Raw genomic sequence first — 72,089 nt, forward strand, 5'->3', positions numbered from 1 at the left:
TCCCTTAAAGGAGCAGCACCCGAGTCCAGCTTGCAGTTTTCCCAGTATCTGTAGCCACTTTGATCCCGAGAGACAGCTTCCCCCACTGGATGGCTCCCCTTCTCAGAGGTCAGAGTTTCAGCTCCAAAGAGCCGTCCTGTCCTTAAAGCTCCGTCTTAATAACCCCAACCTCTTCCTTTGTGTCCTCGGCCTAGGGTTGCTTTCCCGTTTCTATCTCCTTAACATCCAACTGTTCTGTTTTCAGTTCTTCACAATCTGTAGTTCACAATTCTTACGGGAAATTCTCTCCTAGACTGCCTGGTATGGTCTGGCTCCCTGCTGGACCGCAGCTGATACAGACAGGAAGCCCTGGCTCTTTGGCACGAAGAGGTCCGTGCCCCCCTCACCCCAGCAGGCGTGAGGAAGAGTCACCTTGCACGGCAGCTTCCTCAACGGTGGAGACTGTAAGAGCTCGGTTCCATTTCTTCCCGGATTTGTAAAGAACCTCGTGGCCAGGTGTCAACACCAACGGTGACAACGTATTTCACCTCACTGAAACGGAGTTGTGGAGTTGAGGTCCTGTGAGCAGAAAGCTTGTGAGTTCTTGGGTCTTAGATGGCTCTGCTGGGTCTCCTCTGGCTGGGGGTCCCTCTGCCGAATCAGCAAGACAGGGGACCACAAAGTGACCTTCCACCTCCCGTTATGCCCATCAACAGTTGTTTGTGTCTTCTCTCTATGATTCAAATATACTGGAATGCAATTCTGTGCAGAACATGATGGCTTCTCTCTCAAAAAGAAAAAGGTTTACAAGAAAAGAGCCTGCAGTAGAAAGCATCTTTTGTCAGACCTATAAAGACAGTAAGAAATGCCCCAGCTTGGAAACACACATCACTTGTTTTATGGGAAGAAACTGTGAGATGCCTATCTTTATTTTCAAAGAAGTAAATATTTTAAAAAAATATACAGCTTGTGTATATTCCTCTGTCCCAGCTGGAAACGGTAGTTGCAAAACAGTCCGTGAGCAGCAAAAGGGGAATTGGGAGAAAATTTTTTCAAAAACCGCATCTGTCTGCTGCTGCACAGTGCATTGCCGGGTTTTTTCCTTTCCAGTAGGACGAAATGAGAAGGAACGATGCAGTTGAGGGATTGAAGGTGGAGGTGTGTCATTCTTTGAAGCCTGGGGATGAGAAGTCATGGCTCCAAAGGCTGTCACCCTTTCCCTCGTCACCTCCCTCTGTCCCCAGGAGCGCCATCCCTCAGGTTCTCTGAGACCCCCAGACAGCCTCCCCATTCACACACACATCACCTCACCACTTCCAGTGAGAGTCTTCTTTGATTGTTTCCTCAATGTCATTCAAGAGGAAAAGCTCTCCTGGGGTCCCGGGGGCTTCTCTGCCATCTCTAAGTGACCATACTGAGGAGAAGCCCAGCGACCCAGACAGGAACTGCTACCTTTCCTTCTCACCCATCCCTTGCTTCCAGGGTTGTCAGAGAAGGTGGGCTGGGGGCAGATGGGGCAGTGAGGCTGTTGGCCAGGGACACGGCCGCTCAAGGCTCATGGTGGAACGATGCTGTGCTCTCCTGGTGGGGCTGGGGCCCCTCAGAGCTGTCCAACCCACCCTCCCAGCAGCGCCTGCTGGGCACGCTTGTCAGGTTAGCGCCCTGGGAACAGAGCTCCCCCAGATGCCTGTGCCCAGAGGCCAGGCATGGTTCCCACTCTCTCCAGACCACTTGACCCTCACCAGCTGGGTATTTTCTGCCACTCCCGTGGCCAGTTTGGCAGCTGTGTGAAGTCTGGGAGATTGCTTCTCAGACATCTGGTTCCAGTTCTAGCCTTCCAGCACGAAGGACTGTGGCTGGTGTAGGGTGGGTCCACAGGCTCTCCACCTGCCCCTCCCAAGGTCAGAGTCCAAGTCCTATTCCAAACAGATGGACACTGCATGCGGGCCCTTCATGCAGTCCCTTCCAGGCTCCAACACCCTTACATATGCTTATCCTCATGGCCTCTTGGTCAATGCAAGCACTCGGAATGAGGTGCAAATACATAAGCACACCTTGGTGCTATGGTCCCAAACACAGGTTGCAGAGAGGAATGTGCCAATTCTTCACGAGAGTGGGAGGTAAGGCAGAAATGTGGCAGAGTCGGTGTTAGGGTTCTTAATTGGACATGTGTGTAAACTGAGGCATAAAGTGATTCAGTGACCCCTAAGTGTCAATTGATTAGAAGTGGAACCAAAGTTAGAACTCAGGGCTCAACTTTCAGTTCTGATGCTTCCTGCTATGTTGCAATTTCTGCCTTCCTGGGTTAAGTAAATTTTTTACGTATATATTATGGCGAGAAGGAATAGAACTCTCTTTGCACCAGGAGTTCTGGAGCCCATGAAATTTTCTGAGTTTGATATGCGTACACAGACGTGAAGTTTTCTTGTGAGAGGATCTATAGCTTTCATGAGGTTCTCAAAGGGGTCAGTCTGGCCAACAAAGTTAAGAACCCTGATGTGTACTCTTGCAATGGGACTTAGGTCAAGTGTAGGGTGACCTTTTTATGGATTGTAAATTGAGGGGGGGAATCTTCCTGGAGAAGACAGATGCGGGGGAGAAATAACCATCTCACTCCTCAGAGTCAGCTGCTTAACTTGGCAGTTGATGGAAGCAGTTAGAGCAGCTAGTTTCCAAAGACGGTAAGGTGGTGAGACAGGCTGGGACCTGGGACCCTTTGCTGCAGGGCTTGCACCTGGACACACGTCTCCTCAAGCAACAAAATACAAAGAAACCATAAGGGACTAAAAACAACTGTGTGCATGCACAGTTGGGTCACATTCTGGACAAGAAGATACAAAAAGACCAAAAACCCAACTGCTGCTTCTGAAGAGCAGGGAGCAAAAACAGGGTACCAGGAGCCAAAGCAGGGCACTGCCCATGCCCTATACACACACCACCACCGAAGGGGTGGGCAAGGCACCTAAGCCACGCCTCCAGCCCGACCCCTGGGCCCGCCCTTGCCCTCTCCCCATATAAGGAAGCAGCTCACCCCCCTCGGGGAGCGAGCAAGGGAACCTGTTACTTGTTCTCGCTCCCCACTGCTGCAGCAGGGGTCCCAATAAAGCCCTGCCTGAGTTTCTTGTCTGGCCTGTTATCAATTTCTATTGATTGGGGGCGGCCAAGAAACCTGGTCGGGAACAGTGGTACCCAGACTCAAAGCCCCACAAGTGCAGTCTCACAGAAGCTTAGAACCTTGGATCGAGGAGCATCCTTGAAGATCATCTAACCTGGACGTCCATGAAGGTAGTTACACACTAGAATCACCTGGGGAACTTTGACTGCATGCCGTGTCTGAGAGCAACCCTGGAGACTTCTATCGTAATTGTCCTAGAGTGGGACAGGTCAGGGAAGTGACAGGCATCAAGAATTTTTAAAGGTGATTCTCATGGACAACCAAGTTTGAGGCGCGCTGTCAGAATTTAACCCAACACTTTTTGCTACAAATTAAACCAAGCCTAAGAGAAGTAGCCCAAGGCCATAGAGCTACGGCAGAGCCAGGATTCGAACCCAGGAACAGGCTTGCCTCTCTCTTTGTTTAGAGGAGAAATATACTTTTCTAGATCTAATACCTCTGAGGATGCCTTGCTAGCCTGAAACCTGAGTGGTGCAGAGCTAATAATAACAGTTTTAGCACTTATGCCATTCTGGGAAGGGAAATTTGTGAGGGGCTAATTTTTATGAATGTGAAATGACAGAAGTTAAGAGGTACAGATATTTCAGTGTGAGCCTTCTCACCCTTTGCTCTGGGTCAGAACTGCAAACTCGCAGAGAACCCCCTTGCCTCCCTGCTTCTTGGATTCCCACCTTGCCCACGGAATAGTGGGGCTCAATCTCCTGCCTCAAAGCTTGAAAGACCCCGATTCCAGTGGGAACTTGGGTTCTCCCTGTTCCCTTTCTCCGGGCCTGTGTGCCCTCTCCCATCTGCCTGTCCTCCCAGGGAAGGAGAGGAAACCAGAGGCTAGAGGCGCTTCAGGACACTGTGTAAAAGAGAAGATGGAAATAGGCTCTCTAGGGAAAATCACAGCTGGCCAGAGTTCTGGAACACCAGCCCCAGGCTCAAGCATTGAATTGCTCTACGTTCTCATGGCTACGAGTGCAGAGTCAGGGAGGAGATGTAGGGCAGTGGCGCTAACCCTCAGGGGCTGAAGGAAACTTCTTACCTCTTTGCTCTCCTCCGTGTGACTTTGCCATCAGGACTCATTCACAAACATCCCTGGAGACGAAGGCAAAGATGTGTGATGACACCTATAACACATTTGCATTGAGCTCTGCAGTTGACAAGCCCTTTTCACGTTTTCATTTTTGTTTCATCCCCACATATACCCTGAGGCCCGCATTGGCATACCTTTCAATGGGCAGGTTCAGGACACCTGTGGACACCAGAGGACAAGCAGAGAACTGGAACCAGAGCCAGGGCTTCGGACTCCAGACCCAGGGCAACTTTCACCTGAATATGACCTTGCCTTTGAAATCCAGTCTCCACCTTAGTCTGTTCAAGTCCAGTTGGGTGGTACCTCTCAGTGCGGGGCCAGGGGCGGGACGATGTATGGGAGGGAGATCTTAGGAGACCTGGCATCCAAAGGGAGGCCGAGAGTCAGGCTGTGGCATTTTTTCTTGCCTTTAAGAAAGTGTGACAAAGACAGATCTCATTTCAAGCGTCTGGTGTTTGATCTTTGATCCCTCAGCCAAACACTCTGGCTTTTCTTACAAGAGGACTTGTCATTGTGGAATCAATTTGAAACTCTACAGTTATATTCATTAGTTTGCAGCTTTTAGGCCAACGTAAAAACACATTTTCACTGAAAGAAATGAAATAAAATTCTGTACCAGGATGTGATCAGGGGAACTTCCCAGGGCTTATATCAGCTGAATAAGAATGATAATTGCTTCTAATATCCAGTTCCTCTTCTCTTTTCTTTCTCTTTGGGATGGGATGCATGAAAACATTACATAATAGGTGAGTGGCACACCCACTAAGGAATAGCCTTGTGTAGGGTCATTTTCTAAAGGTTGCTGTTTGCCTGGTCTTCCCCCTGGGGCACGAGAAGAGTGACAACAAATGTTGGGTGAGTTTACATACTCCCTAGGACGCCCCAGCCCAAAAAGGTTCTTTTGACTTGGGACTTTAGGAAAAATATTGAAAGATTCATTGAGCAGAGTTGCATGTACTCTTTGAAATAAATTGTACAGTGTACTAAATATATAAGATGCCATGGCAGTAGCTAAATCAGTTCTGGTAGAAACTACCAAGTCCTACTTTCCCTGTATTAGTGAATTCCTTCCGGGGATTACTTCCAATGGCTCCTGTCTTGATTGGGTCCAAACACCCTTCCCTCATCGCCCTTGATCCCCAGCCCTCAACAGCTTCTGCTTCTTACCCTCCTACACGCCTGTGCCTGACTTACTCATCTCAGACTTCTGAGTCTCATGGTCTGCAGAAGCATTCTGCCCAATGACACGCATCAACTCTTGTATCGCTGACATTCTTCTGATTCTAATTGTATGATACAAATCTCTGCAAATGCTGGAAATTCTGAGGGTAAATTGTACCTACTTATGCCATTGGTCAGATGCTTGTGAAGGCTGTCTGTAAAAACTCCTGAAGATGAGTGGATAAAGAAGATGTGGCACATATATACAATGGAATATTACTCAGCCATTAAAAAAAACGAAATTGAGTTATTTGTAGTGAGGTGGATGGACCTAGAGTCTGTCATACAGAGTGAAGTAAGTCGGAAAGAGAAAAACAAATACCATATGCTAACACATGTATATGGAATCCAAAAAAAAAAAGTGGTTCTGATGAACTTAGTTGCAGGGCAGGAATAAAGACGCAGATGTAGAGAACGGACTTGAGGACACGGGGAGGGGAAGGGTAAGCTGGGACGAAGTGAGAGAGTGGCATGGACGTATATACACTACCAAACGTAAGGTAGATAGCTAGTGGGAAGCAGTCGCATAGCACAGGGAGATCAGCTCGGTGCTTTGTGACCCCCTAGAGGGGTGGAATAGGGAGGGTGGGGGGGAGACGCAAGAGGGAGGGGATATGGGGATATACGTATACGTATAGCTGATTCACTTTGTTATACAGCAGAAAATAACACACCATTGTGAAGCAATTATCCTCCAATAAAGATGTTAAATACAAAAACAAAAAACTCCTGGAGACATTGCAATGTCACCTGCATCTCACTGAGCTCTTCAAATTTAAGCCTGGGAAGGAATGTCTTCCTGTTGACTGTTGCCTGGAAGGACACACACATATTATGCAGAAATCATTCTCTTGGGAATTCCCTGGTGGTCTAGTGGTTAGGACTCCATGCTTTCACTGCCAGGGCCCAGGTTTGATCCCTGGTCAGGGAATTAAGATCCTGTAAGTTGCAAGCCACGGCAAAAAAAAAAAAGGAAGAAGAAGAAAAGCTCATTCTCTTTATCCGCCGTCGTTCACTGTCCCACCGTTGGGGCTCTCCTGCTCTCCTTTGATTGCCGTGGATGCTGTTGGATCTGCCTGTGCTCGACTGAAGGCTTCATCGCTGGCATTATTCTGGCTCCTTTCTATTCACTTGTGAGCTATTTTTTAGTTATTCTTATTTAGTTTGTATATATTAATTCTTTAATCTTATATTTAAAAATTAAATATGAAATTATATAAACATTTACTTTACCTTTAAATCCCAGATTTTTGTCAGATACCCTTTACCTCATTTTAGAACAGAGAGTGGAGTAGGTTCTGTGATCTGTCGCCCTGACCCTCCCCTCAGCTGCTGGGAGGGGCTGCCTCTGGCTCACAACCAGGTTCCTCGCAGGGAGTTACCCTCAGCGTTAAAGGGCCGTGTTTTCCAAGACATCTCCCCTTCTCCCCTTAGAGATGCCCAGTGGCAAAGGCAGTGAGGAAAGTGGGGAGGGGATTAGAGAAGCTGCCCTTTTTGCCTGGCTTGTGACAGCTCTGAAGGATGACCCCAGCTCTAGGGCTTCCTGTCTCTGTCATGACTGCAGTGGGGCCCCACGTCTCCCTTTGCCAAACTCTGCTTCCCTCAGTCTCTTACAGGTGTTGTTCCCTGATGCACTCCTTCAGGTAAACCGTCTGCAGACATACCTCCGCCTCAGAAGCTGCTTCCAGGAAACCCAACACGTGACATAGCGGAAGTGCCTCTTTCACTCGTGTGGCGCATTTATGTAATTATATCTCAACCTATTTATATGTTTCTACTTTGATTTAGCTTTTAGGCCACAAACCCACTTAGGTTACTTGATCGTGTCCCAGTTGGAGGTAAGCCCTCTCCGTTTTCAAACTGAGGCCTTTGGATTCCAAGTCAGAAACTCTTCCTTTGACTTCACAGATTGGCATATCCCAGAAGCAGAATGAGATGTAGAAACGGAAATGCTCGTGGGTCGCGTTAATGTCCAACCACACGATGAGTAACACAGCCCAACTGTCCAGGAGGCCGCCTTTCCTCTCAGCCTTGTTCCGAAACTCAGGACCCCAATCACCAAAGGGTCTAAGGGCTTGTGGGTGAAACATCTGTGCCTCTGTATCCTTGGACCTCAAAGGTGCTCCTAGAAAGGAGCTTTCTCTCTCTGTGACGGGATCTTGAATATTTTTCTATCTGGGTGACATGAGCTAAGGTTTTGATCTCTACTACCCTTCTTAGAGAGCAGCTCCTTTTATAGACTTAGTTGCTAAAGAAAAGGGCAGAGATACCTTTTTTAAATGTCAGGGCAGAGGAGTCAAGGAGAGGGTACCTCGATTCACGTGTTCTCCGAGGCTGTTCACATTCCACAGTTTATGTGCTGAGACCAGGACATGTTCTGTGAAGAAAGTTATACTTGACTAAATTGTCCTCCTGACGTAAACCTATAATTTAAAAATTATATATATTTAGAGAACAAGTCAAAACAGGAAACACATTCCCAAAGAGGATAAAGATATTTATGTATTAAAATACCTACTACTACCATAGTAGACCTGGGTCCCTGCATTTAAATAGAAAAACTCTGAAACGTACGCAAGAAAAGAGCAAAGAAGTCAGCCTACGCCCATGCTTCCGGAGGGGCCGCGGACCCTCCCTGGTGGACACATCTTTCTTCCTTGCTGTCCTCCTTGGGAGAGACCCTGGTGCCCATTTCCCCCCAATCCGGGGCTGTTGCAGGAGCAGAAACTGAGCTGAGGCAGAGCATGACAGAAAATAAAGTATGTTTTCACGAAAAAAAGAGGTTAAGGGACAGGAAAAATTAAACTAAAACTCAAAGAAAGCCGGAGCAGAAGGAAGGAACCAAAAGTTGGGCAAATGTGAACAAGATTATGCCCCTAGAAGCCCTTCAACCAATGATCTTGAGTTGGTTGTTCCTAACTGGTTCTAGGTGTCAATTAAGCCCCTCTGAAAGAGGCTTCTGTGTATAAATCATCTGTTGCACATGTTAATCAAAGTTGTTTCGATGCAAGGAAGGGTAAGAAGTGACTTCTGCTCTTAGAGACGAGTCGTCTAGTTGGGGGAACTAGAAGGACACATATAAAAGTCGAGGAAGAAGCCTAGACTCAGTAACAATGAAATAACCTAAGATGCACCACTGCTTAGTGGCAGATTAAGCCCAGAGAGATCTTTGTCTTCATCCCATCGCACAGGAGCCACAGCCCATGGTTTGGGTCCCGAGGAAAGAGTATTAAAAAGGACTGGTACCTTGTGTTTACCCCAAAAGAGTGTTGAGAACTTTATACAAGTCTCCCCTAAAAGTGGTTAAAGGCAGATCCCTTTCCCATTCTAGATCCTTTCCCAAAGTTTCAGCTGACGGAAGCGTGGCTAGGGATGTGGGGGTTGCATGTGCTCCTGCTCCACCCCTGCTTTCACGCAGAGCTGGCCGTCTGTCCCTGGGTGATGTTTACATACCCACAGAGCAGACGACTTCTCTGTCAAAGGGTGCTCTGTGCCACCTGAATTGCTAACTCCTTTATCTTTGACATTTTCAAAGCCCCCCCACACACAAAGTGCCTTATAAATAACTGGTACACAGGAAATGTTTCCTAACGAGTGAATGAATTTTTAAATGTGGTCTTGAATGCCTGAATCAAAGCTGTGCTACTTAAGGGAAAGGGTGAAATTTTGAGAGACTCCCCCTGATCTAGATGCAAGCTTCCCTGTGATCCCACAGATCTATGGAAGGCAGCCTCCTTGTCTCTTACAGTCACGCCCTTGTGTAACCCCTTCCCCTGCAGTGCGGCTGGACCCAGAAATTTGCTTCTAATGAATAGAACATGGCTAAAGCGATAAGATGTCACTTCTGAGATTGGGTTGTAAAGAGACAGCAGCTTCTGTCTCACAAGCCTGCTCTGAGGCTGTCATTTGCTCACCCAGATAGAAGCCAGCTACCACCCTGTGAGCTGCCCTAGGCAGAGGCCCACGTGGCAGGGAACTGGGGGTGGCCCCACTGGGAAACAGCCAGCAAAGAACTAAGGGCCTCAGTCCAGCAGCCTAGGAAGAACTGAATCAGGCCAACAACCACAGGAGTGAGCTCAGAAGTGGATTATCTCTCAGTTGAGCCTTTGGATAAAACGGCAGCCCCAGCTAAATCCTTATTGCAGTCTTTTGAGAGACTCTGAGGCAGAGGCACCCAAGCAAGCCACGTCTGGATTCCATAGAAATGGAGCCGCAGAAACAGTGGTGCAATAAATGCTTGTTTTAAGTCTCTAAGTTTGGGGGCAATTTGTTACACAGCAATCGATAACTACTACAAAGTCCATTATAAAAGTAAAAGATATTAAGCCGTTTTATAGCTGTTAAAACCAAGGTGTCAAAAGACTAAATGTGTTTTCCATGGCCACCCAAGGAAGCAGTAATAAAATACGAAATGCAGTTTAGATACCAGTTAAATCCAAGGCTTACTTTCCCTTAGGAAAAAAAAAAAGACAATGACAATATTTTAAGAGAAATAATACTAGTGGAATCCATGAGGTTCGTAGTCACGTGTCACCTTTCTTACCTTCCTTGATTTCCATTTTTAATCTCTTTATGTCGTAACCATTTAAGCATTCAGTGCTGGGCCTTCTCTCAGGGAATATCATTCCTTTAACGAGAGAGCTTTGTCTTTTCCAAAAGAAAGAGATTCTAGGTCTTCAGTGTGCATCCTCACAAAATGAGATGTTGAAACGCTGGAGAAACAGGAACTTTCAAATAAGCACAAAAGTATCAAGCAGGCCTCTCTCTACCTGTCATGCTGGGAACTGTCATAAATGTCTCACTCTTGAGAATTTTGTCCCCAAATTAGCAATGCCTAGAGAAGTGCCTCCCAATTACACTTTCTTCTTATTTAACCAAGTGGCAGGAAAAACGGTTATCAGTGCAAGAGGTGAAGTGTTTAGCCAGGATCCCCAGCCTTCTTCCCACAGGGAAGCAATAGAGTTTTGAGTTATCACTCTTGTGATTACAGCACTTGGATATAAGAAAGCTTCACATCGACCAGGCCAATTTAAAGAATGTATTGAGGAAACCTAGCATGCACTTAAAAAAAGGCATCTCACACTGTAAAATTCTAAACCTCTAGTCTATACGGATTAGGTGTTTCTTTATGACAATTCCTACGTATACCAAAAAGAAAAGCACTAGATTCTAATCGTAGTGGGGTCCTCATGTTTGATGATCGGCATTGGCAAGTTGACCTTGGACAACCTCCAAAACACGGTGGTTCTACGACAAAGATGATTATACAAAAGTTTCATTGCTGAGGGGTCAGCAAGACAGGAACCAGTAAGTCTGGCATTGGAAGGAAAAGAACTTCATCTCTGGGGAGAAGATGCCAACTCTAGGACAACACGGCCACTAATCTATTGCTCAAGGCCTGTGTGGTATTTGCAGCCCCTCAATAGGCTCAGAGTTCTGGCCTAGAACCATGACAACCACTATATCGACAATGACACAGACACCATAAGCAAGGGTCTTCAGATTAATAATCTCATTTATTCATCACAACAACCCTGCTATGTAAGTATTACTTTCTACATTGTGGAGGTGGGAATTGGAGATGAGAAGCTGAGGAACTTGACTAAGACCATCTACCTAGTGAAGGGCTGAGGCAGGATTCAAACCTGGGACACTTTGACCCTAAAGTCTGGGTGCTCCTGACTATGCTACCTCGATTCTAAACCCCTGAATTCAGAGAGGATGAGCCTCAGGTCTTTAAGTCCAGAGCTTTGACCCAGGTTGGTGAAATACAACTGCCCTTGATAGAGTATACACCCAGCTGCAGTGTTGGCCCATGTGTAGAGAGGAACGTCTTTCTGGGGAGAATCACTACAAAAGTAAGAGGCAGAGGTGAAGTCTCCAAACAATGAAGACTTCCAGGAAGATCAACGAGTTATTCTTGGGGATGTTGTCTCACGAGTATTTTTAAGAGAGAAGTGCAGCCCAATTTTCAGTATTCCCCTAAAGAACTCACACGAAGGTGTAGAATAACATAAAGACCTTAAATTCATCCATTGTCTGTTCATTATTATTAAGAATGATGAACATTTTAATATTTTCTATCCTAATTGAAGAATAATGTGGCTTCCCCCCCACATTGGGGGCACTTAGTGGGATGTACCGTAAGTGGTATCATAAAATCTGGTATTTTACGTATCATTTTCCTAGTAAAGAAAGTAATCTGTCTTGCAACCCCAATCAATTATTAAGATACTCTTTTAGGGCAAATGCTAATGCTCCTTTGATACTTAGAGTCAAAGAAGAAAAAACAAGTAGTGTGTGCTTGAACTAGTTTCCATTTTCCGCAGTGATTCTTGCTCCATTTGGTCATGCCTCCCAAGTGCTGTGTTCCCATTGGACAGAAAGTCAATCTACCTACAGGTATTTACTTAATGCCTATTAAAACTCACACTATGCACATTATACCCTGTTAGTGTGTCCCATTTATAGTGAATTTCTCATATTTCCTGTCCTTCTTCTGGTGATTTTTTTCTTTATAGCTTCTATTTTTCCCCCATTAATCCTTCAAAACCCCTGGGAGGTAAGACTGTGCATATAATTTCCTCTGTATTCTAAAATACTGTTTAGAGTTTTGCTTTGAAATTGCTTTTAGGGCTGGATGTTTGGCTTTCTTAAGTGAACCTGTAATAAACACTGTTGAATTCTCTCCAAATTACCTCGAAGAATTACCTGCTTATCTGGAAGAACCATCAGTGTAATTCTAAGGGATTTTGTTTTTATTCAGTGGCTCTGGGTCTTTGAACTTCTCTGCCTCAGTGTTTCAGTCTTTTCACAGGAAGAGCTCTGCTAAGAACAAGCACTTTGACTCATAAATGCAGAAGAGAGTGTTTTTGTTTCCACTTTGGTACTTGTGATTCTAGCTCCAAAGGAAGCAAGATTTCCAAGATTAGGACAGTTTAGTCTGGAAAGGAGACTAGTTAAAGGGGGTGTGATTAAAACCTACTCAGGGATTTGAGAATGCTTGTGAAAACTAAATGATCCATTTTTTTTTAACCTTTCACAAACTTCGGCAAGGAAATGCTCCACGAACTAGAGGAATCATAGACTTAAGTCCAGTGATAAATTCCTTGCACAACTTTTAGATGTAGATAACAACATTATCCCTATTTTGCAGAGAAGGAAACTGAGATGCAGAAAGACTCTGACCTGCTTAGTTATGGCCACAGAGTAAGCAGTGGAGTAGGGATTGCGCACGTGCTTGCCCAACCTTGTAATTACCGTGTTATGTTTCTATGATGTGATCGTTGCCCTTGAAGCTACCATGAGGGAATAACTGCACCAGAAGAATTTAGGAATCCTTCCTGTTGATCTACCCATCCACCCGGTTAGGCAGAGTCGAGGTGCTGCCCAGGCAAGAACTTGGCAGTGCACTCCGTCGGCCAGTACCATTTTCCTAGAGGTGGATTAGGGCAAGGAAGTAGGAGCACAAGCAAACGGGGTTCAAGTCTTGCCTCTTCTAGCTGCAGGGCCCTGGGGATATTATATAGTCTCTCTAAACCTCAGTTTCTTTATGTGTTAAATAAAGATAATAATAGTAACTATCTCAGACGATTCAACAGGGGATTAACCAAAGGATGACTACAGTGTTCTCAGATATTAGTTATTATCATTGCTTTCTTGGAGAGGGGATAAGAAAAAGGGATGATGCTGGCAGAAGGTAGGGGAGACGTTGTACTCATTCTTGTGAATAAGGAATAGGTGGGGAGAGGGCAAGGATTTTCACAGGTCCTTCCACATGATGGGGTGTCAAATAGTAGTGACAAAAGTCCTCATGCCACCTTTACAAGTTTTGCCTTAGATTGCTGGACAGTGGTTTAGATGAAAAGAAAAGATACATCAGATCTTCAAGTAGTGAATGCAAAGTTAAGGTCAGGTGGTCAGAAAGGGATGGTCAGCCCAGGGCTCAGATTTCCACGGAGGCAGATGTAGCAAAGAGGCAGATGTAGCAAAGAGGCAGATGTAGTCAAGAACACAGATGAGAATAATATCTCATCACATCTGTGCAGGGAAAGCTCATTTCGGTTTCCCAAGTCAAGGTTCAGAGCACCAGTGGCCAGACCCAGAGGAAATAGAGATATTACAATGTGGAGCAGACTCACAGATCCTTGGGCGTCCTTTGCATTCCTCGACCTATGTTTCTTTGTCTGTACATGAGGATCAGATAGTATTGACTGCATAAGGGTCAGGGAATGTTATGCACAGTGTCTTGCTCATAGAAGGCACTCAAAAGATATGTCACATGATGAAGACAGGGAAGGTGATAATGGTGGAATGTCAGAGCTGCCTTGGTCACCACTATATGCCACTGCCTGGCACAATCTAGGCACTCAACGAACGTTTTTTGAACCAATAACTGATCTTTAAAGAAGTGGAAGAATCTGATTAAGATGGATATCTGGGGAGCCATGCAGGGGAAGAGGTATCACAAGGAGGACCCGTAAACTATGGAGGGTGACCTGTGGGAGAGGAAGGGGGTCAGCCAGCCTCAGACCCTTCTCCCCAAATTCACCTTGACATGCCAGTTGCAATCGCTGAGACTTGGCCCTTTGGAAAATACCAGAACCTCTTCTTTCCAATGGATTCTCTCTCTCAGAAACTGCTAGACCCTAGATCCAGGGACCACAAAATAACCAGTCAAGTCAAGAGCAGTGGACACCCACCTTTCTGCTTCTGCCCAGAGATCGGCAGTGGGTCACTTGCTGACCTTTTGGAATTTGGTTGCCCGTCTGGAGACCAGCTCGCTCTGAATAAAACGGCGTTTGCCACAGCGAACAACCGTCTAGACTGACCCCAGAGCGTGGGTCGCGTAATGAACTGTATGAGCCCAAACCATTACACACTGTTTCAAATGTGTATATTTCCCCAGTGAGAATAAGCTTTCCGATGAGGAGTTTCTTCTTTAAAAAACAGTTTTGAGCTATCTTTTAAAATCAGGTGAAAAATTTAAATGCAAGTTATGTTTTGTATCTTTTATGTTGTTTGTTAAGAAACAAATCAGGGGGTATTTAAATTAAACTTTTAACTTGGAGATCGTTGTAGATTCCCATGCAGTTGTAAGGAATAACATGAAGACGCCCCGAGTACCCTTTCTTCAGTTCGTCTGTCTAGTAACATCTTGCAAAACTGCAGCACAATGTCCCAACAGGGATATTGATGTTGATACAGTCAAGTATAGATCATCCCCGTCACTGAGTAGATCCCTGGATCTCTCGTGTTGACCTTGTATAGCCACACACCCTCCCCTCCCACCCACCCCTCCTTAACGCCTGGCAACTACCAATCTCATCTCCACTTCTATCATTTTGTCATTTCATGGATATTCTATAAATGGAACCATACTGAATGTAACCTTTTTGGGTTACCTTGTTTTCACTCAGCCTAGTTCTCTGCAGATACATCCAGTTGTTATGTGTATCAATGGTCCATACCTTTGTATTACTGACTAGCAATCTGTGGTTTGTTTAATCATTCACCCGTTGAGAGACACCTGGGTCCTTTCTCGTCTTTGGTCATTATGTATAAAGCTGCTGTGAGTACTCACGTACAGGTTTTTATGTGCCCATAAGTCTTCACTTCTCTGGACTGTTACTTGAGTTGAAAAATAAACTTCTTCTCAAAGCCATTGAATATTTGGGTCTATTTGTTACAGCATATCTCTATATTCTGCCTACTTATCCTAAATAACACAAGTGTCTCTTTTGTATTGACCACCGCCATGGTGATGATCATAACTATAAGTTCTAGAATGCTCACTGTGATGCAGGTACTCTATGTAACTACACTGTAATGGTTAATAATGGTAACTGGCGTTTACTGAGTACCGACAATGCACTAGGCACTGCTCTAAGTGCTACGTACACTAATTCACATAATCCACAAGATCACCCTGTAAGGCGGGTACTATTTCTCCCCCATTTTACAGATGAGAACACGGAGGCACAGTGACTTCACGATATGCCTGAGGACACATCCAGGAAGAGCTAAAATTGGTATTAAAACTGCGGTAGGCTGGTACCAGAGCCTACCTTTTTAACCACTGTGTTGTGTTGCCTCTCTGTTCTGTGTGGCATCTTCACAAGTCTCTACCAGATAGATTTTGGGGTTTCCAAGGAAACCCCCAATAACCTTCATCTTGCATTCTACCAGAGTTTGTATGTTTGTATAAAATAAAATAATAGATTAAATAAGGAGTCTAAAATGCTTTTATTATTGATATCACTAAATTAGAGAAGGCCATTTTCTGTGATAGCCAACAGGTCTACTCACTGGACTCTAGAAATAGGCAGAATTATCCTCCCAATAAAGCAATGTTAAACTCATGTAGGGGGTCTTATCTCAGGAAGACCAAGACCTGGAGGAGCAAATGGAAACTCATGCTTTCTATGGACAGGCTTCTTCCCCAGAGGAAGGAAACTGAGCTATGTGTGCCCAGGCATTTTCCCCAAATTTGTCATGTAAGGCATTCCATCTTTCCAGAAAGTAAAGGTCCAGAGAGACGCTTGGAATTACACTAATTGAACGCCCTTTCCAGGAAGCAAGTTCCTTTTCCTAATAAAAATGGGGATTTTTTTATTTTAAAATTAAGGACTAGGTTAGAATACTCCCATTTTACAGGAATTAGATATGAGCAGAAATTATGTGGAAGAAAACTGGGGCTCAGGGAAGTTTAAAGATGTGTCTAAGATTGAAAAATGAGTTTCCAGTGGAATCAGGGCTTACCTCCATGCTGTCACTCATCCCTATTAATTCTGAGTACTGACGGCTTTGCTCTCAGACAAAGGAAGAGCATGACACGTCAACAAATTGGCTACACACATAAGTAGATCTCAGAAAAGCTTTCAATACTAAACAAGGCAGCAATCAGATAAAATAATTCTTGGTTTTACCAGCAAGAACCTATTGTACAGCACAGGGAACTATACTCAATATTTTGTAATAACCTCTAAGGGAAAATAATCTTAAAAAGTACATATATATGTGTTATGTATGTATGTATATGTGTATACGTATAAATGAATCGCTTTGCTGTGCACCTGAAACTAATACTACATTGTAAATCAACTATACTCCAATTAAAAAAATAATGTTTGGTTTTGCTAAGTTAAACCATCATTGAAACAGACAAAAATATATCTATAGAAGATGTTATTTCCAAAACTCGCATTCATTATTATTAAAATGGAAATGTAGGTGACTCATCTTTAACCTTTCATGTCAGATAAGTGATGAAATTATGTCTATTCCTCTAAGATGCTAGTTAGATGAATCTGCAGCAAGTCTATTGATCAGCCCCATTCTTCTAACTGGGACACCTATGTCACCTACTGGAACTACAGTCATCACTCCTAAGAGGAAAATACATCCTTTTGGATATATCTTATAACTTTAAATGTATGTCAGACATCAGAATGAACATCTAGAAAATATGATCCCCTCAGATTACTCCAACCTAGGATCTGAAAAATATCTGTAAGAGATGTTGCTGTGGGAACAGCAGTGTTAAAATTACTTCATTAGTAATGTCCAGGGCAGAGTAGGTGAGGTAGAGCTGGGGCCAAGAGACATGGGGAATAAGAGAGTCTCTGTACACCTCAGATTCTTCTTACATTGACCACTTCTGCTGAGATAACTGTCATTTCCTTTTGACATAGTTATGATCTGGATGTGTGTGAAGAGAATGTCCAGTCTCAGAGAAAGAAAGGAGAAGACTTCACAATGTCATTAAAAAGACCAAAGCTGGATATACACTTATTCTATTCTTAACTGTGTACGTTCTGACTTTAATTACATTTTTGTTTAAATCGAAGTATAGTTGACTTACAATATTGTTATATTAGTTTCAGGTGTACAACACAGTGATTTGACCTTTTATAGATTACACATCATGTGATTATGTCTTCATGACGTGTATCTTTACATGGATCAATCATTGCAGAACCAACTGCTTTAGACAAAGTGGACATAAGGTGGCCAGGTGAGGTTTATTATTATTGCCTAAAGCAGACAAGTCAGTCGAATTGACTCAAATAGCAGCTGCAAGAGGAAATCCACTAGATTTCAAGAACTCGTGCACAGACTACCAGGCCATACTTTTGGTAAAGGGTATCTGGGAAAGGAAGGAGGTTGGGAATGAGGAATGAAAGAAAGAAAGATAGAAGATGAGAAGGAAAGAAGGAAAGATACAAAAGAAAGAGGAAGGGAGGGAAACACAGAGGGGGGAAGGGAAGGGAGAAAAGGATAGAGAGGGAGGACGGGAGGAAGGAAGGAGAAAAGAAAGGGAAAGGAAGGAAGAAAGAAAACCATAGCTAATTACTGACATAGTTGAGTTCAGACCTACCATCTTGGTATTTGTTTTCTATTTATCCCAAGTGTTTTTTTTTCATTCCTCCAGCCCTACTTTTCTGTTTTCCTTGGATGAATAGTTTTCAGTATTCTATTTTAGCTCCTCTGTTGACTTTCAAACTATACCTCTTTGTGGTTGCTCTACAAATTACAATATGTATATTTAAGTTCACTATTTTTACATAATATTGTAGTGTTTCATAGACAGTATAGGAACCTTACAGGAACATAATTTAATCTCTTCTCAACCTATTCTCTTGTTGTCTTATATAGGCAGACCTCGGAGATATTGTGGGTTTGGTTCCAGACCACTGAAACAGAGTGAATATCACAATAAAGCAAGTCATACCAAATTTTTGGTTTCCCAGTGCATTTAAAACTTATGTTTAGGCTGTAACATAGTCTGTTAAGTACACTAATGTTATGTCTTAAAAAACCAATGTTTATAGCTTAATTAAAAAATACTTTATTGCTAAAAAATGCTATCATCTGAGCCTTTAGAGAGTTGTAATCTTTTTGCAACAGTAACTTCAAAGATCACTGATCACAGATCACAATAAAAATAAAATAATTTAAAAGTTTGAAATATTGCAAGAATGACCAAAATGTGACAGAGAGACATGAAGTGAGCGAAGGCTATTAGAAAAATGGTGCCAATGAACTTGCTCAACACAGGGTTGCCACAAACCTTCACTTTGTGGCAATACCTGCAAAGTGCAATAAAACAAAGTATGCCTGTATTATATTTTTATATATGCTATAAATAGAAAATAAATTACACACAGACATACGTGTGCATCTGTGCCCACACATACACATGAACATACTCAGTCTTTAATATTTACCATTTCTGTGGTCTCAATTCTTTCCACGAGATCCAGGATTTCATATGGTGTCTTTTTCCTTCAGCCTGAAGAACTTTGCTAGCATTTCTTGTACTGTGGGTCTGTTAAAGGTGAATTCTCTCAGCTTTTCTGGTGTGAAATCCTCTTTATTTGATCTTCCTTTCTTTGAATTAAAGATACTTTCAAACATTTAGAGAAGAGCAAACACCTATCCTTCTCAAACTCTTCCAAAATATAGCAGAGAGAGAAACACTTCCAAACTCATTCTACAAGGCCACCATCACCCTGATACCAAAACCAGACAACGATATCACAAAAAAAGAAAACTACAGGCCAATATCACTGATGAACATAGATGCAAAAATCCTCAACAAAATACTAGCAAACAGAATCCAACAGCACCTTAAAATGATCATACACCATGATCAAGTAGGGTTTATCCCAGGAATGCAAGGATTCTTCAATATATGCAAATTAATCAATGTGATACACCATATTAACAAATTGAAGGATAAAAACCATATGATAATCTCAAAAGGTGCAGAAAAGGCTTTTGACAAAATTCAATACCCATTTATGATAAAAACCCTCCAGAAAGTAGGCATAGAGGGAACTTATCTCAACATAGTAAAGGTCATATATGACAAACCCACAGCCAACATCATTCTCAATGGTGAAAAACTGAAACCATTTCCTCTAAGATCAGGAACAAGACAAGGTTGCCCACTCTCACCACTATTATTCAACATAGTTTTGGAAGTTTTAGCCACAGCAATCAGAGAAGAAAAAGAAATAAAAAGGATCCAAATCGGAAAAGAAGAAGTAAAACTGTCACTGTTTGCAGATGACATGATTCTACACATAGAGAATGCTAAAGATGCTACCAGAAAGCTACTAGAGCTAATCACTGAATTTGGTAAAGTAGCAGGACACAAAATTAATGTGCAGAAATCTCTTGCTTTCCTATACACTAATGATAAAAAATCTGAAAGAGAAACTAAGGAAACACTCCCATTTACCACTGCAACACAAAGAATAAAATACCTAGGAATAAGCCTACCTAAGGAGACAAAAGACTTGTATGCAGAAAACTGTAAGACACTGAGGAAAGAAATTAAAGATGATACAAACAGAGGGAGAGATATACCATGTTCTTGGATTGGAAGAATCAACATTGTGAAAATGACTATATTACCCAAAGCAATCTACAGATTCAGTGCAATCCCTATCAAACTACCACTGGCATTTTTCACAGAACTAGAACAAAAAAATTTCACAATTTGTATGGAAACACAAAAGACCCCGAATAGCCAAAGCAATCTTGAGAACGAAAAGCAGAGCTGGAGGAATCAGGCTCCCTGACTTCAGACAATACTACAAAGCTACAGTAATCAAGACAGTATGGTACTGGCACAAAAACAGAAATCTAGATCAATGGAACAGGATAGAAAGACCAGTGATAAACTCATGCACATATGGTCACCTTATCTTTGATAAAGGAGGCAAGAACATACAATGGAGAAAAGACCGCCTCTTCAATAAGTGGTGCTGGGAAAACTGGAGAACTACATGTAAAAGACTGAAATTAGACCACTTTCTAACACCATACAGAAAAATAAACTCAAAATGCATTAAAGACGTAAATGTAAGGCCAGACACTATAAAACTCTTAGAGGAAAACATAGGCAGAACACTCTATGACATAAATCACAGCAAGATCCTTTTTGACCCACCTCCTAGAGAAATGGAAACAAAAACAAAAATAAACAAATGGGACCTAATGAAACTTAAAAGCTTTTGCACAGCAAAGGAAACCACGAAAAATGTGAAAAGACAACCCTCAAAATGGGAGAAAATATTTGCAAATGAAGCAACTGACAAAGGATTAATTTCCAAAATATACAAGCAGCTCATGCAGCTCAATATCAAAAAAACAAACAGCCCAATCCAAAAATGGGCAGAAGACCTTAATAGACATTTCTCTAAAGAAGATATACAGACTGCCAACAAACAGATGAAAGGATGCTCAACATCACTAATCATTAGAGAAATGCAAATCAAAACTACAATGAGGTATCACCTCACACCAGTCAGAATGGCCATCATCAAAAAATCTACAAACAAGAAATGCTGGAGAGGGTGTGGAGAAAAGGGAACCCTCTTGCACTGCTGGTGGGAATGTAAAATGATACAGCCACTATGGAGAACATTATGGATGTTCCTTAAAAAACTAAAAATAGAACTCCCATAAGACCCAGCAATCCTACTACTGGGCATATACCCTGAGAAAACCATAATTCAAAAAGAGTCATGTACCACAATGTTCATTGCAGCACTGTTTACAATAGACAGGACATGGAAGCAACCTAAGTATACATTGACGGATGAATGGATAAAGAAGATGTGGCACATATATACAATGGAATATTACTCTGCCATAAAAAGAAATGAATTTGAGTTATTTGTAGTGAGGTGGATGGACCTAGAGTCTGTCATACAGAGTGAAGTAAGTCAGAAAGAGAAAAACAAATACTGTATGCTAACACATGTATATGGAATCTAAAAGAAAAAAAAATGGTTCTGAAGAACCTAGGGGCAGGACAGGAATAAAGACTCAGACTTAGAGAATGGACTTGAGGACACGGGGAGGGGGAAGGGTAAGCTGGGACGAAATGAGAGAGTGGCATGGACGTACATACACTACCAAATGTAAAATAGATAGCTAGTGGGAAGCAGCCGCATGGCACAGGGAGATCAGCTCTGTGCTTTGTGACCACCTAGAGGGGTGGGATAGGGAGAGTGGGAGGGAGACACAAGAGGGAGGAGATATGGGGATATATGTATACATATAGCTGCTTCACTTTGTTATGCAACAGAAACTAACACAACATTGTAAAGCAATTATATTCCAGTAAAGATGTTAGAAAAAAAAAACACAAGGCAATTAAAAAAAATCATTGTTACCCATATTTTGTCCAGTTGTTTTTTTGTTGTTTCATGCAGAAAGGTAACTCTAATCACAGGTACTCCACTTTGGTCAGAAGTGGAATCTCATTAGCATTTATTTTTCTTACTTTTCATTGCACTCATCCCCCCACTGAAATTCTTGTTTCTTTCTCCATGTTGTTTTCCTCTTCCACTATATCCTTTAGTATACTCATCACTGTTATTTCAAAAACTTAGGGGTTCCCTTGTTCCGTTGCCTGGCTGACACTGCTTTCTTGGGGACTCTCCCACCAAGCTGGTTGTGTGTCTCTGTGTGTTTTCAGTGCCTGTGTGTTAATGTGTGATGGTCTCTGACTGCCATTGACCCAACAAATCGCACTGCACGGTGGCTCATTTTTTTTCCTCTCTGAATTTTGAACATGAACCCAAAACAGCTTCCCGAAGATTTTCCATGTGCCCGACCAGCTTTGTCTGGTGTGGCTCACACGAGGGATTGGAACTAATCCTGTGCCGGAACTAATCGATCCCTTTGAGTCCAGTATCTCTGGTCTTATTTGATTACTAAGTTGCTTAACTGGGGTTTGGGTTCTTTTGTTTGTTATGTTTTGGTTTTGAACACTAAAATCTATTCATTTTTGTTTTGTTTTGTTCTTTACTTGGTGGTCTGCTGTGACAATAAAAGTTTAGAGGAAGCCCAGCTCATGGTAACAGACAAACACTCTTTGATAATGACTTTTTATAGATTTAAAAACAGGACCTATAAATCCTAAGCAATTTGTTATTTTCTTGGCCGAGTGGAAATGTGTTGTGGTTAATGTAGTTATACAGAATCATGTTGGCTCTTTCCTCACAGAGGCAGTGAGTACTAATAGGAAACTTGTGAGATCACTCATTTTTAAAGAACAAATGAGCACTTCCTGTGACCGCTGTGTAATTTGTTCCACGATAAGACAGTGATGATATTTCATCGCATAGCAAGAGCCTCTCCTCTGATCTTAGCAGATCTGTATCCTATCATCCATTTGGAGCTCTTTCTCAAAACAATTTAAAAGAAAACAATTTTCTAAAAGTTGGGATTACCTGGAAGCAGTAACAAAGCTACTACCATCTATTAAGCACCTATCATGTGTCAGGCACTGCACTAGGTCTTTTGCGTACAAATCCTCTTTTAAATCTCACTGCATCCTTGGCTATTAGCTTCCAAATTGCTAACCCAATTTAACTGGTGAGGAAGCTGAGAACATCCTAAGGTGACAGAGCTGGTGAGGGAGGGTTCAGAGCCAGGTCTGCCTAAGCCCAGAGCCTGTGCTTTCCCTGAGACATGCTCCTTCCTACCCCGGGCACAGACGTTCCCATCCACGTTCCCTTCTCCTCTGCACGCTTCCTTCTTTAATCAAGTGAGATCTCTCTCCCATCCTGGTGAATCAAAATCCAGGCCCACTCCTGCCCAGGACAGACCAGTGGCTCTCCATCACCTTCTCCTCCCCTCCTATAGTCTCAGCCGTCCACTTCCCTACAGCCCTGCCCCATCCAGGGGTATTCCAGCAAACACAGGCCCAACAGGGAATGGAGAAAGTGCAGGTCCAGTTCTGTGATGAGAGGTGAAATCCCCACCAGTAGAGTCGCTGCCACATAGACAAAGGATGTCAGGAACAGAAGTCAGAACAGGGACTGCCTCTGAGATGAGGGAGCGGGCTGGGAAGGATGCTTCTGCTCCGAATCTTGTTCCAGGTATTGTGTACATGGGTATATACATTTGTGAAAACTATAGAACTCTACACTTAAGATGCATCTATTTTATGTATAAAATTATAGCTCGATAAAAGTTTTGAAATGGCATTTTTCTTTTAAAGAATGCAGGGGGTATGGTGTGCAGAGGTTACCTTTTAAATGGCATGGCTTTTGCCTTCCATGGTCCTCACCCCTGCACCCGCATGCTCCAGCTATGCCCTTGAAGTAGCTAGTTGACCAGGGGGTTTGGCAAGTTTTGGGTAGTGAAGGGGATCAGACTATGCCAGCCCAACATACGTCACTATAGGATAAGGATTATTTTGAGCTGAAGGCAACTGAGAAGAAGCAGACACAGGAAAAGCTATCTGCCTAAAACAGGGCATAAATATCCCCCGTGAAGGTGTCCCTCACCTTCGTACCAGGGAGGGAAAAATAATGGTTTTCACTGGAGATGGAGGTGGCACTGAGATGAGTTTTACAGAAAAAACCTCACTATCTCACCCATATCTTCCATTAGTTTCCTCCACAGGTTTACCTTCACACAGTTTTCTCTAGAAGCCCAACCCCCATTTCCTTTGTCTTGTCACTTCTCCACAATTTATTGCCCCTTGTTAAAATGGTATATAAGCTGTTCAAGTTTCATCACTTCTTTGGGACTTCATTTCTTTTCTGTGAAGTTCTCTGTGCATGGAAACATTAAAATATTAACATCAAAAAAGTGTGTATGCCTTTTCTCTTAAGAATCTGTCTTTCATCAGTTTAATTTGCAGGGTCCAGCTGAGGAACCTAAGAGGGTAGAGAGAAGTGTTTCCTCTCTACAGAAGCTGAGATTCAAGGACACCAGGTGAAGAAGGATCTGTGTGCCACAGCCCTGAGGACCTAAACAGAGAGAGAGGCACAGTGCAGAGTCGTGAATGTGGCAACAGAGCAGGTCACCCTATTACAGAACAAGACTCGCGTCTGCTCGTCCACGCGCAGTAAAACCCATCTACGGACACCGGATTGTGTTGAAGGGAAGTGCAGGTTTATTGCAGGACACCAAGCAAAGTGTCCAGGGCAGCTAGTGCTCAGAACACCTGAATTCCCCAATGGGTTTCAGGAAAGCATTGTTAAAGGCCAGGTGAGGCAGGGGCATCCCAGGATAGATGATCAGCTCAGGCACAATTCTCTGATTGGTTGATGGTGAGGTAACAGGGTGGTGTCACAGGGGTCAGCATCAATGCTCAGGCTTCAGTAGGTCTGGGGGCTACATGCACATGGTCATGAATTCGTTAATTTCTTCCATTTGGTGGTGGTTTTAGCATCTATAAGACAACTCAGGAAATGTACATCAGATACTATTATCTGGGTACTTCAGAGCAGAGCTACAGCAGAGGATATGGGGGAGGGGTCTGTCCCAGGAAGGCCCCCTAGGGTCCTGCTGGGTTACAGCCCTCTGTAAAAGGGGATCTGTTCCTAATTCTAATTCAAGAGAGAACAGACCAGCCGTGCTTATGTTCTGAAAAACTGTCACAGTCAGAGGCAAGGGCTGCGGACGGGCAGCTTTCCCCAGATCTGGCCACTGGTCTTCAGTGGAGGACGTGAGCCCTGCCCTGCTCCTGTCTCCTTCCTTCCTCGTGAGGTGCTGGGTCTCCAAACTCCAAGGCTCCTGGCCCTGGAAACGGTAGGTCAGTAGCATCCGGAGACTCTGGACAAATCCAAGCCCTGAACCCTGGCAAGGGTGGCCTCAGGCCAACCAGGGCCTCGGCTTCTAAGGAACTGATGGGCATCACGGTGCAACAGCAAGGCCAGCCCTGTCTGGGGCAGCAAAAGTCCTGGTGCCACCCTCCCTCTGCCCTGTCCCCCCTCCCTCCCTTCCCTTCTCCCATCTGGCTTTGCCTTTGAACTCAGTACGGAAAGTTCAGGCCCGTCATAAACCTGTTTACACTCTAAAGACAAGAATGCAGACAACAGTCATTAGAGGTGAACGTTCATTCAGTGGCCTCGCCTGACTCCCCAGCAGAACTGGGCAGGGCTGCAGGGATGAGTCAACCAGCCCGAGCAGGAGACGTTTGCTTCAGACTGTCCAGCACGTGGCCCTGCTCCTCCCAAGGTCTTTTCTTCGCAGAAAATACCTCAGTGACGACCACTTCAACAGAGCTATGAAATCTCCGCTTTGAACAACAATTTCCAAGGACTCTCCAAAGCTCTTGCCCCTGTTTCAGGTGCTTGGTGAACCCAGGCTTCTTCTCCTTCCCTCTCTGATTCCAAGAACGAACTCTGATATCAGGCACGTACACCTCAGTGAGAATTTTCTCCTAACAATTTACTCAAGGCCTAGTGTGTGACAGCCACTCTGGAGGATGACTCCCAGTATAGCTCCGAGGAGAAAGGCCGTACACACCAAAGCCACTGCAAACTGTCTCGCGCGAAATAGCTACAGAATTTATGTGCTGGAAAGTGCAAAGCATCAATTTCACTTACACACTAGGCCGGGTGTAATTGGTTTCTGCCTGCAGACACGCCACTAACGTGCTCTAACAGGAAGGCTGCAGCCGTGTTTGAGTCCTTTGTACACAATAACCTGTTATTTTGTGATTGGTGTAATATTCTCCTAGGGCTCTGTGAGATTTTATGTTTAAACTGGAAAGAAATATTGAAAGCAAGGGGTTTTTTTCTTTCCTCCGTTTTTTTAAATAACCAAGTACAACACTACCAGCAATGATCCCAACCTGAGTCGCTTTCGGTTACCAGGAAAGAGATTTAAGTCGTCGGTACCAACTTTGCAGCTCTTTCCTCGGCAGTGTGAACCGTGACCGAGGTCAAGCACACAGGCGGCATCTTTCATTACCGCGGGGCAAGCCTCCAGTCCAGCCACCAGAGGAGGGCCTCCTGGTCTCCCGCAAGCCATTATGTACTTAGGATCATCGTTAATTTTCTCTCCCAGAACTGCTTCTGATGAATGCGAGGGCTGTGGCCTAAAGACGGCTATGCATCCGCTGATAGAAGTTCTACGTCCAATTTTCTAAAGATGCCCTTAGAGAATCCCCAATTTCCTGCCGCTTCCTAAGAAGAAGCTGAATTTGTGCTGCCTCCAAAAAGGGAGAACTGAGTCCTCTTAGTGCAAAAGCTTCCTGAAGTTTGCAAGGAGACGCCGCTGGGACGTTCTGGAGACTGCTGGCTGTGGGGATAGAGGCGTTATTATTTATTCAGACTCAAGGGCCGTACAAGCCAATGCCTGTGGCTTCTGCTTCTCCATCCCATTTTCTACCAGCGCAGCCTCGGCCTGCCTCCTGGGAACCCCACACAAGCTTCCAACAGTCCTGCTGGGTTCGGTGCCTGAGGCCCGACTTCAGTTCTTTGTGACGGATCCGCAGAGCCCAGGGCTTCCCCGACTCAGCCGTTCTCGGCCACACCCTCCAGTGTCACAGCTGATGCAGGACATCTGCTCCTTTAGATGCACTGGCTTTGAAGCTAGTGCATTAACGCGAGAACACACCCAGCGGTGAGGGAACCTTGTATCAGATCGGCGAGGCAAGGACACAGAGTTTCCAAGCAAAAGCGGCTTGGGGTACACAGCACGTTCACACGTAGAGCTCTGGAGCACCATCTCCTATTCAGCCATAGGGATTTGGGGGCGTTTGCTGTCAAGCTTTACACTGTTAATTAAGTTACCGTCATGAACTAGAAGGGCCTGCAGATGTGTCCGGGTGTGAAAACCGTGCCTTCCGGGTGGGGCCCTTGTGAAGGCACCCTAGGGCTTCAAGGACGTGACTCCCTGTATCCGGGCCCCTGGTGTGTCACAACCCAGCACCACAGTCTGGCCCACTCCTGCCAGTATCCAGAGTTTGTTGTGGTGTCTCAGCCTCTGCCGTTAACGTTTGCCACAAGAGCCGCACATCTCCTCCTGCAGCGCTAACGAAGGCTAAGCATCGTGGGCCGGTAGTGCCCGGCATCCACCAGCTCTATGCCTGCGGGTAGCCCTGCAGGTGACCCACGGAGCTAAGTGGAAGGGCTCTGTCCACAGACAAGAAAGTTCCTGAATTTCCCCACGGTCTGCTAGAGTTCAAATGCATCCATCATACAACAGACGTAGCAAAGTCCTGGTTTCACTTTGTTTCATCATCAGATGAATAATTCCCCCTTGGGCACGAGAGTGTAACAGCTAGCTGTCAGCTCGATAGTTTGGAGATAAGGGATGGAAGTCAGCTCCAGAGATGAGCTCTGCCCTCAGGCCTCGGGTCTTCAGCAGTGTTCCCAGCCCCAGCTCTGAGAAAGGAGCAGCCCTGGGCTTGGGCAGAACGGAGGCTTTTCCTCAAGACAGCTGGGAGTCAGTTATAAATCCTCTACTAGGTGACAGGAAACAGAGGAGCCATTCACACTCGGAGCTCAAAAGCTCCCGGACCTTGGTAAAGCGTTCTCTGAGTTGGAAGTTTGCATGATTACACAGAGTCTTCTGGAGAGTTTTGGGGGTTTTTGGAAGAACCTTGGGGATGTAGGAATCAAGAGAGGCCACCTAATCCCTATTTCCCCCAGAGCATCTCCTGCCTGATTTCTCTTATAGATGGTGGCTGAGGAGGATTTGTTTTGTATGAAGATTTTTACTGCTTATAAAACACCACCTTAGAACCGCTTGAAAACTTCTGAATTAGACATTCTCAAAGGCCTTATCCCACTCTATCCTTCTAAAATTTAGGGACCCTAGATCTGTATTAGAGTATAAACCCCATAGCTCGAATTCTCCCTGAGGGACGGGTGAACCCATCCTGTGGTCGTGGCTTGGGCTGGCAGGGGCCCTGAGGAATGAACCGTCAAGCCAGCCACGCGTAGGAGCAGATAATAGTAGAGTTTACAAGAGACGACGGTATTACTAAAGGAGTGAGAAATTTCATTAAATCCCAGTGCCCTGCAGAAACTTTAATTCAACGAAACAAAAAGATGAAGCGCTTTTGAAAGTATAGATGCGTCTTTTCAGAACGCCAGCCCCGAAGCTCGGTTAAAGTAGTTGTCTGGATATTCCAGTAGGTTTGGGACACTCAGCAGGAAATCTGTCGTGGTGCATGTTGGATAACAATCCCTGCTCTGCGTTCTCTGACAAGTTCAGATAATCTCTTACTCGCTCTTTTCATAACTAACGTACCAGCCCTTTAAACTCCTCTCCCCCTACTGACAGGAACAAATCACTAGCTAGTCCATAACCACAGAACGTTAGCTCCTAATGAAGAGCTGGACATTGCAGTAGTAGTTACAATACGGACAGCCAGTCCATTTTATTTAGAAGATTAGTCAGTTTTAGGCAGGTCTTTTTCATATATGACATCAAACAACTGATTCATTGGCTTGAAAAAATTTTTCAGTCAATTCCTTTGAAGTTAGGTAGACTCTTCCTATGTGTGGAAATAGCTACCAGAAATGCTGTGTCATTGAGGCATTGTGTTTTTGGTACTGGGTACCACATACAAAACTTTCAGACACAGTAGGAAATCTGATATGCTCTTTCAAAAAGGGACCTTTTTTTTTTTTTTTTTTTTTTTTTTGCGGTACGCAGGCCTCTCACTTCTGTGGCCTCTCCCGTTGCGGAGCACAGGCTCCAGACGCGCAGGCTCAGCGGCCATGGCCCACAGGCCCAGCCGCTCCGCGGCATGTGGGATCTTCCCGGACCGGGGCACGAACCCGCGTCCCCTGCATCGGCAGGCGGACTCCCAACCACTGCGCCACCAGGGAAACCCCAAAAAGGGACCTTTTTGAATCAAGCCTCTTATCTGCGTTTTGATGCGATTTAGTTATTTTTTCTGTACTATTGTCGATCCACTTCTAAATGCTTTGTGAGATAACGAATACTTTTCTTTATTATAATTGTACTCAAAGTCAAGACTCAGGGCCAGAAACATGTGACATGAAGCTTGCTTTAAGACAGCCATCTTGCTGCCGTGGGGAAAGACCTGAGTCAGATGAGATAGGTTCTGGCTCTGGATACGGCTGTGTTATCCTCAGAGAGAATTGCTCAGCCTCTCCTGATTGAAAGCCTTGTTTAAGTGTAGTTAAGAGCACAAGCGCGGAATCAAACAAACCTGGGTTTTTATCACTTAAAAGCTGAGTGACCTTGGGCAAGTTACTCAACCTCTCTGAGCCTCAGTTTTACACCCATACCATGGGTGTGATGATTATACCTATCTCAAGAGGGAGTTGGGAAGATTAAAGCAGATACAGTAAGTGTTCAGTCAGTGTTCATTATTCTTATTATGGGCCTTGATTCTCTACATAGCGATGATGTTGCATAAACCTTCCTCCAAGGTTCTTTTCAATTTTAAAATTCTATGCTCTTCAGGCTTGCCCAAGCCAGGCTTCTTCCTCCAGAGTTTAACACATACAGCCGGTCCCAGGGGCCCTGTGGAGGATGGCCCTTCTCTGCGTCTTGTTGCTGTGGTGACCAGGTCCTCATGAACCTGCCTTTGGGCATTCAGAATCGGTTGGCCCAAGAGACGGGCAGGGAGGCTGCAGACTGGATTGGAGAGTCTTCAGTGAGACACTGAAGGTGCCGAGTTGTAGGACTGGGCCCTAGACCACAAATCAGTCAGGAGAGACTCAGCCCCAAATCCTGGATAGTCAGGCAAGGAGGACACAGGGTCAGGGAGGCACAAGAAGTGGGGATTAACGTCAGGCACTCAGTCAGGGGTTCTGAGCTAGAGAGAAGCACGTGTAGATGAGGATTGTGCAAGGAGGGGGTCGGGTACCTGCCACTCAAAGTGTGCGACCCAAGGACCAGCGGCACTGGCATGACCCCAGACTTGGTTGGAAACTGAGACTCTCAGGCCCTGCCCAGGTCTACGGAACCTGTGCATCTTAACGGTCCTACAAGCTGGAGGGCGGATGGATGAAGGGCAGCCTGGCTTTCCTCACTTCCTTTGAGGTAGGGGCACTTATATCGAGACTTTTTTTTTTAAGGCAAGTGGGAAACATTTTCTAAAGAACGGGAAGCACTCAGCTGAGAAACTTAAATAGGAAAACCTGATCTGAGATTTATTTTCCCAAAACACAAAATGTAAAAGTTGTCTTCTGGGCATGTTTTTCCTGTGCAGTGCCGTAAACCACCAGCCACTAGTGGCTATTGGAGAAAACAGCCACTAGCAAGTTGTCTGCGATCGGAAGCGCTCCCGTCACCTGTCAAAGCAGTGGAGGTGCCCTGCGGGGAAAACCCAGAGGGGAATCTGTACAGTGATCCCATGACTGAGTCTCTGCTTTCTCACTAGTATATCAAAAGTCAGATTCTCCTCATGGGAAAACCATGAGAGGTTGGCAGCCTTTGATGCCAGGGAACCCTGATGGGGCCCATCGGGGGCTGGTCCCAAGCCAACCGGTGAGCCGCGCGGGTTCACCTTCTCATCGTGCCATCTCTCATCTCTTTTGCTCATGACACTCTCACTTGTTTTATGGCTCAGGAGGCTCAGGTTAGGTAGTTTGCCCAACACAGCAACGCCTGCGGCTCCCAGAACGAGAATCTGAATGGGGTCCTCTGTTTCCGAATGAATGGCCTTGGGGCTTGCCTCCCTGCTGTGTTGCATCTTACATCATGGGCCCATCGGGGGTTACGTGAGGTGGCTGTCCTCAAAAAGAGACAAGCTCTTATCCTGATGGTTTTTCCAGTGTTAATAGAGTGGACATTTGTTGCAGCCCAGCTCAGCCTGATCCTGTAACCCACATGCAGAGACATGAAAAACCAAACCACAAAGCCCCAGAAAAGTCCTCCTCTGCTTCAGCTCAGAGACAGGGCGTTCCTCTGAGGTAGTGATGCCTCTGTTAAAACAGAACATCACTCAAACAGGAAATATTTTCTGGGTTATGGGAAAGCACTCAGACAAAACATTGAAAACCGTCAAGATCTAAAAAGACCCTCCCATCCAAAGAGCCCAGGGAGAGTTCATTTTCTTTCCGGGGGCGTCAGTAATAAGAAGCGCATCCTCCGGAAGGGTCTGGGCTGTATTCATTCGTGCTGCATCAATCTGGGGCATAGAGTCTCAGGATAAAGGGCATTTTTAAGAGTTTGTTCTTCGTCGGTAGCATCAACCAGGAGCTCTTCAGAAATGCACAGTCTCAGGCCCCAGCCCAGGCCTCCTGAATCAGAATCTGCCTTTTAGCAAGCTCTTCAGGCCACTTGTATACACCTTCAAGTCCGAGAAATTCTGTTGGAAGGTACTCTTCACCGGGAGCATCTAAGGCTGTTTGACCTGCGCGAGGCTTTGAGATCATTCTCCCAGCCTCTGAGAAGCAGTATCCTTTGTGCTCTACTACCTGGATGGGGACTCTTCCTACTAAGAGGGTGAGCCTTCAGTGCAGGAGTGAAGAAAATAACCTGACAACTGTGTTCACTGTGTCGCATCTGATGCCAATTTTCGAAGACCCCAAACATAATCAGATGCCCTTACAGATGAAAATTACATTGACATTTGAATCTCTGATGGGCATAGGGGACTGACCTTGTAGGAGATCAAAGTCACTTTAGGACCATCAGCTTTCTTCGTGGAGAGGACGTGAGACACGCCAACTAGTGGACCGTCCCTGCTGCTCGAGCTGGGGGCTGGGGGCTGCTGGGTGCAGTGCTGGGAGGGCGTGGAGATGAGGGTGAGGGTCATACCTGGACAGTAAGCTACAGCAAAGAAGGAGGGCATCCTTTACCCTGAAAGGGCTAGTTTCTCTGGTTAGGGGAGTCTGGATTCAGGGCACTAGGAGTTTAACATAACGAGGGCCAAGCCTCCGAGTGGGAATGTCTTTACAATTTAATTCTCCCTGCAGGCTGGGGCTGGGAGTGGGACAGCCAAGGAGGGGGACTTTCCACCTTCCAAACCCTCTTAGTCTGGTCGGAATTCGTCCGAGAACCCTTGCTGTGGCCCCTTCTGCTGTTTTCCTCCCATTCCTCTGGACTTAAGAGGTTTGGAGACACCTAGACTTTCCCAGCCTGCCCTGGCCCAGAACCCTGAGTGCAGCTCCCTTCTGCCCCGTGACCTGTGTTTGTACAGAAAGAACGTAAAACTGTAGATCCCGTGTTCAAATGACTCAGGATGGGCCCCTGCCTCTGCCTGTCAGCTGGGAAAGGACCCACCCTTTCTGTGCCTGCATTTTCCCAACTGTGAATGGAGCTGATCAGCCTGTGACTTTGAGAGGTGGCCCCAGAGAGTCGTTCTGAGGATGAATGAATGAATATATGTGTTAACAAGAGTTAACGTGTTGCTGGGTGGCACGTGCTCAGGACGCATGGTAACGCGTAGTTACCGTTTCAGGACATCAGATTTGGAACCTACACCCAGGCGCTTTTTCCCCCTTAGGGGAAAAGGAAAAGTAGACTCCCACCAGCCACTAAGAAATTGGGGTCGCCGCCCTCTCTGCCTGGGTTTCAGGGCTCTAAGTGGCCCCAGAAGAGGTCGAGGCACTCTGGGTGAGGAGAGGCTGCAGCTGGGGGGCAACGCAGATGCTCTGAGCGTGTACCAGCACCGCTTGACCATCCCACGCTAGAAGTGCGGGACGGCACCATTGCCCTATTCACGAGCAACCAGAAAGTTCTCTGGGGAACAGGCCACGGGTTTGTTTAGGTGGCTCCTGCGTGGCGGGGAAAGCTGTTTGTTGTAGCCACGGGCTTAGTCCTCTGCAGCCCGGCAAAGCGGAGTTCAGCCCGAGGGCGAGCTGTGTTGAAGTTGGCAGCAGGACATAATGTGAGATAACCTCAGGGCTTCCCTTGGAATTTGCTGCCGTCCTGCTCTCCAAACCTCAGCGGATGGGTACACTGGCTCCCTTCAGGGCAGGAGGTCGGGGATTTCTGATGATACTTCCCGAGTCTACACAGACGGGGGTGTCTGCTATTTTCTGGCTCGCGCTAAGCCGCTTCTCTTGGCACCATCAGCAGACAGGAGACACATTACCCCTTGGCAGGCTGTTTCTGTCTGTGCTGGGCTTGTTTCTTCAGTGAGACTACTGTTAGTGTTTCTACTGCAAACCCAGAAAAACAAGGAAACCCAGAACTGTCTGTCTCAGCCGGCCCACGGAACTTCGCGTAATCATAGACAATAGTTACGAGAATCAGGCGGAATGCCGTCACTCAGAACCCAAGCCCAAACCGAAACAAAATCCCACGTTTATTTTCAGAATGGAATCTGACAAGGTAATACAGTGGTAAAGTCCTTTTACAATAGGAACAAAGGTCAGCAGATACTACTTTTTGATGCTTAGAAGAGAACATTAAGGAAGGTCTAGCTTATACTTGAGGCCCTCACAAAAATAGCAGATAAGAAAGTGAAGTCCTGATGGGACATCCGAGCTGAATAATTCTGCTCCAGCAGACAATTCCTCAGTCAGCTCAACACAATGATTTCAGTGAAGGTTTGAAATAGGTGTGGAAGCTTGAGATGCCGAAAGTTCCTGGAGGGACCGAGGTAAGGAAAGAAAGAGGGGAAAGTCTTGCATAAGAATGAGGGAGGGAAAGACAATATAAAAATACATAGAAAAATTGTATTAGACTATCATATCTTACCCCGGGTGTGTGTGTGTGTGTGTGTGTGTGTATGTGTGTGTTTCTGCTTTTGTCATAACCAAGTTGGGAAAACCTTAAATGTCCTTGAATAATAAAATATGGGGGGAGGTCAATTCACAGGGAGTCTGAACTGATCCCGGTCACTGAAATCCAATGCATCGACAAACTGCACTTTCTCATCCTGCAAAAAAAAAAAAAAAAAAAAAGAATTAGAACCCAGATTTGAGGTTGTCTTCAACCTAGACAGTCAAGGCAGGATTCCAGGAAAACTCTTAAAGAAGAGGGTGACGAAGAGGAATCAGGTACAGTTCACAAAGGATGGGTCAAGTCCAACCACTTTAACTTCCACTTTGGTCAAGCTTATTAGACAGACAGTCAGGGGAGGACGGAAGGGGTGAACACAGGGAACCTGACCTTCCCCAAGGCACGTGACAATGCGTACGTTTCCTGCTGTTCTCAGACTTATGGCCTGAAAGCTGTAAGGATCTGAAGAAGGCCCGTTCACGTCCTCTTGCACAGTGATTTCTTTACAGGGATATTCTCAGTTCTCAGCCCGATTCTATTTAGCTCTGTTCCCAGTGATCTGAGTGAACACGTAGAAGGCATCTCATCACATTCGTAGGTGACGTGAAGCTTGGAAGGATGAGAAGGGTGCAGAAAGACAGACACAGAGTACACATCGTTGTTGGTTGTTTGTCTCCCTTTTTAAAAAATCCAACAGCTTCTTTAATATTTCTAATCAAGGAGCAAGAGGCTTTCATGAAGAGTTACTTTCATATCTTATAATTTCATGGATAAATCTGCCTTAAAGCTGAGATTGCTCTGTTCTTCACTCACCTGTATGTAGTCATTGATACCGAGGGGATGCTATAGTCTATGTGAAATTTCACTATGGATATGAATATGAAAGCTCTTGCAAAACCTATATTTTAACTCTAGCCAAAGAAGCAAGATGAACTGGGTTAAGCTCTAGATAGACAATATACTTTCAAGTTGTGTAAAACACATGAGTTCCAATTCCCTATTATTTTCGACCGAATGATTTAAAACTCTTTTAGATTAGTTGCTTGCATAACTGCCTACTAAAGAAAGAAAAATGTCTTCCATGTCCTAAGGAAACATTTTATGAGAAAGAACCTGATGTGCTCTTTAAAGTGACTCCATTACTGCCTGAAATAATGGCTTAATGTTGGTCAGGACACACTTAAAAGTATTGTTTTACTTGTGCTCTCCAAATGCCATCACTTCAGCACTTTTGATTACCAAAGGTGTATTTTGCAGTCAAAGCACTCAGGCGAGCACAGCAGAGACCACGATGCTTAGAGTCAGAGATTCCAAAGACCCGAGACCCACCTCCACCTCCATCACCCCACGGCTGGATGTGGCTGCCACCTGGAGTTTCAGCTCCACTGCAAGTACCTACCCTCCCACCCCCATCCTTGGGTCTTCTTTGTCACATACTTATACTTCACGTTTTCATTCTACCACTGATACATTTCCATAAGCCATATTTATTTGTTTCAAGGATTGGCTAAAAATAAAATAAATGACTGATAATCTCTTTTGGGAAAAAAAGACGTCTCTGCCCAAACCTGAAATCTCTGAATGCATAGAGATGCAACTGAATATTTATACAAGTTCTGAAAATTATATAAGGCTGTTTCCTATGAAATGGTGCAGAAACCACTGCGTGAGATGGTACCTGGTACCCCTGGGAAGAAAAGCACGAGCTAAGCAGCCCAGCCCACCTAGCAGAACGCTAGGTGTAACCCAGCCCTTTCTCTGCTCGTGGACGTGACCCTGCATACAGAAAGCAGACACTCCACGCTGCCCCTGTGGATGTCTCACAGGGACAGGTCCCTGCACACGTGAGGTTGATGGTGGACCAGCCTTGCCTACGACTGGTTAGATAAACCTCTCAGGTTTTGGGGTTCAGTACTAGGAACCCAGCTTGTATACAGGTAAGAGCCACATTCTCCAATATGACATTTATCAGTAATAAAGATAATATTTTGGTCTTTCTGCTTCATTCTTGACGCCAGAAGTCAACCATTTATTCAGGCCACATCATACCCATCAGAAACAGCTTTAAGGAATCCTCAACCAGATTGATTATAAAATAGGATGGAATCAAAATACAATTCCCATTGAACCACCAGTCTCCATATAAAATTCTAATTTAAAAGTTCGTCTTGCAATTTGGTGTCAGGAAAATCTGTCTCATCCTAAGGAGCTGGTATCCTTTTTCCCTTCCAATAAAGAGAGTTATGAAACTCTGGTGTCTGGGATGCCAGCAAGTCCACAATCTAACCTGAAGCTCAATCACAACAACCCGATGGACCACCTCATTGAGAGGAGTGGAATCTGCTCTTACCTTGACGTTGTTTTCCAGCTTCTCCGCAGTCATGTAGCTTTATCTTTTTTGTTGTCAGACACAGCCACCCCAAGTCCTATTTGGAAAAGGATAGGTAAGCCCACATTTTAAAAACATGAGCTAATGTGAGTTGGCAACCAAAGAAAACAAGGGAGGTTTACGGAGCGCTACCTAAGAGCTGTGCTAATGACTTTATACCCGTTACCTCATTCAATCCTCATGATAACACAGTGAGTTTAGTGCCATGATTACTACTCCCGATGAAGGGAAGAAAAGCCTGAGGTGTGGATGGGTCTGTTTGTCCAAGCTGCCGTTGCTCCATGGGACAGAATGAGGGCTGGAACGCATTCGACTCCAGAGTCTGAGCTCAGAACTGCTATTTCACACCATCGTGAGCTTGAAAGAAGACCCAGCTCTAATAAAACATAGTTTATTTTATGTAGTTATTTTTCCAAGAATTACAAAAAGAAGATTATTGAGGAGTTTTGAACAAAAGAGATTCAGCTTGCTATTGGATAAAAACTTAGATTTTTAAAATAATGATACTTATTTTAATAATGTCTAATTGTATCAAAAGCCACCATTATCTGATTCATTGTCTTGTGCTCACATCCCCTTTATGACTTAAGGCAGATTAAGTTTGGGGCAGACACTTGGAAGATGAAAGCACAAAGTGTTATGTTATTTAACTAGACTTTGTAATTTTTTAATTGTCAAAATAGCGTCTGAGAAAATGACACTCCCAAATTAGCAGAAGCTAAAATTCCATTTGCTACGAATGGAGCAAAAGGTTAGAAAACAGACCCATCTCACGGGCTCCATCAAAGCAGAACTTGTGAGCTCTGGAGGTGTGAAGGGTCAGCCCAAGCGCTACATATTCTGCTACCCAGGACTGGGCATTACATTTGGCATGCTAGGTCCTGCTTAGGTGTGGGAGACAGAGCAGCAGACGAGACAGAGACCCTGCCCCTGTATTCAAGTCGGGGGATGGGACGGTGGAGAGGAAGGTAACGGAGAAAACGCAGAGCATAGGAGCTTCTAGCTCATCAAATGCTGGTTATCCCTGGGCATCTGTGAACAGACCCGTCAAAGACCATTTGTAAACGTGTTGACCGTGCTTGTGGAGGCCAGGTGCCCACAGGCCCTGCTGCCCAAGCACCACCTCACACTCATCCCTGTGAGCACACGCGCAGGCTACAAGCTCCGGAAACCCAGGACGCAACGTTAAAAGCCATCGGTTCCCAGTAAAGCCACACGTCCTCAAAATCGGTGGAATGTAATGTTCAACCCCAACCATAAAGCTTGTGTTTATTAGCATTGTGCGCCTTCTTTATAATGAAAGGAGTTGTGTTTTCGTCAGGCATTCCTCTTAGGTCTAACGATGAAGAGGATGTTCTGTGATTAACGTCACCGGGGGAAAAGGGCAGAAGAGACTAGTACAGAAGGAAGTGGCAGATTTAGCATTTGTTAGTACTTGGTAAATGAATGCAAACTAGACCTGGTAATTCACTGTTCTTCCCAGCTCCTCTCTGTCTGGCTAGACAGGGCGTGGACGGGCAGAGGGACATGCAGTCAGATGAAATTCGTTTGGGGCACATAAAGCAGCCACTGTCTCCTGGGGACAAGCTTTCCACCATTTTCCTAACAGGAAGGTCACAATAACAGCATGGCAGGGGGTGGAGTTCTTGTTATGCTGTTGATCTAGTATGATCAGAAAATGTAGTTGTGTTTGAAAATTACTTTGTTCAAGGATATATTGTACCACACGGGGAATATAGCCAATATTTTACAATAATATGAATGGAGTATAACTTTAAAAATATTAGGAACAGTTTTTCACAGATGAATTCCATTTATATACTAATAGATTTGAATATTTTTTTTTGCATTACTCGGGCCTGTCACTGTTGTGGCCTCTCCCGTTGCGGAGCACAGGCTCCGGACGCGCAGGCTCAGCGGCCATGGCTCACGGGCCCAGCCGCTCCGCGGCACGTGGGATCTTCCCGGACCGGGGCATGAACCCGCGTCCCCTGCATCGGCAGGCGGACTCTCAGCCACTGCACCACCAGGGAAGCCCAGATTTGATTTTTTAAGTAAATAAAAATCAGTTACGTTAGAATATGGGTTTGCTTTTTAGGACTTAAAGGTACAAGTTTTGTCTAAAGCAATTGTTGAATATATTTTAAAAATACAGATGTTTCTGGTTTTTCTTTTAACTCCTCTTTCTTATTCAGATTGGAATAAAGCGATATGTGTGGGTGAGAAAAAAAAGAAAATTACTTTGTTTACATATTTAAATATTCTTTACCATAGATCAGATGTTCTTAGTTTTTAAATATATATTAGTATATATTTAGGCTCTTTAAAGGAAACTCAAATCTTGGACAAGTTACCTCTGAATTAATAAGCCTGCCATCAATTGAGAGAGGGTTGTTGGGAGTGGAAGCTGTGTATTTCAGGTGGTTGTTTTAATTTGGTCTTTTGTATCTGTTTTTATTTTACTCATATATTTATTGCCAGCATCCGTAGCCCCTGCCATCTGGGAGGCCCTGCTCCTTAATTTCCAGCTTGGATGGCAGTAAAAGATGACAGCTTTGGTGGAAAGCACTAATCGTAAAAGATAAGGCACTTGGGAAATTTCTCCCTTTCCCACTGCTGGCTGCGTCCCAGGGCAGGCAGATCCCATCAGGGATTTCAAGGGTTGGAGGTTGTGTTCCCAGATAAGACCCAGCCATCAGCTCTGAGCAGTTACAGGAATGAGTGGAATTTAACCATTTTATTTATTACCGGGGGATTTCAAATAACTTTGCTCCAGGTTTACTAAATTTCCAAAATGTTCTCTAGGTCAGACCGAATGGGAACTTTTTATCTCAGGATTTCTGATTGGTTACCAGTTCCGCAAATTCCTATGTGACCTTCCTTAATTTTTCCCAGGCTCTTTGTTATAAAGAATGATTCACTGACTGCATATCTTTTTAAAGGGAGTGTTGGGCTATAGCATTAAACTCTAATCACAATTCACAAAGTCTTTAAAAAGCTCTTATTGCTGCAAAATGACAAGGAGTTGAAGAACCCCACCAGTACAAGCCGCTGGTTGAAGAATGTGATTCGAGGTGGACAAACAGCTTTCATTTAAATGCTTCTGCAGATTCTTTTCCTCTTTCCCAGGCCTTTACCCATAATTGAAGCACAAATGTTTATTTTTAAAGCTTTAGAGCGATTTGGTTGGCTTTTTTAGACTGTATTTTTGCAGCCCTTTGGAATCTGTCATATCAGATATTAGAATACTAATGTCATTACCAGAAAGTCCGACTTGATGCTGTTTTATGCCTCCAGAGCCAGCGAGAGCAAGTCTCTCTCTCTCTCTTTTTTTTTTAAATTGAAGTATAGTTGCTTACAATGTTGTGTTAATTTATAGCACAAGCATCTCTTGATAAAGAGGCTTAAAGAAGCCCTATGCTAGTTTTTCAGACCCAGAACCACATGCCTCTAGAGAAGTGTCTGCACAGGGTCCTAGTCTGAGGCGGGGAACTCTTCTGCTGTCACTTGGGATCAACTAGGAACAAAAATTGTGATTGGATAGATTTTTTTCTGCTCTCCATGCCCAGGGAACAAACTCAGCAGAGAATCAAATCAGAAGGTAGATTTTCATCAAGAAGTCAAATCCCAAATGGCCTTTCTACTTTTCTCAATTTGGTTTTTATTTTTTATACAGCAGGTTCTTATTAATTATCTATTTTATACATATTAGTGTATACACGTCAATCCCAATCTCCCAACTCATCCCACCACCACCCCACCACCCCCTGCGCCCTGCTTTCCCCCCTTGGTGTCCATACGTTTGTTCTCTACATCTGTTTCTCTATTTCTGCCTTGCAAACCAGTTCATCTGTACCATTTTTCTAGGTTCCACATACATGCGTTAATATACGATATTTCTCTTTCTGACTTACTTCACTCTGTATGACAGTCTCTAGATTCATCCACGTCTCTACAAATGACCCAATTTCATTCCTTTTCATGGCTGAGTAATACTCCGTTGTGTATATGTACCACATCTTTATCCATTCGTCTGTTGATGGGCATTTAGGTTGCTTCCATGTCCTGGCTATTGTAAATAGTGCTGCAGTGAACATTGGGGTGCATGTGTCTTTCTGAATTACGGTTTTCTCTGGTATATGCCCAGTAGTGGGATTGCTGGGTCGTATGGTAGTTCTATTTTTAGTTTTTTAAGGAACCTCCATACTGTTCTCCATAGTGGCTGTATCAGTTTACATTCCCACCCACAGTGCAAGAGGGCCCCCCCGCGTTTCTCCACATCCTCTTTAATTTGGTGTTCTTATGCACAAGGACACAGGGAACGTGTGGAGACCATTCTCCCAAGTGACTAATGATTTGTGATTGACCTGAGGATTTTCATCTAAGAGAACCCATCCATTCCCAAGGAATTAGAATGTGTGGTTTTTTTGAAAGAATAACTTCTATTTTCCCTTCTCCCAGAAAATATTTTAGGCAGGTTTCAATAAAATGTGCATTCACAATAAGGTGGTTAAAATAGAAAATCAGAAAGTATATAAATGGAGAGATTTAAAATAGTTAATGTAACTGAACATTAAGTTTAGTTCTGGGCTTGCTGGCCGTTTACGGAAAGAGGAAACACCACGGGTTACGTTGTTTTCAGATTCTGATGAAAGGGAGAATGTCACTGTTTCAGAAGATACTTGCTTTTCCCGTTACTAAATTTTAAGAGGGCTGTATCCAATGGGCCCTTATATGCTTTACAGAAAAGGCCAAAAAAAAAAAAAAAAGCCTTTTTTCAACCCCAAACAACATTTGGGAGTGCAATACTGAAAATACACCCAAAGAAAGTAAAACACTGCCAGTGGTCCGTGTGTTCTTAAAATCAACTCAAGGCACCAGGCAGCATATTTTCTAGATTTCGATTTCCTACAAGATATAACATCCCTAATATCACTTTCTAAATGTGTCTGTGTTGGTTTTCATTTGCTATGAATAAAAGATGACAAAAATAATGGCATTCTTTCTGAATTGGTATATTTTAGAAACGCTTAGAAGACTAAGAATTCTAGGATAAAGGTATACAAATGTAATTATGACAGCATATCATAAAACAGGAGTCTCCCAGATGTTCACTGAATATGGGAATAAGTTGTCTCTTGTATTATTATAGCTTGTCACTGGAACTATTTTTTGTTTGGTCTCCTTTGCTCTTAGGAATGTAATGAAAATCATTATCTGGGATTTGTTGACATAAGAAAGGGAAGTGCTAAATTTACGAGTGGGCAGAGGAGGGTGGTGACCTCAGCAGGACTCCATGACATAGGAGAACCATCATTCCTGTTCATCAGGGATGCACGCTATCTAGGGATCAACATTGCTTCCAGTGGGGCTCAAGTCCTGGGGGCAAAAATGACTGGGCCCTCCAAAGTTAACTAAATTGGCACTGTGGGAAAACTTCTTTTCCACGTATCAGTCCACACTGTGGACTTTGTGTAGCCCGAGGCCTGTTATTAAGGGAGCTATAGACGGGGCGTGATTTTCCCGCCACAGTTTCCATGATCCCCCATCTTGTGTAGCAAAGTCCCTCGTACAAGTGAGCACAGCAACACTGCAGCAGGACTGAGCTCTAAGGAATACCCAGAGTCGAGCTCTTAGAAAGGTGCTGTGTTGGCTTTTAATTGGGTACATATCTCATTGATCCTGGTGTTTTCCTCCTTGGATGGCCCTGTCTGCGTTCAGAGCTGCCTTATTTTCATATTTCTTTGTCTAAATATTTCTTTGTCTGTTCCAAGAACAGTCATCCTTCTGGTTCTTTAGGTAATCTCTAGCTGCCTTATGACTTCCTGGCATTCAGAGCACTTTGCAAATTATTGAAAGCTTTATTAAAATATTTATTCTTCCAAGTTTCTATTAAATAAACCTAAAAACTATCCAACCAATACTAATTTCTGTAGACTTTGCTAGCTTTTCTTCCACCTCATTCTATAGCCATTCATTATTCTTCCCTGGTCTCCCTTGGCTGTGCTTGGTGTGTTCTACCGCAATCTCATGTTTTCCCTTGTTGAATTTCACTCGTTATTTTGCTAGCTTAGCTGTCAAACTAGGAAACTAAGTACTGAGAATTTTTCTATCATTCAACATCATGGCTCCTCATTCATTAGTGTTCATTTATTCACTCTTCATGTACTTAATAAATATCTACTATGTGCAGAGAATATTTATTTGTTAAATGAATTTTAGATTTTAAAAATATTCATTTGACCTGAAACTAGACCCAAAGCATACCCATCACATGAGCACCATTGCCCTGGTGGCTTCATTGTGGCATCCATGCCTTAGCTCCAGTTTGCCAAAGCAGCAGGAGAGAGAAAGGATCAGGCTAGAGAGACTTAGATTGGCTTGTGTTTAATTGCAGTGCAGTAAGGAGAGGGAAAACCCTGGTTTTTATAGAAGATAACAGTAGAGTTATTAGGAAGAGAAGTGTCATGATGACTTCTTTGGACATGAAGGGAGACACCACCAGGTCAGGACACAGCTGCAGTGGCCTAGGGCAAAACAGAGGGGGGATCTAATTGCTATGCATAAAACCAGTTGTTGGGATATTCGTTTCCAGCGGCAGCCAGTGGGGGAGTGAGGTGAGTTTGGAGGACCATGGTGGGAGCCTGTAGTTCCTGGTGACAGCCAATTCCCAGGGACAGAAATGGTCTGGGAATTTTTAAAAACAGTATTGTCTAGTATTCACTGAAAAGCCCTTTCTCTGCCAAGTAGGATGTGAGCTCCCTGCTGCCCTCAAACTTTCAGAATAACTCAGGCACAGCCACAACCTCCTGCTATTAACAGGAGGTGGATGGACCCAGTGGAAGGTGGCTGGGATTCACAGTTACGGTGGGGTAGGATGAAAAGATGTGACCAGTAACCGGAGAGAAGCTCCGCCTGACCAAGAACACGGTAGAGACAGGAAATTAGAACAATGGAGAGACGTAGATCATTGGATTCCTCTTCCACATGGAGTGTGAGGGAGGCTGGAGTTGTTTGCCTTTAAATCTTAAAAGAAGAATGACCCTGAAGGTTTGAAGAATTCTGAGGCACCAAGGATGTCGATATTTAGAGACCACTTTGGGTCTTTTCCAGTCTTGGCCTCCTCACCTGTAAAGTGGGCCTAATGCATTAAGGTAAGTAAGAGGATTAAATGAACCATTACGGGAAAACAGAACTGCTTTGGGCGTGGAGGGAACGAAAAAATATTCCTTTACTCCTTCCTGAAGATACCTTCTAAGATCTTCATAGGCAGGTATAAGTCCAAATAATCATTGGCTAATATTAATAATTATTGACAAGTTTGGATAAAGCCTGGGGGTGGGGGGGAACACTTCACTGACGTCATGTTGACGTCAGAGATTCAACCACCATGAATGTATTTAGACAATTTTGAAATTAACTGTGGTGGATTAAAAATGGCCCCAAATTCTTTGGTACCCCTTCCATCAAGAGGTGGGCTCACTGTTCCCTCCCTTTGAATCGGGGTGAGCTCTGTGGCTGCTTTGACCAACAAAATATGGTAGAATATGGTAGAAATACAATAGGTACCAGCCTCTGAGTGCAGGCCTTGAGAGACTGGCAGCTCTCACTTTCTATCTCTTGGAGCCCTTGGTCCTGATGCTCTGAGCTGCCATATTGTGGGGAAGCCCAAGCTTGCTATTTGGAGAACGTATGTGTTTGTGTGTGTGTGTGTGTGTGTGTGTGTGTGAGAGAGAGAGAGAGAGAGAGAGAGAGAGAGAGTGCTTATTTAGCCTTTTGCTGTTTCACTTCTCCAACCATTCAGGTATTCCCAGCTGAGGTCCCAGACATCATGGAGCAGAAGCAAGCCAGCTGTGCTCTGCCTAAATTTCTGACCCACAGAATCATGATGATAATGATAACCGTTATTTTTAAGCCACTACACTTTAGGGTAATTTGCTATGGAGCAATAGATCACCAGAGCATCAATGTTTCAAGTTTAATTCCTAACACTGTTTGTAGTTAGATTCAGGATTAGGTGATTCCTAAATCTAATTGTAATATGTATTTCAAGTTTTAGAAATTCACATAACGTAACTCAATTTCAAGAATTTCAGGCAGCAAGTTCAGTTGAGGGAACATGAGTGAACTCTGGAAGCAGATCCACTTCCTGTTAGACCCCAGCTCAGCTAATTAATGATGTAAACTTGGACCCTGTGTAAAGTACCTGATATGGACCAGGTATTTCCCAGATGTCAATACCCATCCCCCTGCACCCCTGTTTCCTTCCCCTTCATAGGTCATTAGTGTTTTAGAGGCGGGAGATATGGATTCCTGTGGATTTTGGAGTTGAAGAGACATGGAATTCAAATCTATGCATTTTGTATGTGACCTCAGAAAAGTCACTTAAAATCTGAGTCTCAATTTTCTCAATAGGAAAACTGAGACTATTCAATGAACTAATTTCTGTCAAGGGACCAGCACAGTTCCGGGCACAGAATAAGTGCTCAATAAATAGAAGTTATGGTTGTCATCATTATTATATTATACTTCATGTCAAGCACAAATGTTAATAAGATTATGAGGTCAATCTTATGTTTAATCATGCTTTGTGGGAGCAAAAAAGGATATTTCAATCATTTCATATCTTTTCTGTGATGTACTTCTCTTCCTCCTGAAATAAAAAAGGGATTAATATATGTTCCAGTAGATTCGGTTAGATGGAAACTATTATCTCTGAGGAAGCAAAGTCCTACAATGTCTATAATATAAACATGGCTATGGGATTTATCTCCTGTGAGTCAATTGCTTAAAACAAACAAAAAAAAAGCATGTCCACTTTTATGAGCACTTTTATTCCTATTTTTATCTGATGTAACCACACTGTCTGTTCTCATCGCAACGTCTTAGCTCAATCGTGCAAACATGTTGTATTTGTTTGTTAATTGGGGTAATCCAGGGACTTTTAGGACACATGTCTCTACAGAGAGCTACATTTCCTGAATCGGATGACTGAGTACAGACCAGGTAGGATTCCAGAATCTTTTGGGGGGTGGGTCAGAGCACCCACTTACTATCAGCCCTTTTGAATAGAGCCAACTGCTATGGGTTTTCTTTTTAATTAATTAATTTAGTTTTGGCTGCATTGGGTCTTCGCTGCTGCACGCGGGCTTTCTCTAGCTGCAGCAAGAGGGGGCTACTCTTCTTTGTGGTGAGCGGGCTTCTCATTGCGGTGGCTTCTCTTGTTGTGGAGCACGGGCTCTAGGCGCGGTGGCTTCAGTAATTGTGGCTCATGGGCTCAGTAGTTGTGGTTCACAGGCTCTAGAGCGCAGGCTCAGTAGTTGTGGCGTATGGGCTTTTAGTTGCTCTGTGACATGTGGGATCCTCCCAGACCAGGGCTCGAACCTGTGTGCCCTGCCTTGGCAGGCAGACTCCCAACCACTGCGCCACCAGGGAAGCCCCAACTCCTATGTTTTTGAAAAGTTTTAGAAACTTTGTCACTGGCACAAATAATTCATTGAATAGAAAAATCTTTCTCTTTCTGCGTTTTCTAGATTTAATGTTGGTGCTGAACCAGGGCGCAGTTAAATCCCTTTGGGAAGAGTGTGGGGTCCATAAGAGACATCTTTTGCCCCATTTAATTCAAGGGTTGACTGGATCCTTGCCTATTTCCTCACTTACCATTCCAAATGCATCCTTCTTAAAGCTGTGGGCATGTTGGAAAACAACAACCTCTTCCAGCGAAATTGGGGAACTTTCCTTTAGTCAAGATATGCACGTCCCTGGGATCCTTTGCTAGAGATTTCAAATAAGTTCCACAAAAGCTGTGCAAGCACGAGCCAAAGGACAGCCTTGGAAAGTGGACCATGTAGAGGGAATGGCTCAGAGTGGGTCAGTTTCTTATAAATATTGGTTCTCGTCTCTACCTTCTATGAGCACCACCTTAGACATCTTTTATCTCGTTTGGAATTCACAGCAATAGGATGAGAACACTGGAGAAAGAAATCTGTGCCTGTGTCCCAGCTCTAGGAACACCATTAAGTACCAATTCTCCCATTGGAGAATAAGGATATTATAAAGGTGGGATAAAATAATGCATGTCAAGTTCTTAGCACAATATCTGGTACATAGTAAGCACTCAATAAACATCAGCTGAAAGTTACAAGTTAAATATTATGACCTCCACTTGAAAAATGAGGAAATAGGTATTCCGAGGGTTCCAGTAACTCACCCAGTAACTCATCCAGGTCAGGCGTCTAGCTGTGAATGGGGTGAGAGGGACAGAACTTGGATTCAAATCCAAGTCTTTATGGCTCCAAAACCCTATACTGAATCCAGGTTGTGTTTGGGGATCTGTTACTTCCTGACATAACAACAAAACCAAGCTGTCCCTCTATCTACCAGCTGGAGAGAAAAGGACTTCCTACAGTACGGCAAGAACCTGAGAATCAATATTTGTCTTTGCTTTATTTGTTTTTCACTCCCTTTCCTAAGTTGACTTGCTGGAAACTTCATTATTACTTCACTGCTTACTGATGGAATCCCAATTTGCCAGCTCAGAGGGAGAATGCTTCACCCTATGGTATGGGATAGTACCTTTCTTTCCTGCCTTTTTGGGGAACTTAACAAGACTATTAAGAAAAAAGTAAGCAAACATAAGACAGAAGTAGTCAGACTTCACATCAACCCATGTTGACTTTTGTGAGCCTAATTTACAGGAGTCCTTGATTGGATAAAGACGAAAAGCAAAAAGCTCACTCTGAATTTCCATCAAATTCCTTTTGAAAACAACAAGGGGATGGGCTTAAATATACATGAGTCAGAAACACCCGGATTACGTTTCCAGGGAATTATCCAGGGATTTAAAAATTCAGAGGAAGAGGGGTTTGGAAACCAGCATTCTGGGGTTCTAAAAACTTTCCAGCCAATTAGACCACAGGCCTTGCTTTGCCCTGAGATAGTCCATTAAACAGTGCCACCTAGACCCACGTCATGGGGTCATCATGGTTTAAAGTCACAACTGAATTTAAACCATGGGGGCTTCGTCCCTACTCTAGGTCAGCATGAGGAGATGGGAAGAGGATTGGGTTGGAGTTGCATTCCTCCCCTTTCTCAGGGAGGCGGCCCAGAGTCTCATTGGACTGGAGTGCAGGACCACCAGTTCCCTGAAGGCATCTTTTGTTGATCTTGCTGTTTAAAGCCAGAATTATCTCTGAACAAAACGTTTTCTATTTTTAGGTCCATTGTTGATTGTGAAACTGTAGTCTCGAGACAGTGCTCTTTCCATAAACATACCAGGGACTAACGGACTGGAGTCCTGGCCAAGGGCAAGCTGACGGTGACCTCAAGGGGCTCTTGAAGCCCTAGACATCTAAGGGGGTGGGGTCTGTGGGGGGACAGGGGGTGGGGTAGAACTAACCTGGGAACCTGTGGGCTCTTGGGTGTCCCTGTCCTTCACGTTCAGCCCTTCAGGAAAATGATGGGCTGCTGTCGTGACGAGCCCTGAGCGCCTTCCCGATCCGGATGGAGAAAGCCAGTCATCGGGCTCCGGGTCACAGTCCTCCTGGGCGCCCCCCTCGTCCACACCCCCGGCTCCAGGTCGTCACTGCCCTTCCTGCCTCCGGACATCCTGGTAGAGGCCTAAGCTGCCAGGCCAGCCACCCTGGTCTCACTGGCGCAAGGAGAGGGACGGCGAGATGATACTTGAACCGAAAGAGAACGTGACAGACACAGTCAGCCTCTGCGACTCTCTAATTCGTGTCTCTCTTGAAATTGTCTCTAATCCTCAGCTTCTTTTATTCCACCCTGGCCCGGACCGTTTGTTTCCATGATTCAGAAGAAGCGGCAAAGAGCTTGTGTGCCGTCCAAGCACAGGCCGGGCTGCGGTGGCTCTGGGAGGGTCCCCAGCTCGCCCCCTGCTCTGTGGAGGCCCTGGCCCTGGGCCCAAGCCAGTCGTGGCCACTTTGTCCCCTTGCGAGTTCAGACTTTGCTGTAATTTACGGGCAAAGCTCCGGCCTCCTGTCCACATCCTGAAGCTCACACTTGATCTCCCCCAAGTCCATATGCCAGGGTAAGGGAGCTGAGACCACAGAAAGACCCCAACCTGGAATACTCAGCCTTCACCAGGCACCCCCAACACCACGTGCATGAGAAGAAGCGGACACGCCCACTGATCCTGAAACCCACGCGGCAGGAACAGGCTGTGCAGACGAGCGGGATCGTGTGTCGAGAACACAGCACCTTAACTATATATAAAGTAGAAAACCAACAGGGCCTGCTGTGTAGCACAGGGACCTCTGCTCAATATTCTGTAATAACCTATAAGGGGAAAGAGATATTTCCACGTTGCTGAACCCCTGCAACTAACACAACATTGTAAATTAACTATACTTCAATTAAAAAGAAAAAAAGAACACAGTACTTTGTGGAGGAAAATTCCAAGCTGCTTCTGGATTCCCTGTTATACTCCCACAGCCAGTTGCCTTTTGAGATGAAACATGGAAGGTTTAAGGCAAATCTGCGAGTTGGAGCATGACTAAAACTTCGAATGAAACCTGAGACTACAACTATAATTATTAGGAGGATGCGTCACTTTCATATTCTATTCAACACAGTGCTTAAACCCAGTTACCACAAACCGGCTTGCAATGCTTTCCTTCAAAGCTATTTCCACACGCTGACAATGGGCCGTCTTGTAAACCCATCAGAAGGAACTGTCTTGTGGCCTTCCTGCTGCTGCCTGAGCCTGGGTCCCCCTCCCTGCAACCTGCTCAGACACCTGGGTGTCCCAGACCTGCGTGGTTACCTGGGTGTGTCCAATACTCTTTTCTAGAGCTCAACACCGGTAAAACCAGGAAGATGATGTCTTACAAAATCTGCTGATTACTTTCAAAAAGACCACGGCTCCTTGTGCACCTGGCCTGGAATGGTACTACTTAATAAGTGAGCTCAGGCAGGGAAGGAGAAAGAAAATAGCAGCCACACACACACCCTGCCCCCTGTAACTAGTGCCTGCCTTCCTTCTTCTCTTACACGGCGGGGGAAGGGTGGTGACGGATGCAAGATTTGCTGAGGGCTGGGCAGTCGCGTTCTTAGCTATGTTTCTTTTTAGGGTAAGGAGGAGGCAAGGAATATCTGACTACAGCAGATAACACTAAAAGGGACATCGGCTTTCCCATCTTCCCTCTACCGCATTTTGCTGCTGGTGATAAATAAGGCAGAACAATCCTTTCTGTACACGCATCCCTACTGTGGAGCAATTGGTTGTAAAGTCAGGATGGAGACAGTATGCATTTTTTTTTCCTTTTAAAGAGATTTTGAACAACAATGAGATTAGAGGTATACTGAACGATTTCATATGATGAGCCTGATTAGTACCCCAAGAACATCCCAGTTTAGAGCGGGGGCAGGTCCTGCTTTTGCAGGGGCCCACGCTGGAGCGCTCCCTTGAGCAGGAGAGGTAATTTACTCAAATGGCCCCTAGTGGCCTGAAGGCGTTACTGCAGCGTCGTTAAAATTCACATGTATATTCATTATTGGTCTCTGAAGACGGTAGATTCTCCTTATGTGTTTAAGGATAATGAACCTGTTACATCACAAATAAAACAAATGCACCTGGAATTAGTGCTCTGCATTGGTTTAGCTGGATCACTAGGAGGAGCCCTTGCTTTTTAATAATAGTTACAAAGTCATCGGTTGCTGAGCTCCAGGATACCTTTTAGGTTAAAAAAAATGTAAAGATTGATTTTGAACAGACAATTATCAAAATAAGAAATTTATATTCTTGCTTGTTCCAGAAAGATTTTTGGTCCATTACAGAAATAAGTGAATTACAGAAAGATGTATGAAGGAGATGTAGGGGGAAAAGGATATAAATTGGAGCTCTGAACGAGGTTAATAATTCTCTCTCTCTCTCTCTCTGTCTCTCTCTCTCTCTCTCCTTCCAAAGGATAGTAGATACTATTCCCTCCTGTTTTAAAATTTTCCCTCTGGGCTTATACTTTCACTAACCCAGTGCATTTTTTGAGTGTTAAGAGATTTCTCTCAGAAATAGGGCACACAATTATGAATTATTTTCCACTACCCACTTATAATACTTACTGTATTAAATGCATATCAGTAATCTTAAGTTTCATAGTGTCCACAAAACTTTATGGTGTAACAAATTAAAAAATAAACAAGGTATAACAATAAAACCCAATATATCCCTGGTTTCTACTTTATATTACAAACACTTTACGAGCTCCTAAGCTTATGCTTAGTTGAAGTCAGGCTAAAGAGGAAATAAACACACTTTTTCACCTCTTCTTTCCAGAGATTCATGCAATGACCAAGTGTACTAGCCCATGTTTTTCTTTATTCAGAACTCACATACAGCAATACTCCAATGCAAAAGAACAAGACAGGAGAAATGAAAGTGAAATTACAGGGCTTAAGACTATGAGCCCAAATTCACAGGTTTGCCGCAATTTTCCTTTGAGACGGGCAAGGGCACCCCTACCAACTCTTTACTCTGAGCCCAGGTTCTTTCCTTCAGGGTTATGTGCGGGTTTTCTAACTCCCGTGATTTTTGTTCTCTTAAAAACTTTGGTCATTCACAATGACTAGGAGGCTGGTTGGCTTTTCTGTGTCTAAAACAATTGTAAACTGTAAAACTGCCACTTCTGTCGTTTTCCATGATGTTACAGAGCCCCATCAGCTTGCTCACTTCAGCACGCAGTGGTCAGGCAAAGGGATGTTTTGTCATTGCTCTGTTTTCTCTTCCCATCTCCTCTCTTCCATATTTTCATAATGAGACACACAGCACATCAGACGTGAGCCCAACAGCAGGCTGAGTTTAGGTACAAGCCCTGGGGGCAGCAAAGAGCCTGAGGTGGGTTCTCAGTGGCCAGGAGTCTTCAGGGAGACGCAGGGCCACCAAGTCTCAAAGCGTTTGGGAAGAGCTAGCTTTCTTTTATTAACTTGCTGTGAAGAAGTAATGGTTTTTGAAAGAAATACGTTTTTTAAAAGTCAACGTAATGAGCTTTAACTGCTCTTACTTCCCTGAACAGAATGACAAGCTTGTGGGAAAAAAAAAAAAAAAACAACTAACATGCAAAGCTAAGTCATATGACATACATAGAAACATTTATTCCAGTGTCTAAAAATGGTACCTCTCGGTTAGAATTCAAACCCTTGTGTCTCTCTAAGTTCATCTGAAAGGCAGACAAAATCAATTAGTAAGCCTTTCACCCTCTGGCAAAAAAGGAATTTCTACAAGAATGCCGTCCAGAAGTGCTCCGTTGCTGGACTCTTGGCTATTTGGCTGACGTGAAGGCAGAGACACAACTTTGGGGCGTCCCCAGGGGCCGAGAGCTGGCTCCATCCTGTCTCCCCTCCACCTTTGTCGGCTCAGCTCTCCGCCCCCAGGGGGAGGACCACGGGCACGTCCCGATCTGGGGTCAGCTGTCAGGAGACAGATCTGTTTAATATTTAGCTTTGAAGGGAACTGGCTGAATCAAAGATGAAAAGGCTCAGCTCCAAGTGATGAGGAAAAACAAAAACAAGTCTCGATTGTTTCAATATTTCCCGATAAAAATCAAAGGATAAAGCCAACGCAGGTAAGAGGGAAGGAGTGAGAGAAAGAAAGAGATGGAGGGATGGGGGAGGGAGGGAGAAAGAGAAATAGAGGGAGGTGGAAGAAGAGAGAGGAAGAAAGGGAGAGAGAAAGACAGAGATCTCCAGAAGTCCCCAGGACTCCCCACGTCCATCTGCAAGCTTGGTCTGGTGCACGCATACCGTCGAGAAATACAAGTACCACTCCACTCGCAATGACAGCTCTAGAACAGAGCTTCCCAACTTTAATGTGAATACTAGCCACCTGGGAATCTTGTGTAAAATGCAGATTATAATTCAGGAGGTTGGTGGTGGAACCTGTAATTCTGCATTTCTACCAAGATGCAGGTACTACTGATACTCTGTTCCCTGGGGAACAGAGTCTAGAGCACGTTGGCTTTCTTGAACAGGGAAGACATTCAGCAACCACAATTTGCAGAATACTGCCTGTTTTAAGACCATCCCTATAGACAGGTGAAGACATAGACTATAAATCTGTATATAGGGGAATAATGAGAAAGAAAACGTTAAAAAAATATACCCACAATTTTTTTAAAAAAATAGAAGTTTCGTGGAAGGAAAAGGAACAAATTCAGCATGATTTTGACTCACCCCAAATACCTATTTTTCAGCTTGGTCAATTTTTGTGACGAAACGAATTGAAGTAGGTACCAATTCTGCTGGGATGTTGTTCCAGTGCTTGCCAGCCCCCACGATGACGAGAGCAAAGCACGAGCATTTTAAGTGAAGTGGGTTGACTTTTCACAGTAAGCAGTAATACTGATGAATTTTCAAGGGGGAAGAAAATAAGGATACCAGGGGAAAAAACAGACATGATCACATAGATTGTTCCAATGTATAGTCATGTATAGTTTTCAAAGGAAAATGAGAAATTTAAGTCCCTAATTTTCTTCTTGAAATGTACACAAGGAAAGCTGGTGGAAATTTCAAAATCACTCCAGTCATTCTTGGCTAAAGTGCTATGAAATTGTGAATTCTGGGCTCTGAGACTTTCAGAAATAACTGTACTCCCTCACCCCACCCCTTTCCTTCTTTTTTAAAAAAATTTATTTTTTGAAGTCTAGTTGATTTACAATGTTGTGTTAATTTCTACTGTACAGCAAAGTGATTCAGGTAGATAGATAGATAGATAGATATAGATAGATAGATAGATATAGATATTCTTTTTTGTATTCTTTTCCATTGTGGTTTATCACAGGATACTGAATATAGTTCCCTGTGCTCTACAGTAGGACCTTGTTGTTTACCCATCCTATAGGCACTACTTTGCATTTCCACCTCCTTCTTTCTTAGCCCAGACATCCCATAATTCTGTGAGGGCCAGGAGGCCGTTTTGGCCGACTGTGGAAGCTTCTAGATCATGATGCCCCACTGGATTTCCTTCTACTCTGATATATTCCTTAGACACACAATCCTTAGATAACTGAAAGGCGATCAGGATCCTGAGATCACCTAGCCTAACCTCTTCCTTTAATTTACTAGTTAAAAATTAGATAACACTTGACTACGTGCTTGATGTGAAACACAACTTCTTTATTTTATATTTGCAGTATTTTGCCCTGTCTTGTAATTATGCACGTTCTGGCATTTTCCCCAGGAAAACGCCAGCTCTGCGGGGACAGCGCACAGCCGTCCTTCTCCGCAGGCCACGTGGCGACCAGCTCCGAGCCACGCATGCGGCGACCCCTGGACAGAGCCACTGACACGACGTGAACGCGGTGCTCTCTTCCTTCGCAGCCCACCTCCAGCACCGCGATGCGGACAAAGCACTGAGGGAAGGCGTGAGGGGAGCACGAAGGACGGAACTTCTCACCCAAGGTGACTGTGGAGAGTAGGCTTGAACGTGGCCCCGGTGCGGGCCACCCTCCTCGTGCCAGGGTGGCTCAGTCGGGGAAACGGGATAACGCGGCAGCACCGGCTGCCAAGTCACACATCCAAGACGAGGTTATAAAACATGCTTCAGCTCCCGCCTAAGGTTCTCTCCCGCTCCGGCTCTTACTCTCTCCTTCGTGGGCCCCTTGCTCTGCGGGAAGCAGGCTGCCGTGCAGTGAGGCGTCCTGTCGAGAGGCCCCTCTGCTGAGGGACGGAAGCTTGGGGCTCACAGCCAGGGAGGGTCTGAGGTTCCTGCCTGTAGCCACGTGGGTGATCTTGGAAGATGCTCCCCGTCACGCCTTCAGATGAGACTCTAACCCAGACTCTAACTGCAGACTCTAACTGCACCCTGCTGCAGGGCCTTTACTCACTGCCCCCCAGCGAAGCCCATCCCTAATTCCCGGCCCACAGAAACTGCAGCACAAGAGGTGCTTGTAGTTTCAAGCTGCTAACTTTAGGGACAGTTTTCTAGGCAGCAGCCAGGGTAACAAATACCATGTCTGCAGGTATTTTGAGGTGTACAGGGAGGAGCCAGGTTACTAGGCAACCTGTGCTCGGTCCAGAGATGCCTGGTGGGTGATGGGGGCTTACCTGGCTGGGACCCTGGGCAGGGGTCACCTGTCCTCCGAGGTCCTTCTTGCCCAGCCGCTGGCACCTCGTCCCTACAACATCCTGGTGCCCCGGGAGATGCTATCACATTTGAGCTGTCATATATTCTGTCATATATTCTGACTCTCAGTTCTGTTATTTCCAACAGGTCGTCTGCCTGGTAAAGAACCACATCCTAGAAAGAACAGAGCTGAAATGTGTATCATAGGCGATAGCTTTATTTATCTTCCAAATGTTTATTTGCAAAAGCTACTAGGTCTTTGGAGACAACGAAGGCAATTGGCTAAGGTCATTCAGCTAAGGGAAAGAGAGATTTGAAACAGAACTGGGTATCTAGACTCTAAGGTCTGACTTGGAAATGGTAAGAATAAATGATTCATGGCAAGAATAAATAATGCATTTAAATTAAATAAGTATTAATTGAAATTAGTCAAGCTGAAATGATAGGTAGAATTAAAACTGGAAAATTTATTTTACATTTTAAAAAAGTTATCATTTGGGTGATTACTAATTTAAATTGCTGCCCGTCAGATACGTGAAATTTGGGGCAATTTTACCATATATCTAAGGAACTCTGGATTGCCTGTTAATGTCTTATTTGGTCATCCCATCCACTTTTACCTCTTTCTTCAAACAAGCACTCATATAACACTTATTATAGTCAGGCTATTTTCTTTCTTTTTTTTTTAAATTAATTAATTTATTTACTTTTGTTTATTTATTTTTGTCTGTGTTGGGTCTTTGTTGCTGTGTGCAGGCTTTCTCTAGTTGCGACGAGCGGGGGCTACTCTTCGTTGTGGTACACGGGCTTCTCATTGCGGTGGTCTCTCTTGTTGCGGAGCACAGGCTCTTGGCGCACGGGCTTCAGTGTTTGTGGCTCACGGGCTCTAGAGTGCAGGCTCAGTAGTTGTGGCGCACGGGCTTAGTTGCTTCGTGGCATGTGGGATCTTCCCGGACCAGGGATTGAACCCGTGTCCCCTGCACTGGCAGCATTCTTAACCACTGCATCACCAGGGAAGTCCCTATAGTCAGGCTATTTTCTAAGTGCTTTACATATAATACCTTATTTAATTCTTATCGAAACTATGAAGTGGATACAATTATTGTTCTCATTTTGTATACAGAGAAACCGAGTCACAAACAGGTTAATTAACTCATCTCCTTACCAGTGATCTATTGCTACACAACAAACCTCCCTGACATAGTGACAAAGCAACGACGATGATTAATTTTTCTCACTCCTCTACAATTTTGTCAAGGATCTGCAGGAATGACTTAACCCTGCTCTATGTGGTATCAAGGGGGGCAGTTCAGCTGGGGGCTGGGGATCCACTTTCATGATGGCTCCCATGGCAGGAAGTCGGTCACCTGGGAGGTCAGCCAGGGGCCCTGGCCCCCTCTGTGTCAGCTGGTCCGTGGCTGCTTGGGCTTCCTCACAGCATGACAGCCGGGCTCCTGGAGTGAGCATCAGCAGAGGACCAGGCAGCGACACCTGGCACTTTATGACTTTGTCTCAGGAGTCACGACACATTCCTTCAGCTACACTGGACCGACCGAAGCCGTCACAGAGACCCATCCAGATTCAAGAGGGGAGAAATTGCTTCCATCTCTTGACGGGGGAAAGTCAAGATTTTAAAAGGTTCTAGAATAGCATGTGCGATGGGCAATGTCGTGGCTGCCTTTGGAAAACACGATCTGATGCACACGCTAGTTGGGCTACACAGAATGTGTTCAATCCCAGCAAAGCTAGCCTCAGAGCCCACGCTCTTTCCACCAGAATACTGTCTCCTTCCTCTGATGCTTCTCCTGTGAAAAGAAGAGTGACATCTATTATCTCTTTTATCCACAGAGGAAGGCCTTTCTGTGTAGGATTACAGAGATTTTGGTCTCTGACAGAAGTCATTTGAGCTTTTTCTTATTCAATTCTAAAAATGAAGCAAATAACAATTTTCAAAGTGCTTTTGAAAATATACACTGTGTAGGCATTCTCCCTCTATAGCATTCGTCCCCATCACCCAGGGAGCCTGTGGAAAATGTAGGTTGCTGACTCCCCTGCAGAGATTCTAGTTTGTAAGATTTGGGGGGAGGGCTCAGAAATCTTGATTTTTCTTCAGCACCTTGAGTTATTACAATGCAGAGGCGAACTACCACACTTTGAGAAATGACTTAGACATTTTCCATTCGGTTTGGCTGGCCAGGACTTTTACATACTCCTCCTGTGTTTGGGAATTCCCTGTCTTATGCGTCAGTGCCTCCAGACCAGCTCCTCCAGCCTTCCGTGCAAGCAGAAGCATGCTTTCTCAGCCTCGCTGGCAGCCAGGGTGCAGGGGATGGTTGCAGACTTCACCCAACCAGACACAGCCACGTAAGACTGTATCAGGAGGCAATGCGCCCCAGGACTAAGTGGAAGCAGACACCTCAGGCTTCTGGAGACGGCAGAGACAGCCTTTCCAGGAGGAGAGGCCCAAACTCAGTATCAGAAAGACAATTTTCAGTGTCTATGACCTGCAGTCTTTTCATTTTTTTTTCAAAATGGTATTTTATCGTTGTAAAAACGCTTAACATGAGACCTACCCTCTTACCAGTTTTTTAAGTGTACAGCACGTAGGCACAATGTTGCACAGAGATAGCTGGGGCTTATTCACCTTGCTTCACTGGAACTTTATGGCCATTCATTAGTGGGGCCATTGCATTTTTCACTGGACTGGTTCTAGCATGTGATTTGGGCACTATTCCTGGAAGCATTGCTTCCAAGACTGTTCCTCTGGTCCTTCCAGAGAATCTGTGAGCTGTTAAACATTTTTCACTAAACTCTGTGTCTACTTAAGCATGCCGAGGAGGGCTTCTATTGTTTGCAACTGGAGAAGCCTGATTGACAACGGTTGGTATAAAGCATTTCATGCTTTAAAGTCCTTGTTATTATCATTATTCCTAAGAGACAGCAAAGTCTATGCTTAATGGACATCATGCTCTGCTTTGGTCTTCGTTTATGCTGTTGCTCTGTATGTATAGGTAAATGTATAAGTATGTTTAGCTGCATTGGTGGCAGGGACCTCGCTGACTTCTTTAGGTGTAAATTTCTAGAATATAGGGCTCTCATCTCTTTGGCTGGTTTTGCAAAACCCTAACCACTCCACCATATATAAATAACTCATTTATTATAAAACGAGCCTCACCGATTCAATAGGGTCTCCAGGTACCCAGATACATGCTTGATTAACAATAACCATGACTAGATATAACAAACCGCACAATAATAAAAATAACTGAGACAGTACAGCAGAGTTCGTTCTAATGAAATTTGCCTTGTAATGAAATCTGAAGCACAATTTGAGCCAGTCCTTATATAGTGGCAAAGAAAGGCAGAGGCAGAGAAATGCAGCAACTAAAACTGAAGGGAGAGTATTTGCTTACAATTAACCAGATTAATCACAGGTCACTCCAGGGAAGGGTCCCTCAGCGTCTGTCTGTGTTTAGACAGAGGCTCATGCTAGAGCGTGTGAATCATAGGCAGCCTTCAGAGCCTCGGTGCAGCAGACTGATGCTCCAGTGTTGCTGGTTTGGGGTACAGAGGCAGGAATTGTTGGTATATAAACAATAAACGGTATATTACAGGAAAGTGGAATGAGCTTTTGAACAAGCCAAGGTAAGGCAGTTCCTCAAATAGTAAAATATGGATAAGTTGAAAACGGGAATAAAATAAGCTTTTGCTTCTTAAGGTGACTATCTTTTCTATGATTTCTCTGACGGTCCATTTTCTGTTGCTATTAATGTACCCATATTCCTTACACAGATGTAATGTGCCCGCAGAAAACAACGTAAGCACTTGGGGCATAAAGCAGAGCTCATTACCCTAAGACGCCAATAATTCACAGTGACAGAATAACAAAATACAGCCACGCCAGCGCAGACCGCAAAGGCGGTGTGCTAGTTGTTAAAATGCTGTCTGTCAAGTGTAAACCCATCCTTTTATATTTGGCTCTGTGATGCCGGGGCAGGGTCTATGTGAGGCTCCACCAGCAGGGGGCAGGAGAGAGGGCGTGAGGCTCCCTGAGGGAGAAGAGACTGGCTCCTCCTGCTTGGGCAGAGGCACCTATTCCAGTAGCAGCCAATGACTTCAGCTGGCAGATTTTCCAGCACTCCTAGAACCAGCCTTACTGTGCCCACAGTGGCACCTGGGCAGCTGGGGCTCCCCTGAAAGTTCCTGAGGCAGGCGCACCAGCAGGGTCCCTTCCCAGAGCTCCCAGTTTGGCCTTCCTCCAAGCTTCCATGCTTTAGTAATTTCATCCTTTTCTCTGTGATCCTCCAGCTGTATCTAAGGATAGTAGCTGCAACAAAGCCATTGGTGCCTCAGGGCTCTTTTTCTGCCTTTAGAATTCCCAATATCTGGCATACACTTTCCAGTGCTAACTTCTCTCTTCTACAAAAGCCAGGGTGGGTCCTACCACCTGAGTGGACCTTGATGACAGATGGGATTCAGGGTTCCTCCCTCCTCGGATATGTGAACATTGAAATCTGTTACTGGTCTGAATCTCAGGAAACATTTTCCTAACAAACATACTGGAATTAGACTAAGGCAGACATGTTTGATACATCTAGTCAGTTTAAATTATTACCAGTTTAAAGAACTCTGTTCTCAATGTATTATGATTTTCTGTTTGGGAAGTCCTGAGCCAAGAAATCATAAAATTTTGGACACTTAAAGATCATCTAATTGAATTTTCTGATATAGAGGAAGAATGGACTCCAGAAAGCTGAGGTTATTCACCAAAATTCATTATTAGCAGTAAAGACTGGACTTGTGTACAGATCTTTCAGCCATACCACTTACAGAACCCCAGAAAAATGTCTCAGTGGAAGAAATGACAATGATAGTACCCTCAGGACAATTTGAACAAATTCTCTTGCTAAAGACTACCAGAAAATCTGAAAAACTATTTTTAAAAATCCTTGAAGGTATCAAAAAGCTAATCTATATAAGGTTTCATCAAACCAAATCTGGAACAAGACAGATCATGAGGCTCTGAAGACTAAAATAGCTGTGCAAGGCTTACCAAGTGTGAAAATCTCTCTCCAAAATGCTTAAATCTTTGGTTGAGACTCAGAAGAGATGAACAGCAGGAGAAAGATAATTTAGTCCTCAAATGGATTGCAGTTCAGCTTCAGATCATATGAGTAGCAAGGAAAACCCTAGTCCCTGAAATTGGACTAAGATGATTCAAGAGTATTAACATACCCAGGTGCCTGGAAGAAGAAAAAAAAAAAAAAAAGAAAAACTCCTCTGGAAGAAAAATTCTCATATAATTTCCACAGTTTTTCAAATACAGTGTCCAGTACAAAAATAAAAGATGTCCAGGCAAAAATGAGAGAAGATGACATAATTGAAAACCACAAAAAAACAATGGAATACAGACATAAATGCAGAGGGACTCCAGATAGTGTAATTACCGGACAGTCTTTAAAATAACCATACTTACTATGTTCAGGGAGGGGGGTGGGGAGAAAGATTGAAAACTTTGAAAGAGGATTGTAAAATATGAAAAATGACAAGATTTGAAAAGGAACCAAACAGAAATTCTAGAACAGAAAAATTTTCAACCAAAATTATGAGCTCAACAAAGGGGTATAAGAGCAGTTTAGACACAGTTGAAGAAAGTATCAGTGAAGTGGATGATAAATCAAAAGAAAATATATAGAATGAAGAGCAGAGAATCAAATGGATAGAATATATAGAAGTGAGAATTAGAAAGAGAATAATCCCAAGTAGAAAGTGGAGATGCAGGAAGAAAGGAAAAACAATAAGCATGGTAAACATGGGGGTAAATCTAAAGGAAAATTGTACAAAACAATACTGTTAATGCTTTGTACTCTTTAAAATATGTATGAAATTACTATTATCACTTCCTCCCCCATGAAGATGACAAAGAAGAAGAAAGCAGAGAATGAGTAGGAAGAGGAGGAGGAGGGAGAGGTACTCACTCAGCCCAGGGTGAGGCTGGCTCCTCTGTCTTGGTGTTCCCACAAAATACTCTGGCCTCAAAGAAATAGGTGAGGTCTGTAGACTGAGAGCCACTGCTGAAAAATTTGTACTTTTGTTGGGTGTTTTAAAAAACAGAGTGAAGTAAGTCAGAAAGAGAAAAATAAATACCATATGCTAACACATATATATGGAATCTAAAAAAAAAAAAAAACAGGTTCTGAAGAACCTAGGGGCAGGACAGGAATAAAGACACAGACATAGAGAATGGACTTGTGGACACGGGGAGGGGGAAGGGTGAGCTGGGACGAAGTGAGAGAGTGGCATGGACATATATACACTACCAAACGTAAAATAGATAGCTAGTGGGAAGCAGCCGCATAGCACAGGGAGATCAACTCGGTGCTTTGTGACCACCTAGAGGGGTGGGATAGGGAGAGTGGGAGGGATACGCAAGAGGGAAGGGATATGGGGGATATCTGTATGCATATAGCTGAATCACTTTGTTATAAAGCAGAAATTAACACACCATTGTAAAGCAATTATACTCCAATAAAGATGTTAAGAAAAAAAAGAAAAGAAAAAAATGCATTTCATGATGAATGAATGTTTGGAAAGCTCTTCCTCAGAGAGCTGTGTGGCCGAGTCCTCCCCTCAGTTAGGTCTTGAAATGTCATCTTCTCTGTGATGCTTGTCCCAACCATTCTATTTAAAAGTGTAAGCCCTCCCCTGCCCTAGAACTCTCTATACCTCACTCTGTTTGAGTTTCTCTATACCTCACTGTATGTTCCCCAAAATATCGTAGTTGGTTATTTTTTTATTCCCATCTCTTGCCCCCACGAGGGAAGGATTTTTGTTCTGTTTACTGTTATCCTCATAGCATAAAACAGTGCCTAGAACTTCCTGGACATTCAGTAACTACTTGTTGAAAGAATGATTTTATACCACTCAGAAATTAATCCAATTTAATGCTCATTAATACACACATGTACATACATATTTTGAAGTATAAGGTTTTTTACACCCTAGCATAATATGTACTTTCTGCATAGGGATGTGTTTTAGTCTTTGAGAACCCTGTAACATTAAGGGTCATACTTGTAGCCATGGAACCTCATCCAGGGCATCTTACCTTCTTAGAGCAAGTCAGCCCCTCTCACTCTGGCCCTGACCTCTCACGGAGCGGGGAGGTATATTCTCCCTCTCTTCCTCTTCCATCCACAACCTGTTTTTCTTCCCTGACACATGACATCCTTAATCCCTTCCCCCCCCCCCCCACAAAGGCACTGATTTGGATGTTACAGGGAGACCCGGGGGAGGCAGGGAGGGGTGTGGTCAGCTCTCAGTCTGGGAGGCGTGACCATAGCTGAGCCTGAAGGCAGCCCAGGGATGCAGGAAGGGCTGAGATGGTGTCAGAAACTCCGCCTGAGACTGGACTTTGGTCCAGGTGCCCTCCATGTTAATGTGACCACCGTTGGAGCAGAGACTTGGAGGATGTGATTCTGTATTCAGCGATCTGCCTTGTTTATAAGGCAGTTCACAGCTTGACAAACGCCATCCTCCCCCTCGAGAGGAGCGTTGGATTTGAATAACCAAGTTTGGCAGCGTGAGCCTCCCAGAGCGAGAAACGTCTGAAACCCAAACAGATGACGGCAACAAAACACGCAGCTCTCTTTTGGGAAAGAACCAGAGAGCAGAAGGACAATTTTAAAACTGGTCAGCTATCTGCTGGGTCCCATTTTGAGCCAATGAATACGTCAGCCTTCAGGTGTCACCCTACCTGTCCTTTCAAAACCCTACAGAGCAGAAACAAGAATAAGCCTCCCCCGCCCTGCAATGCACCCTCCAGTGTCACACGTAGGTCCTGAGGGGACAACACTCTTCTCCCACTTAAATGCCCCTCCCCACTAACCCTAGAAAAAGGACATCAAATCCACAGGTGGCAAATGTGTTTCCTCACACAGCTGTTAGTGCCCCGTGCACCTGGGCGCATCCCTGCAGGCAGCTGAAACGGAGTGCACTTTGTCTGGGGTTTACAGTTCAGTGAGCAGAAGTGACTCGCTGACATAAGAAGGTGCCACAAATCCAACAGTGGTGCAGCCCGTACGGATATTTCGGCCCCTCCTCGTGCTTCAGCAAATGCTCTCGCGGGCCGTTATCCTCCTCTGTTCACCCTCATCGTCTCAACAACCTCACAATGGAAACTGCATACACCTCAGATCCAAACAGAGTTTAATAAGCCCACCCTCCTCTGCGAAGCCCTAGGAAAGTGTCTACACTGGGACAGAAAGACCTGTCCATTACGCTCAGTGATAGGAGAAGGAGAAAAAAAAATACTAAGCCATTTTGTTTATCATCTCCTTTTTCCTCCTGTTTCTCCAGGTACCCTCAGGGGTGGGGGGAGCAATCTCAGCTGAAGTCTGGTTTCAGAGCTCCTTAAGCCAGGCTCCGTTTCCTCCTGGTGACACCCTCCTGAGTGCCCTGCCCCATGGCAGCCAACACGGAGGGGCTGGGACATCTCTCATCTGGGCCACATGGCTTCCATGGCCAAAGATTTACTCTGAGTCAGACCTTCACATTGCTGTGCTCTCTCCCTACTGCTGTCCATTATGGCTCTCTCTTTCCAGGCACAGAGGAGAGAGAGAAAAGAACTACTTTAGAAATATTGAGAAATATAATTTAACTTCATACTCAACATTTTTCCCCCTGCCCCTCTTTCTTTTCCACTATTTCCCTCTCTCCTTCCATGGATTTGTTCCGACATGGGTCTGCATCCCCCAAGGACAGCGAATGTCCTATCTCTTGGCTGTGTCCATATTTGACAATGTAATCCTGAACCCTCCGCTCCCCGGTATCATTTGCATTCACATCCTTCCTTATGATTTCATGATTCTGGACACTTTGTCTATCTCCTCTTCTAAGCTGCAAGGTCCCTGAAGGTAGGGATAGGATTTTATTCATTGTAGTTGTAGTTGTTTACTGATATTTAAATTTTTTAAAAAATATTTTTAAAGTTTGGTGAGGAACAAGTTTTTTTATTACCTCCTTTTTACTGAAGTATAGTTAATGTACAATATTATATGTTACAAGTGTAAAATATAGGATTCACAATTTTTAAAGGTTCTTCTCCATCTATAGTTATTATAAAATATTGGCTCTATTCCCTGTGTCATATAGTATATCCTTGTAGCTTATTTTATGCATAATATAATGGTGTACCTCTTACTCCTCCATCCCTCCCCCCTTCCCTCTCCCCACTGGTAACCACTAGTTTGTTCTCTATATCTATGAGGTTGTTTCTTTTTTGTTATATTCACGTGTTTGTTGTCTTTTTAGATTCCACGTATCGATATAAGTGATACCATACAGTATTTGTCTTTCTCTGTCAGACTTATTTCACTCAGCATAATGCCCTCCAAGTCCATCCATGTTGCTGCAAATGGCAAAGTTTCATTCTTTTTTGCAGGGGGGGCCGGCTGCATAGTATTCGTATACATATATAACACTTCTTTATCCATTCATCTGTGATGGACACTTAGGTAACTTCCATACCTTGGCTACTGTAAATAATGCTGCTATGAACATTCGGGTGCATATATCTTTTGGAATTAGTGTTTTTGCTTTTTTTGGATATATGCCCAGGAGTGGAATTGCTGGGTCATATGGTAGTTCTATTTTCAGTTTTTTTAGAAACCTCCGTACTGTTTTCCACAGTGGCTGCATCAATTTACATTCCCACTAACAGTGTACGAGGTTTCCAACATTTATTATTCCCTTGGGTAGACTTCCCATTGATATCCAGACCATTGTTTCTCTGTCATGCAAGGCAGGGCAAGGATCAAGAATCCCTCTCCTTTTCCCATCAGAGAGAAGGCATCTGATCCAAGATACAGGGGAGAATAAAAAAGGAAAGAGAAAAGAATGGGGAACAGGAATAAAGGGGGAATGGAGGCAAATTCTTTGTTCAAGCATTTAAGCACCTACTGTGTGGAAGGACTTCTCTGGGGAAAGAGAAATGAAGAAAGCTTGACATCAAAGAAAGCCAAGGAAAGGAAGGACTGTTCATTATATCGAATGCCAATGAGAAGACAAGTCAGGTAAAAACGGAAGTGGTCATTGGATGTGATGGCGAGATAGTCATTGCTATTCTTGGGAAAAGCTTTGATGGAATGGGGGATGTAGAAAGAAAACTGTGGTAGAACGAGGATCAAGTGGAAGGTGGGGAAATGGAGACGTTCAGTTCAGACAACTCTTGAAGGATCTTGACTGGAAAGAAAATCAGAGTCAAAAGGCTGGAGGGAAACATGGGGTCAAGGAATGGGTTGGTTTGCTACTCAGGTTTTCAGATGGGAGACTCCTGAACATGTACAAATGCAGGGGAGAAAGAGCCATTTGATGCGAAGTGCTGCAGATGCAGGAGGAGAGATGAGTTGAGGCTTCTAAGGGGCGGGAAGGGGATGGAGTCTTGAGCAGCTGGGGTGGGGTTGGCCATGGGCAAGAGGGAGGACGTATGTCCTCTTGGGACTTGAGAGAGGGAACAAGGATGCGCAGAGGGTGGGGAAGTTTACAGGGGTGAGAGATGCAGTGGGTGAGAATTTGGGGGAGTTTCTGCCCAATGGCTTTTGTTTTCACTGTAATGAGGAAACAAGGTCATAAGTCAAGAGCGATGAGAGAGGTGATGAATAGGGACCTTAAGAAGAGAGAAGAGGTTTTAAAAGTGGAGAATGTCAGAGAGTCAACTGGAGGAAGAGACAAGGATTTGTGAGATGATGAAAAGAGAGTTCTGTGGCTTTCCCCAGCAGCGTCCAACAGCCCAGGGACAGGATTTACCTAACAGAGGAGAATGGGATTTGAGAAGGTGGGTGTATTGATTCAGGGCTGGCATTTGACTGAGTGAATCTGACCCAAGTACAAGCACATTAACACTGATGTTTTGCAAAAGAACAACAGGCACAAGTACAGAGGGCAAGGAGGAGAAAGCCAAAGGGGGGGAAAGACCTCTCCACAGACCTGTAGCACCGTTCCACGAGAGCCTGGTCCCACACTGCCTCCCCAGAGATAGGAAGTTTTCTGGAAAATCTAAGAAGCAATCAGGACAGCTGCTTAGGTCTCCTACCCATCTCTTCCCATCATCCCAGGAAACATCCCACCAGGTCACAGCACTGGAGTGGGGGACTCCCTGCTAATTCACAGTCTCGGTCACAAACACCATGAGGCAGAGCTTACATACTCTTTGGGCCCCTTCAGCGCCAGGCTCAGACCCTCAATAAAACAATTTCACTCCAGGGCTAAACTCACCACAGCACCAATGAACCACAGAGTGACTGGTTGCTGAAACATTTTTCCATCAAAAGCACGTTTGCCACTTAAACTCTTCAACCTCACCGAGGCTTAATCTTTTCCTTTCTCAAAAGTGTTGAAAATCTGTTCTTAACTTAGAAGAAAACTGCCATTACAATCTTTAAGACTTCCTCGATTTTGGCAAGACAGAGGGAATTAGTACAAGTTGAAAGAAAAGCAAGGACGAGAGAGAGAGGCAGGAAGAGTTATTTGTGGCCAAGCAGGTAGCACATAAAGATTGTCCCAGACTTTGATAATTTAGTGCTTCTGTGATGTGTGAATGAGGCCCTACAGGCCGGGGACTGCACTTCTGCTTTGGTTTTTGATCTCTGTCAGTAATGAGATGCCAGCAGCCCTACTTCAAAGCCTTAACTGATACAGATAATCTCCTGAAAGGCCCCCAGAATCTCAAGTGATCTCTCGGACCAAAGTATGCAGGATTACATAGACACCAGAATAGATGATGCAAGAGGTATTTCTTGTTTGATATTTGCTCTTTGATTTCTTTTAAATGTCCTCATTTTCAGTTTCCAAAGGGGCAGTCTGTAGCTTCCACGGCATTAAAACCAAACATTATTGTTGTCAGATTACAGCAAGGACCCCGGGACAACCATACATTTTATCTTTCCTTTTTTTATCCCGACTGTCTGTAAAAACACTGCCAGCCCAGATTCAGTGACGAATGTGGTGTAGGGTAACAGGATCCAGCCTGCTGTGGAGACTGGGTTGTCCTGACAAATCCATAGCTGCTCAGAGATTACACTCGGATTCTTTTGAGGTTTAATCTCCTCTCTGTGCATTCAAAAGGCCACAGGCTATGAGAAACATGCTATAAAACAGCATGAACATTAGTTTCTTATATCCAATTATGCTTTGAGTTGAAAGCATATAATTTTCAAGGCATGTTGTACCAGGAAACGTATCTGGAGTATTTTATACTAGACAACATCACACTCTGGAAGCAAAACAGCAGGGCAAGGTCATTCCTCATGACCTGGTCTTTTGTTATCCCCAGGCATGAAAAAAGAGTAACACTTCAGTGCTTCAAGAAAGCATATAAGATCCAAAGGTTAAAGGCAGTCATGGATGAATCTGCTTAAAAATTACTTGACACCCTCTTAATATACGTACAATGTACTCTAAAGGATTTGTCACAGTTAGAATACCAAGAAAACCAAGTACTATGTTACAGTCTCTTCTGAAGATGCAGTCTGTGTCCATATCTGTCAGGACAGACACCCCAACTGTGTTCCCAGACCGGCTCAGGGCTGGCAATATGCTGGTTGACCAGTTAACTGAGTGACTGGGACAGCAGAGGATTGAAATGCTCCCAGGTAACAAAGAAGCACCCAGGTTCCCCGGATGTAAGTCCTTGCTTTACCCAGAAGATGGAAGCTGCAGTCTCAGCCACAGTGTCCAGTATCCACAGGAGTTTGGTGACTTGACATTGCCAGTGTGGCAGAGATGACTAACACTCAGCCCGTCCTCTTCCTGGGCTCACAGCTAGACTGCACCGCCCCACCTCTTTGCATCTAGGCATCCACACGGCTTGTTCTCACCAATGGAAAGTGAGCAGAAGTGATGCGGGTCTTTTCTGGCCCAAGGCAGCTTAAACGCAGGTGCGTCTCCTCCGCTGTCTGTCCTTCTCCTCCAAAACTGAACACCAAGGAAGATGAGGTCCTGAAAGAGGAAGAGCTGTACAAGAAGAAGACTGGCGTTGTGGAGAACACCACTGATTTGCACTGGACTGTGTTCTGAGCAAGGAATAAGCATTTACTACATTAAGCCATTGAGACGGGAGGGCTGTTTGTTACAGCAGTTCGTTTACTCTGATTAATGCAGAGAGTAAGAGTCAGAGCTGTCATCTGAACTCAGCTCTGTTTAAATCTAGGATCTGCTGGATTTTCTATAAGACGTAATATCTCAAAAATACAAATGCAGAATTTCCATCAACCATAACTCCACGTGGCCTCCCCTGTGCTCTCGTCTGAGCTGGAAGCCTTTGCTTTGCTCCTGGTGTCCCTCATATACATATTTTCTCTAGCATCTACCACATAGTAAGTGAAGAATGGAAAAACCATAGAGGTAAGTGTAGTAATCAGCAGTCACTCATTTATTGTGTATTTATTTAAACTAAACTAAAGGGAGTCTTCTCATTCCTTGAATGTTCTACCTAACAAGGTGACACAAACAAAACAAAGTCAACCAAAAGAAGACAAAAGCAAAAGAAAGAAAGAAAAGAAAATGCTTTATGCTCTATTTCGTCGTACTGAGAGTGTTGCTAGCATGCATTGGTCTACAGGTGTGGTTCAGTGAAGTGGGGTTCAATGGGGAGCTCAGGGTATTCACAAAGCCCAGCTCTGTTCCAGCTATGGACCTGGGTCACCTGGCAGTGATGTGAAATGTACAGATAGGTGCCAGGGCCCCACCTGGTTTAGAACCTCTCAAGAATGAATCATCTGTGTTTGTACCCAGGTGATGCTGCAGCACAGTCCAGGCTATAAATGTGGAAGGAAGAGGGAATGTGCTCTGCTTTGACTCAAGAGCAGAACCTGAGGGACTGGTCACAGCCATGGAGAGTGTGTCCTCTTCCCCAACAGTTGGCCTTGGAGAAAACCCAGGCCTCTGGGAGTCCCACCTCCTTCTCTAGCATGGAGAGCTAAACACTGGTCCACAACGTGCCTTTCCCATCCTGGGAGACAACCTGCTCACTGTGGCCTCGTCCACAGTGCCCTCGAGCCACGGATGAAGTGGCCCACGTGCCGGGTACACTGCCAACAGCAGTGGGACTTCTGTGGTCGGCACAACGCAGCTTGAATAGAAAACCATCTCGGGACATGGCTGTGCAGAGTACAGAAGAAACTTGTTCTTTCTGTTGGACAAAATACAAGGCAACAAAGGTCTCTGTTAGTGGTTAGCTGCAGAGGACTTGAGGCTTTGATTTTAAATTGAGAAGAGAACAAGACCTTTAAAAAGCTTGAGATTGATCGATCAACTGCCTTGTGCTGTTCTAACAGAAATATCAGAAGGGAGAAATGGTCTTCAAAAAGTGTTCTCTCTCTGTCGCTTCTCTTGTCCCTTCCTACCCCAGTGAACAAGCCAGTTGATATTCACCCTGTCCTGAGGACTGACAAGGGATCTGCCACTGGGTTGGGTGATGGTAAGATGCAGGATGGGCTCCCAGAAACAACTCTCCCCTGCATCTGTTGGGTAGAGGTGGCGGACCTGGGCACCCTCAGCGCCTTTTCATTCCTCGGGCTCTGTGACTTGTGAGATGCTTCCAAGCAGACTCCGTTTACCTGGCACACCCTCTGTCTTCCCATTTCAGGCCCACTTCCCACTATTCGTGGGATTGTTCTAAAGATGAATGAATTAACACATGTAAAGCGCTTTGAACAGTAAGTGCTATTTGTCTACATGTTTGCTGTGAACGTGATTACTGGTTTTTTTCTGAATGGAGTGAACATTCTTGGTAGCTAGCCCTGGAACTATTAGTAGTGGGTTACATTTAATTTTGAAACACTCATGGTTGTGCTTGTGAAGGGGCACTTTCCGGGAAGGCTTGGGAAGGCGGGAAAGACCTTCTCATCCCTCCCACACCCCTTCCTTCTTCTATTCAGGCTTTCTTCTCTATCCCCGCTCCCACTGCCCCTAGACAACTCGCCCCAGGCACCCAAACACCTTCTTTTAGTTCCACCTCAACAGCACCCACATGCTCTCACACAGCCAACTTTAGCCTGTTCCTACAACCAATGTGAATAAGCCTGCACTCAAGGTTTGCACGGTTTATGGATCGAGCATGAACACTGTCAGGGTGCGGCTGGGGTTCCAGTGTTGTGACATGTGTGCAGTGGGACCACTACTCGGTTTGTCATCAAACCTCATTTTTTCATCTCAGAAAAAAGTCACTGACTGCCTGGTATGTGTCTGCATTGTCAGGCACTGAGGATATGGTGATACTCAAGACAGAGAAAATCAAGCTTCCTGGAATTTGCATTCTGTAGGTGAGACAGACAATAAACAAATAAATAATTTGAGCTGGTCATTTAGGGTTCTACATGCTGCTCTTGACACAGTCCTGTTCTCTTTCCTCTCAGGCTAGATGAGCTGGTCCTGAGTTGCTGTGGATAATTCATTTGAGAACAGGTTGTGCGTCCAGACGTGGGGAGAAAGAGAGCTGCCTTCTGATGGGTTGTGAACAGGCTGCCTTATTCTTATTTCCTTTGACTTTGACCTTGCCTGCCATCGGCCCTGTGTGAAGCTCCAAGCATGCCAGATTCCATGCTGCCCGACCGTGCTGCAGACATTTCAAATAAATTCATTATTTGCTTTAGATTCTATAAAATATTTACATGTCGTGCTAAATATACACAATATTTGTATTGCACAAGTCAGGAGTTTTGTTTTAAATGTTCCTCCAATCATGAGGAAGGTATCGTGTCAAGGGAGAGTCGAGGGTGGGCACCTCAGGGGACAGAAGCAAGATCTCTACATCCCAGAAAGGTGCTGCTTAGGAAGAAGCAGGACCCTGGAGGCGTCTGATAGACAGTCATTGCGCCCCTGGTGTCCTCCATAGTTTTTCCTCTTGCTGTGGACTGAACAGTGTCCCCCACTAAAATTCATGGGTTGAAGCCCTAACCCCCATGCCTCAGAACGTGACTGTGTTTGAAAATGGGGCCTTTAAAGAGGCAATTAAGTTATAGTGAGGCCATTAAAGTTGACCCTAATCCAGTCTGAATGCTGTCTTCATGAAGAAGAGATTAGGACAAACAGAGACACACCAGGGGTGCATGCACACGGAAGAAAGACCATGTGAGGACTCAGCCAGAAGGAGGCCACCTGCAAGCCAAGGAGAGAGGCCTCAGAAGAAACTGAACCTGCTGACACCTTGCTCTTGGACTTCCAGCCTCCAGAACTGTGAGAAAATAAATTTCTGTGGCTTAAGTCTGTGCTATGTTGTTATGGCTGCCCTAACAGACTAATACATATACTTTTTTTTACTTCTTGATGCAAAACAAGCCTCTGTGTATTCAAACTGACAGAAACTCTTGCACACTTCTGAGGTCAGAGTTGCCTGTCAGCTGGGATCATTGACTCAAACATGCAGCAGGACAAGGAGCTCACTTAGTGCTTTCATGGTCTACAGAATATGCTATGGAAAATCTTGGCAGTTCCGCCCAGGTGTCCAGCCACATCCCTGCACTTCCCCTCCCCACTATGGGCCCCCTACTGCCATCATCCAGCTCACCCAACAGGTGAGGTCTCACATGGTGAATGTGACTGCTCTGAAATGCACCTCTTTGAACTGCACTGTGACACTGGGCTGTGTATCGCTGCACTGCACTGTGACACTGGGCTGTGTATCACTGCAAAAAATGCCTCGCAAACCATCTGACACCTCCTTTTCTTCCTCCTCCCAACTCCAGGACCTGATGGGCCACACTCTTTCCACGCCTATGTTCATCCCTGCCCTTCCCTCCATCTTTCCCATCACGAATCTAAGTTTCTCTATGGAATATAAATACTGTATATTGGTTGTCTTACTACCTTGTGGAAAGACTCTCCTAGAAATCAAACTGCTGTAACAGTGGCTGAACATTTGCATCTTCTCCACATTGAAAGATCTAGGTGGGAAGCTTGGGGGGTTGGCAACTTCCTTCCTCCCGCAGATCTCAGGCATCCTCACACAAACCATGCGCGGCAGCACTGCTGAACGGCACTTGCCTTACGCGTGTCAGCCGGAATACCAGACTGGGCACCCCCCCCCCCGCCTCTCCTCACCGCATCCCTCTACCTCCTTTCCCTGAGCTCCGTCCTCCAGGTAACACGGTCCCTTCAGTCGCTGTGACATAACCAGCTACTGACTCTCCCTGCTCAGGTGTCAAGTTGAGATGTTATTACATCTCTCAGGGAATTGAGCTTTGGATGGAAAACTCTGAAAGACCAAAGCACTGAAGACCAAACCAGGCTCAAGAGAACAAGTGTTTGACTGCCAGAGCTGAACAGACAATGGGAGGACATATCTGGGGCAGCTGTCCCGCCGGGAACTCTGCACCTGCTGGGAGGGGGTATCCCTGTCCTGTGAAGGCCTTGGTCAGTGCATCGATGGGAAAGCAGACCTTGATTCCCCCCTGGCCCTGGGCCTCTGCCAGGCCTTCTGATTTGCTGAAGAATGAATGACACCATTAGCGAGTGACAGAGGCTGTCTGCCTTCAGCGTGTGGGCAGGAGGGGCCAGTGTCTGGGCTTTTAGATTGGGGCTGGGATTGCAGAGAGGCAAGAATAAAAGAAGCAGATCCTGTCAAAATAGTTTATTGGCTTGATTCACTAAGTTCGGCAGCTGCCACAAAAAAAACAGATTCCTAGAGAAAGACCAGTCAGACAGCAAGCTCTTGCAAGGAGGCCTGATGGAGAGCAGAGATAAGGCT

General features: G+C 44.6%; 1 long non-coding RNA gene across 2 annotated transcripts; it reads right to left on the reverse strand.

The window, feature by feature from the left end:
- Positions 1 to 33,449: 33,449 nt before the first annotated feature.
- LOC109549643 (uncharacterized) lies at positions 33,450 to 48,699 on the reverse strand. 2 transcript variants are annotated; one of them, XR_012330464.1, is made up of 5 exons: positions 47,669 to 48,699; positions 40,185 to 44,923; positions 36,232 to 36,307; positions 34,300 to 34,490; positions 33,450 to 34,038 (listed from the first exon to the last, which is right to left on the reverse strand). It is a non-coding gene; the product is annotated as an uncharacterized lncRNA (long non-coding RNA). The 2 variants fall into 2 exon arrangements; XR_002175989.3 differs by lacking the exon at positions 40,185 to 44,923.
- Between the last annotated feature and the right edge of the window lie 23,390 nt (positions 48,700 to 72,089).

This window comes from Tursiops truncatus, chromosome 2, assembly GCF_011762595.2.
Source record: "Tursiops truncatus isolate mTurTru1 chromosome 2, mTurTru1.mat.Y, whole genome shotgun sequence".
Classification (NCBI taxonomy): Eukaryota; Metazoa; Chordata; class Mammalia; order Artiodactyla; family Delphinidae; genus Tursiops; species Tursiops truncatus.